Source organism: Patiria miniata, unplaced genomic scaffold (assembly GCF_015706575.1).
Source record: "Patiria miniata isolate m_02_andy unplaced genomic scaffold, ASM1570657v1 HiC_scaffold_24, whole genome shotgun sequence".
Taxonomy (NCBI): domain Eukaryota; kingdom Metazoa; phylum Echinodermata; class Asteroidea; order Valvatida; family Asterinidae; genus Patiria; species Patiria miniata.
Genome location: NW_024037063.1, coordinates 9,167,602 through 9,239,690, shown reverse-complemented (window position 1 = coordinate 9,239,690; position 72,089 = coordinate 9,167,602). Strand labels below are relative to the sequence as shown.

Sequence of the window (72,089 nt, the reverse complement as noted above, 5' to 3'; positions counted from 1 at the left end):
CCATGAATAAATAACTATGATATATTTTAAGTAAAATTAAAAGCTTTTTTGTTTTGAATCCTGGTAAATGGTGCATTGATATATATAACAACAATAAGCCTGCACGAATACATCTTTGTTTTACAAGAGCAAGATGCTCCAAAGTCCACCCTAAAGTACGAGTTTTTGTTTGGTCTTATCTGCCATGCGTGGTGCAAAGATCGGTTTACAAAGCTGACGAGTCCTTATCAAATGAAGCGATTTCAAGTGATTACTAGTAGTTTTCTCAGCCTTGCAGCTTTTCAATGCAAATTATTTCACCTTTGAGCCTTTAGTTTACACTGGCGTACATGTATAGGCCTAGATGGCTTGACTAATAAAACATGCAGTACGGCAATGGTAAACTAAATCGCTTTAATAGTGATATATTATTTTCGGCAATATGGGAAACTATAACATGCAATTTAAAGAAGAAATACAAGTCTTCAACCTTTAATTGTCCCTAATATGTGGACCGATTCTAATAAGGCATTCTGCATTTGACATTAGACAGTCGGACAGCCAGACCAAATTGTTACAAATATGCTGCAAAGAAAAGTACAAATTTAAAATTCATCTTTCATCCGTATTTCCCTGCACATTGCCAAAATTTCACCAAGAATCTAGGACGCAATCTATAGGCAAACAATGCTTTTAAGACTCAGAATCGATTTCTTTTACAGGTTCAATAGTTTATTGCTTAAAATTCATAATGTAGCCAAAAGCTGAATGAAGTTGCAATGACATTTAGTCTATTAGTTGGTGTTAGTTTTAAAAATTTAAAAGGGACACATGTACAACAAAAAAACCGCAAAATGGTGGACTCATGCACATGCCCCACTCCCCCTTCCCCGCGCAAAGAGGATAACACACTTGGGAACCTTTTGAAAATAACACAAATTGACGTATTTGCGATAGTCCTTCTTGATCATGATAATTATACTGCATACGTTCTTAGTCTTTATAAAATAAAGCTCATCTCCTGTTGTTTTTTATGCCATTGTTAACGTCTTTGCTTGTAGTAGGCTTTGTGTAATTTTGATGATGTTTATAGTGTGTAATCTGACCTCAATTGAGCAGTTTGGCTAGTTTGGTCGATTTCAATTTTAAATTCGAATATACTGAGATAGTACAGCTGCAGGTTCGCATTTGAATTTTGGTTTGTAAACGGTTACCGAGCTTATTGCGATTTTTCTGGTCTTTTAACAATTATTTCGATTCTTTTCTAGCAAGGACACTTAAACACTACACAATCTTTTAGAAAAAAAACCAATGTCTTTGAGCTCAATTAAATTAAGGCAATCGTTTCAGTCATACATTTCAGACTGTGTGCTATTATACAGCCATCCAAAAGTATATTTGAAATATGTGGATTCAATTTTGTTCACATAGGCACTTCTGCACCAATGTTGTACAGGGTGAGTCAAAAAAGGCGGAACCCACCCCCCCCCAATATATTTAATTTTTTAACAACATATGTATCACCAAATGTAAGAATGACTCGAAAGCCAATTTCAGAAACTCATTTTAGATTACTGAAATTGCTCAATCTGCTCAACGAATGTCACCATTTTAACGCAATGACCTTAAAACCTGTTTCGTCAAAAAAAAAACACAACAATTTATTGAGTGTGCTGTCTGTTTAGAGCAACGAAGAAAATGACATAGAATACTTGTTTCAACAACTGTAAGCAACTGTAGTACACGATATGTTTATTTACAACCCTGCTTAGGCAAAAAATATGCTTTACAAAATCCACTTTTTTTCAAAAGACGGGCCTTCAAAAAGACTTTGTTGAATATGTTTAACTTTTAAACTGAGGTTTTATCGCTGGTGATGTTTGAAGACAATTGTAATGACGATCTAAAAATCACACGTTTGGACGAAAGACTTTTAGGGTTATTGTTTTAAAAAGTGGTATACTTTGAACGGATTTCATTACGTTCAAATTCATTTTTTTCTCTATTTTTTTATTTTTTTTCTCATGTTTTACGAGAAGTTGAGCCAAACGTCATAGCGTACACCCCATGCGGATGTCATTTGGGGAAAAAAATCGCTGGCCGGCATGGTCTGGCCATCATGGGCACCACCAACGAAAAGGGTCTGCGGCTTCTTGAGGTTGCATAATTCCATGAGTTGACCATCTGCAACATATGTCAAGATCGAAAGCTCATTAGCATGGCAAACAGGCACTCTCCGGATGGAAATTCCACCAACATGATGGACTATTATCATGATTACAAACATATTTCAGGACAGCTTAAATGGTGCCAACAAAAAACAACAACCCCTAAACTTTCCTGGTGCCGATATTGGCATTGATCATTCCCTATAATGACTGCGCTGTCCTCCCTATACTTAAAAAAAAACTTGAGAAGAAACGAAATATCAGAGTGGGCTATGACCTTGAAACGCTCAGGGACAGTTACACCCTTGATTAATTTTAAGCAGAGATAGGTTGCTGCTGCGCACCGCTATTAGCCACAAAGATGGAACATATGAGGAGTTCCACAGAAAGGTCAAATAAAACCAGCATGAAGCAGCCAGCAAAGTCTAAGGGCAAACAGAAACATTAGGTAACCCATCGCATAACTTCAGAAATGTCAAGACAAGGCATACAGAGCTATACAAGGAGGTCAAAGAGAGGTAGGAAAGGTCAAGCCTCAAGGAGAGGTTGGTCCAACTCAAGCGCGACATCGTGAGTCCAGATCTTCCTGCAAACATTACGAAATGTTTGCAGGTGTGGCATACGACACAAAGATCTCTGCCAGAAGGAGGCCAATGGTACCTCATTATCCGCGACAAAGCCCCTAGCCTGTTTTAAACGTATTTATTTAAAACCGGCTAAGCACATTATTTTATTCCTATATAATTCATCAATACCTTTTCGGTCATAATGTCAAGACAGGTCCAAATATTAACGATTTTGTTTAACAATTTGACTTCATGTTTTGTGAAACACCGCTCTTGTCATATCTATAATATATGCCTGTTCGCGCGAGTAGTGTTAAAAAGTCTCCTAAAACTTTCAACTTTAAAGATCTTTGGTCACATCGGTATATAATCATATAAGCATAATCATGGAAAATGAACGACGAGATTGAAAAGGGCATAAATGCTTATGAACTGAATTGCTTCAGCTGACTACTCCGAATTTATTACACGTCACAGACATCCATGTCCAGGTCAGAGGGTTGGTCACCAGCAATCGGGCGCCAGAGCAGTCTCCTGCAAGAAACGACGAAACTCAGATGGTTCGGTCACGTTACCAAAATAAAGGGATCTCTGGCGAACATCATCCTCCAGGGCACCGTAGAGGGCAGGTGGAAGCGAGGACGTCCAAGACAAATCTGGATGGATGGCAGTGGACGGAAGACAGAGAGCCTCATAAGGCTCGCGGAAAAAAGAGCTGGATGGAACAAATTCGCCAATTGTGCTTGGCGATATCTTCAGTGTGCTGTGTCCAAGTTTAAATTTGGTATAATGGTTGAAACGTTGGACATTCTGGACTTCCAGTGACGAAGTGAACTGCACGATTCATGAATTTTTGTCTTATCGTGGCATATTGTTTTTGAATGGATTGAATTTTGTTTTCAACCCTCTTCAATTTGTCAATCTGCACGGAATTCGTGTGCAAGATGCAGATGTGCCGGAGGTTAAGTTTCTCTTCACCATAGGCTGCGTGTTTGTTCTTTGGATGTGCAAATACTCAAACAACTCTGATTAGGTGTTAAGAATGAATATGCATGTGTTTCGGAACAATCATCGCGCGTTTGGAATATACTACCCTTAACTTCGTTCCAATGAATATGATATCTTGTTGCGCCATCTATAATAACTAATTATAGTGCTTGCCGTTAGCATGTCAAATATTTGGACTCAGTAGTGTCCTTCGTCAAAGAATATTTACCATGGGCCTATAATTTATAGTCTTTTTGCTGGTGTATATAGATCCCGACATACATTTTAAACGCAATAGAAAGGAATAAACGATGGAAGAAGCAAAACTTAAAGTACAGTTTCGATTGATTCAGAGACATCGAAGACTGAACTGCAGCTGCCTGTTCAACCAATATGATGACCATTTGACCAACCTCGTTCCCAACATTTCGAGCAGTACAATCCCACCACTACCTACTCTCTCACCCTGGTATGGGATCATTATCCAACATTTTTGGATACGTATGTAAATGAGAATAGTTTGGTGCCTGCCTGCGCGTTACATCAGCGTTTGTTATTAAACGTGGTGTCTTGGGTACGAAAATAATCAATTCGTCGCAGCGTGAATTACGAAAACGCAATTTTCTTTTCGAAGTTAAAATGTCACAATCTTATATCCAGCCAATATGCAAATTCACATTTCATGTTAATATGAGCGAATTGGAAAGGAACGGATTATTTATGTGAAGGTGTGGACGTAATAATTACAATGAACGTGAAAACACGTAATACAGAAAAGGAAATAACAACACCATGTAGCCTACACATGATTCTCACACCTGCTATTGCACTGTCGAACAGGATGCTGGCAGCAAGTTCCCATCCAAGAGCTTGAAAACTAGGTTGAAAAAAATTAAGTCATGGGACGAGGTTGCCTTTAGGAATTACATTGTACGCAAATTAATCTCTCGATTAATGTTGACATATGGCATCGGCTCTCATCTTGCGAGTTATTGATTCACAAGCGACTTTAGCGTTCTTCCATGTAGGCAGATTGCACAAAATGAAACAAAACATGCATTTGCGTATTTCGTTTTTTTCAACTAGGCGCATTAAACCCATGAATAAATAATCATACTATATTTTAATACAAAATGAAAAGCTTTTCGTCTTAATTTCTGGTAAATGGCGCATTGATATACATAAAAAGTAGGCCTGCACAAACACATCTTGGTTTTCCCAAGATGCTCCAAAGCCCACCCTAAAGTACGAGTTTTTGTTTGGTGTTATCTGCCATGCGTGGTGCAAAGATCGGTCTACAAAGCAGACGAGTCCTTATCAAATGACGCGATTTCAAGTGTTTACCAATTATTTCCTTAGCCCAACAGCGTTTCTATGAAAATTTATTCACCTTTGATCCTTTAGCTTACACTAATGTAAACATACATGTATGGGCCTACATGGCTTGACTAAGGGACCGTGACCATTCAAAATGCAGTACGGCAATGGTAAATTTAATCGCCTTAAAAGGGATATATTAATAAATACAGGTCTTCATTAATAACAGTTTAAAAGGGACACATACTACATACAACAAAAAACACAAGATGAGACAAATGATGTGTTGCTGTAAATACCAAAAATACTGTTAATGCCATGTGGCCAAACTCATTGGGCATCATCGGGCATATTTTTTTGAAACAGAATTTTGATTTTATTTGGCCAGTGTACCTGCACACGTCCGTGCAGCAGTTTCGTGCAAATTGTTTTGTTTCGCAGGAAGAAAATACATTTTCACTATCGGTCAGTTACACCAGGGTTATAAAACAAAAGGTTTGAGTAGTCACGGGTACAGTTTTTCGCGGGGTTATGATAGTTTGGGGCGAAGAGGAGTATGAGACACTTGTGTCTGCTATTACGAGGAGAGGACAAGCTTAGCCTCGACGATTTACGAAAATCTATCTTGAGATTTGCCAGCTTCAGGGACAGCGGAACCGGGGGGGGGGGGGGCCTAAGGGCACCCCCAGATTTTCCTAGGCCAACAAAAGTGCACCTCTCGCGGTTGTAAATGTGCCCCTCGAGATGAAAACAAAAGTGCCCCTCAAACGCACACGTATTACTGCCCCTCAAAAACAAAAGTGCCCCTCTCGCATTAACAAGATTGTGCACCTTCTCGAAATGGAAAACTTACCCTCGAAAGCGCAAAATTAAAACCCCTCTCGCAATGATGAAATTGGGCCCCTTTCGAGATGGAAAATTGGCCATCAAAGACAACAGTGCATCTCACGATAACATCTCAAAATGGAATACTGCGCCTCGAAAGCACAATTTTATTAGTGCCCCTCTTGCAGCATTAAAATTGTGCCCCTCTCGTGGACAGCTGGCCTTTAAAAGTAATAGTGCTCCTCCACACGCGAATAAAATGGTCACTGAGCTGGCAATCAAAAGCAAAAGTGTCCCGCAGAATAAAAAAGTAGTCTCTCTACACAGCTTGTCAAATTCATGGGCGGACCCAGAGAGGAAAAAAGAAACGAACCTATAATTGTTTTTTTTAATGACGTCACAAAAAAGGCAGCCACTATTTACACCAACATCTTTTTCACCAATATTGGTTAAATTGGCCAGAAATTGCCTGAGATCGTACCACAGAGCATGTAAAATCCATTTGTTTCCCCAGGGCCCGCCGGCAATTTGTGGCCCCATTTTTTAGGGACAAATGTTTGGCCCCCCCCCCCAAAAAAACCCCGAAATTGCGTTCTGGATCCGCCTTTGCGGAGGCCTAAGGGCTCTCACTCTCACACCGACGGAAGGTGCCCCTTTTTCTGGATAAGTGTCCCGTTCTGGTGTCCCCCCCCCCCCCAGATTGAAAAGCGCTCCACCGCCCCTGACCAGCTACATTGATGTATTGTTGTCAATAATTAAGAGTGTTATCATAACACTTTGATTAGTGCATTCATAGATAGCCTATCGGTAGAAATTTATCCTTTGGCTGCCAGAAAGACACCAGTGATAACTCCCAATCATTACTTCAAACTTCTTTTAAAAATACTCAGAACTCTCATAGCTGTTCAGGCTGCACACACAAATGATGATCAGCATGTCATCTTGATCGATAACTTTTTGGAGAAAATCCTCACCCAAAGAAGACCACCTCCTAAACGAACGATGTTTCCCAAACTGAAGAAGTAGCCATTTTGGAAAAAAAATCCCTCCACTACATGGCTTATAGATAGCGCCACTTTCGGACCCAACTGCCTCCAAAATGCTCTGAATTGGAAGCCTCAAGTCCAGGCTAGAGGTGCAACACCATATGTCTTCAATTACCTCTAATAACTCTCTAATACAGAGTAATTTGAGTATGTACAACACCTATTCATGAGCTCGGCGGACGAATTGTTGGCCTATATACTGGGGTACACCCTTAATATACCCACAAGTTTGCTATTTTCCCCAAACCACTTTTACGACAAGAGGGAGGATGCATCACCCATATTTCATCACAAAATGTGAAAGAAAATGCCGCATTGATATACATAAACAGTACTCAGTAGGCCTATACAAAAACGTCTGGGTTTCCCAAGATGCTTCAAAGTCCACACTGAAGTACGAGTTTTTGTTTGGTCTTATTTGCCATGCGTGGTGCAAAGATCGGTCTACAAAGCTGACGAGTCCTTATCAAATAACGCAATTTCAAGTGTTCACCAGTGATTTTCTTAACCCTGCAGCTTTTCAATGCAAATGTATTCACCTTTGATCCTTAGGTTTACAGCGACGTTCATGTATAGGCGTACATGGCTTGACTATTAAATTATGCAGTACGGCAATGGTAAATTTAATCGCTTTGATATCTAGTGATATATTAATTTTCGGCAATATGGGACTCTATAATAATGCAAAGTAAAGAAGAAATGCATGTCTTCCTCCTTTAACTGGCACTAAATTTCTGGAACGATTATATTAAGGCATTTCATATTTCACTTTGAAGTACGAGTTTTATTAACTATAAATTTTCTGTTATTGCACTGAAACCTGGCTCAAATCTGTCCCTCATAATTATTTTTTAACTATTTTTTGCCTGCTTATGAGCTCATTGTGAACAACAGGCAAGGCACCTAAGCTGGAGGTGGAGTCTCTCTATATGTTTCCACTTTATTTGTACAAAATTATTTTTTCTGTCCGGGAAGCCCTGAATTTCTCTGACGACTCCCTTGAGTCATTGTTCGTTGAAATAGTTATTCCTGAAGCTAAAAATATAATGTTATATATAAGAATATCAAACTCCGTCTGCTGTTCACAATGAGTTCATGACCACCTTTCAGATGAAAATGTTCTCGGGTAGTCTGTGATAATTGTTTTCGTATTGCTACAAACATAAGGTCTATAGCTGTCCCTAGGCGTACCTCACGATACGTCAGACGATCAGACGATCCTCGTGGAGAAAGGAGGTTTAAACCGTTCGGAAAATGCCTTTAAATGAGCTTGACGACCAGTTATAAAGATCCAATCATTGCCAAGCTCGGCACGAGGGGATACAAATGTTTACAGACACAAAGATGGCAACAAGTAAAACGACAGAACGAACGAAAATCTTTTTTGCCTGGAATTGAATTCTTTATTTTAGTTGAAGGTATTATATGATTATCAGAGCTATAAGTATAACTTCCATTAGAAGGATTTTTTCATTTTTTTTTTTTTTTTATTATTATTTTGTTTTCATTTTTAAAAAGAAAATTGGGGAAGACTAATCAGCATGGCTAGGAGGATATTTTTTAAAAAGAAAAATGGGGAAGACTAACCAGCATGGCTAGGAGGATATTTTTTAGAAGGTAAAATGGGGAAGACTAACCAGCATGGCTAAGAGGATATTTTTTAGAAGGAAAATTGGGGAAGACTAACCAGCATGGCTAGGAGGATATTTTTTAGAAGGAAAATTGGGGAAGACTAACCAGCATGGCTAGGAGGATATTTTTTAGAAGGAAAATTGGGGAAGACTAACCAGCATGGCTAGGAGGATATTTTTTTTTTTTTAGAAGGAAAATTGGGGAAGACTAACCAGTATGGCTAGGAGGATATTTTTAAAAAAACAAAGTTTGGAAGACTAACCAGCATGGCTCGGAGGGTACTTTTTAGAAGAAAAATTGGCACAGCTAGTAGCCTAGCATGAATACTAAAGGAAGTTTACGTTAGGCCGTACAAACGCAGCGTGGAAATTTCAAGGATTGTAAGGAACGGATCATTAAAACATACACCGGAAAGTGAAGTAGTTTATAGGTTAGTATAAGTAGTAAGGAATGCCGCATGTAAAAGCTCTTACCAGTCTGTTTTGGTAAATTTGACAAGAAACCAGAAATTTGTCTAAAAAGCGAGACTCATCAGGTACAGTTCGCTAGACCTTGGGTAGGTTTCGTCTCGATTTTAACATCGATTTGCTTAATTAAAACCAATTCTAACTCCCAATCATTTATCGACTTATATATATCTCACTCTTTCCTCCCTCAAGTTGATAAGCCTACACTTATCACTGATAACTCTGCTACTCTAATTGATATATTTTTTTTTATCAAACATTTTATCCCCCCCCCAAATCTAGTATTTTACTTTCCGATGTTTCTGATCACTTGCCTATTTTTCTGTTCATACAGTCTCCTAAATACAGGTGCTCCACACAATCGTACGTAATAATACATCTTCTTATACTCGTAATTTTTCAAGTGAGAACCTTGTTAATTTCATTGATGACCAGCACTCTTTTGACTGGGCTAATGTTTTAAGTTGTAATAATCCTGATATAACATGTAATACATTTTTGGATAATTTTTATTATTTGTATGATCATAATATCCCATTAGTTTGACATTATCACAATACCAATGACAATAATAAGAGCTCAAATACACCTTGGATCAATCATTTCCTTCTTAGATATATCAATAAAGGGTATAAATTATATCGTCTGTACTTGTCAAATCCCACAATCTCACACAAAAACAAAAACACCAATTTTAAAAATATTTCAACCAGTCTTCTACGCTTATCCAAGAAAAATTATTTTTCTCTTCAGTTCGAAAAGGAAAAAAATAACATCTGCAATACATGGGAAGTCATTAATTATGTCCTGAACAAACAATAGTTCTCATAATATTATTAGTATCATCTTCCATGGCAAATTCATTGATAATCCTGACCACATTGATAATTACTTTAATAATTATTTTATCAACATTGGTCTAAACCTTGGACAACATCATCCAACCAGTTCAACCACCTCTCAGCTTTATTGCTTATATGCCAAAGCCTAATCAGAATTCTTTTTTTCTTACTCCAGTTAATGAATATGAGATTATGGACATTGTTAACAATTTGAAAAACAAAAAACTCTGGTCTTGACTTAATTAATATTTCTATTCATCCTACGGTATTCGAGGAACTCCCCCTTGAGTGGTTTAGGAGTTACCGCTCAGATAGAACACAATATGTATCCATCGGTGGCATAAATTCGGATTCTGATTTTCTTACATATGGTATACCACAAGGATCCATCCTTGGGCCTTTACTTTTTATTTAATACATGAATGATTTTACAAACTCGTCAAGTGTACTTTCATTTATATTGTTTGCTGATGACTTTAATTTATTCTTTTCTCATGGCAATATTAATTATCTTGTACAAACTGTTGATAAGGAGCTCAAATCTATTGTCAATTGGTTCGCAGTAAATAAATTGTCCCTTAATATTGCTAAAACTAATTGTTGTTTAGCAATTCAGCCAGTGACCTTCCATGTCTTACCAAGATTAATGACTCCATCATAGCAACAACTGATTGCTGTAGGTTTTTGGGAATATTTGTTGACTGCGGACAACATGGAATAGTCATGTTGATTATGTATGTAAAATCATTGCTAGAAATATAGGTGTGATTAACAGGATTAAACATTTTCTTCCTGGACCGGTTCTTAATTCACTTTACAACACACTGTTTGTATCTTATCTAAACTATGGGATACTTGTATGGGGAGCTAGTTCTGTTACTTATCTGAACAGACTTCTCCTTTCACAGAAACGGGCTTTCCGAATTATAAATTTTACTGATTTCAATGCACTTGCAGATCCCCTTTTTGTAAAGCGCGATACTTTAACAGTTAAACATATTTATCGTCATCAGCTTGGGTCCCTCATGTACCAGCTTGCATTTTAAAATCCCCAAAAAAGAAGGAAAAAAGAAGATATGTGTACAAAATCAAGTGAAAAGGTTTATTACGAAAATAATTAAGCTACAATATGATTAACTCCTTTTGCAATACCAACTCCTTTTGATATATATTTGCCTCCAAATGCATGTTATTTTTGACAAGGCACCCCTTTTGGCTGTACCGTGTAACCCTACTTTCTGCCGTACCATATTCGGCTGTACCTTGTCCTACCCTATATCCCAGTCCATTCCTGCCTCTCATGTTACTTGATTTTGTGTTCAAACTCTAGTCGTGTGCAAAACCTTTAACCTCATAATAAGATGCATAAAATACCCTGGAGAGTGGAGACAAATACAATACAACTAACTATCGCCTATAAAATAACTGCTGATTCTCTGTAAGTTTCTAGAGAGATGGATAAACTCTGCAGTCTATTCAAACCTTGATAAAAGTAATATGATTCCTTGTTGCCAGTCAGGGGTTAGGCCCTCACACTCAACTAAAAGCACCTTACATGATCTAGCGAACAAACGTTTTCAGGCTATGGAGTGTGGGGAAATGAAGGGCACTGTGGTTATAAATTTAAGTAAAGCATTTGACTCTGTTAATCACGCAACTCTTCTAGATAAACTTGAAAGGATGAATATGTCAACCTCTGTGATCAACTGTTTAAGTCATATCTTAGTGAACGCAGTCAGTCTGTGACTATTGAGGGCAACATATCCAAGGCCTTGTCATTTGTCATCAACACTGGCGTACCACAGGGATCAATTTTAGGTCCACTGTATTATTTAGTATTTATACAAGTGACCTACCGCTTTGTATTCATAAAGTGTGTATTGTTCATGAATGCTGACGACTCTACATTAACGTGTAGTTCTACCAGTGTTGATGAGATAGAGAACAACCTGGATACAGCCCTAGCTAGAATATACGACTGGTATGGCAGGAACAAACTTACAATTAACGCCATCAAAACCAAATCAATGCTCATTGGAACTAAACGAAAGGTCTGAAGTACTAAATAATGTTAGTATCGCCGGTAGTCCAGTTGTACAGGTGAACTCTGGTAAATGTTTGGGGGTTGTTATTGATGAAACTTTAAATTGAGGCCCACACGTTGAATACGCGAATAAAACCGTTTACTCTAAACTAGGTATGTTAAATTTAATCCGCGACTTGTGTTCCCAAACCAGCCTGCACTCTCTCCGTTAGATAGTTATTGCCATCTTTAGATTATTGCAGCACTGTTTGGAGGATGGTACATATCGCATGACAATATTCTTAGCAAATGTCTGAAAATAGTGACGCGGATAATCCTGAAGTGTGCATTCGTAACTCCATCAGTCGATATGTTTGCTGGACTTAATTGGATGTCATTCTCTGAAAGAATTGAGTATAAAAAGGCTAATCCTGGTTACAAACGTATAAACAAAATTACTCCTTTGTATTTGACAAATCTTTTTACACCACTTACTTAAATTCGTGAAACGAGACAAACCACTGGCATGACACTGAAGATTCCTTTTGCGAATAAAGAATGTCTTTAACCTCATTCAAATCTGAACTACGTAAAACATTCAGTCAGTAATATTTCTGCATTCATGTGAGTATTTTGTTTGAGATTGCTTCCACTGATTTTACAAATATAAATCAGAACTGACTTACGGAGTAAACAAACTTGGCTGCCATAATAATAAGGAGCCGGATAAGATTTTTGCAGTTTTTCTCTCAAAAAGGGGTTTTCACGGGTTTTTGCCCTTCCGTAATCACCCAATGTATAGAAATATGTTTACCCGATGTCACAAGAAATATCCAAATTCGTAGTGTTCACTTACTTCCGCTTTTAGGCCTTTAGGAAAGTCTGTTAGCGATGTCGTTTCAAACTGTACATGTTTTTTTTTTGCTTTACAATCATGCAGTTATCCCATGTGATTTTATTTTATTTCATTGTGCTGTATATTTTATTTGTAATTTATTGTATTTTGTACATGTGTGTAGTCATTCGCAGTGTTTTCAGGGCCCAATCGAAACCAGTTTGAAACTGTTTAGTTATACCCTGGGTAAAGAAATGTAATAAATAAATGCTTAAGCGCATGTTCAATATGACGCAATCAATGCAAAAAGGACCGGTGTGTTTGTTGCCACCAACAAATCAAAGTTTCCCACTGTCAAGGTTAAACTGAATGTAGGCCTCTCCTATGAAAAATACAGCAGCCTGGATATTTAATCTATAAAATAATAGCCTGAATAATTTATAAAAAGGGACAATTCACCATGTCGACAGTTTTCATGATTGAAAACCAACTGAAATTAATCACAATTCGAACCGAAAATCATGCGAACACTCTCAGATAAAACTCAAGACATTCCCTATATAGATCGTTCTCTTACTTTCGACGGTTAGCTTCAATTTGAGGTTAATCGTTCCTTACTCACAACACTCACATGTCCAAAGTGTAATAAGTTTGTAAAAGGATTTTAATGAATAAAAAGCTCACTCGTGTACTGTAAAATATTACCTGTGTACACAACTACGGTAGTTTTATCACTTTAAAAATATTTCCCCACATGACAAGTACTTAAAATTCTTTATGCGCATAGGCTAAGTAAATTATGGATTTCCTGCTTAATATATAGATTGTTCATTCCTGAATATCACTTTGTTGTTTACCACGTTATTTTATGCTTAGCTTGCGTAGGTTTGTTGATTTCATATGATTTTACACTTCTTGCAATGTTTTTCACTCCTATTGCCTAAGATTGTACATGCTGTTGTATTTTCTTTTTGAATACAGAAGTTTAAGAATGGAAAAAAATGTGATATTGAAATGAAATGAATTTAATTGAAAATGTTATTACGGAATCCAAGTATCTACTCTCTACTGACTTCATTGACCTGACAAAGGTAATTTTCGGCCTGGTCAGCAGAAGTGGGCCCTTGAAACTGCTGCAGAAGATTGGCTGTCCCCTATGCTGCTGGGCATGATGACATCCTCCACGATGTAATGCCCAGTAGAATGTACTTTAATGGTGCAACATCAGCATGTGTTGGATCACATTATCTTCGGTATGTTTTCCCAATGCATATACAATACGTTTTTGGAGACTGCACCAAGGATGTCTATACCTGGATACTCGAGCTGATGGCAAACTTTTCAACACTGCTCGCCTTCACTCTAAAACATCGCAAGGTCCTCATCCGCGAACTGCTGTTTGCTGATGATGCAGCGCTGGCGAACCACATTGAAGCCCAGTTCCAGCGGCTCATTGATTGCCTTTCCCAAGTAATCAGTTTGAGCTGACCATCAGCCTGAAAAAGACCAACATATTGTGGCCCAGGACATAGACCGCTCTCCTTCCATCATCATGAACGGACACATTCTTCAGGTGGTGGATACCTTCACCTACCTTGGTTCAGCCATCTCCAGCACACTGTTTCTTGACACCGAGCTTAATAGCATAATATCCAAGGCCGCAGCTGTCCATACTAGACTGAGCAAGAGAGTCTGGAACAACCATCACGGTGAATGTGCACACCAAGATGCAAGAGTATCAGGCCCGTGTCCTCATTACACGGTTGTGAAGCTATGCACCGGCTAGGAGTAAAGACTAACAGTTTACAAATCCGATGCCTCAGACGCATCCTCTGCATAAGCTGGCAGGATCGATTGACCCACACGGAGGTTTTAGGGCGTGCTGGTATCCCGAGCACGTTTGCTCTCCTCGGCATAAGACGTCTTAGTTGGCATGGGCCATGTCAAGAGGATGGACTCGGGGCGGCTCCGGAAAGTATCTCCCTTGTGGAGAACTTGTTGAAGATACAAGACCTGTAGGGCGTCCGTATCTTCGCTATAAGGACATCTGCAAGAGGGACGGTCTTCTTGAATGGACCCCAACAGCTAAGAACGCACTGCAGACGACAGGAAGGTGGGCTGAAAATGCTAGAAATGACTTCCTGACTAACAAGGGAGCCAGACGAAAGAAGCGGGCAGGTTCATCTCAGTTGCCGTCATCCTTGACCTGCACTCGATGTGGTAGAGACTGCCACTCAAGAGTGGGTCTTAACAGTCATACTAGAAAGTGCGAAAGACATTGATCGATCTACTGACGTGATAGCTAAGGCTTTTGGTGTGCTACGTACACCTTCATCAGCCATTACATATTGATGACGTGGGAGTAGTGAAATTCCAATGGAAAATTGAAATAGACTAAAATGTCAGTTATTGTAATGGGCAAAAGTAATTATATATGTGAGTACACAAAGCAATAGTGAAGAGGCTGGAAATGGTTCAGATACAACTCCATCGTAAGCGACACGACAAGCTAGAGAAGTGGTAATCAATGACATTTCATCGCCAAACTGAACGTCTAGTCGTCATCTTCAAGAACCTTATCATGATCAATCTCTTGATGCTCTTCCACTTTTGATTTTTCCCACCATACTAGCATGATTATTGACCACCGCACTATAACTATGCTACCATCACCATTTCCAGCTAACACTACAAAATTAAACCTACACTTTAATTTGTCTGTCTGTGATGCCTAGAACAAAAGTTATGCCAAATAACTGATTTTTGTCGAAATCCAAGATGGCCGCCAAGATGGCCACCAAATTATAAAAACAATGCTTTCAATCGATTCCTGACACCCAAATTACCTACCAAAAAACAGTCATTTTCCTTCACATGATACCTAATTCAAATGTTACGTCATGATAACACATTTTCGTCAAAATCCAAGATGGCCGCCAAGATGGCCGCAAAATTATAAAAATAAAGCTTTCAAAACTGGTTCATTTGTCTTCCTATGATGCCTGGCTCAAAAGTTATGTCAATAACTGATTTTTGTCGAAATCCAAAATGGCCACCAAGATGGCCGCCAAATGAACCCCGTAGGACAATATTTGATCTTGGGAACATCAAAAATCGTTATCTAGACATCCTAAGGATTACAAAAAGTAGGTTAAAAAATATATCCAGGGAGTGCATGGGAACCCTATCTTCCGACTAACCTACTACAGCTGACTACTCGGAATCCTTTACACGTTACAGACATCCAATGTCCAGGTCAAACAGTAACAGTTGGACTCCTGACAAAGAAGAGAAACTTCACAGTCAAGGCATCACTGGTCAGCATCCTCCATGGCACTCCGTAGAGGGCTGCTGGAAGCGGGCACGTCCAAGACAAATCTGGATGGATGACAGTGGACGGAAGACAGAGGGCCTCACAAATCTCGCGGGGAATCGTGCTTGATGGAACAAACTCGTCAATCTTGCTTGGTGATATCTAGAGTGTGCTGTGTCCAACTTTCAATTTGGTATAATGGTTGAAACGTTGGAAATTCTGGACTGCCAATGACGAAATGAACTGTTTGATTCATGGATTTTTTTCTTTTCATGAAATATTTTCTAGGTAAGGATTGAATTTTGTTTGTAACCTCTTCAATGTATTCATCTGCACGGGAATCTTGTGCAAGATGCAGATGTGCCGGAGGTTAAGCTTATCTTTACCATAGGCTGCGTGTTTGTTTGTTGGCTGTGCAAATAATACTCAAATAACTCTGATTGGGTGTTAAGAATGAATATGCATAGTATTCAATTATGCTAGTATATATATTTCGACATGAACCTTTAACGCAAAAGAAAGAAATGATCAATGGAAGAAGCAAAACTTAAAGTTAAGTTTCGATTGATTCAGAGACATCCAAGATAGAATAGCTGCCACGTCAACAAATCTAATACCATTTGACCAACCTCGTTCACATGATTTTAAGCAGTGCGCTCCCATCACTACCTGCTCTCTCATTCTGTTATTGGATCATTTGCATATCCAACATTTCGGATAAGTATGCAAATGAGAATAGGTTGGTGCCTTCCTGCGCTTCACATCATCGTTTGTTTTGTATGTGGTGTCTGGGGTAAAAACAGAATCAATTCGTCGCGGCGTGACTTACGAAACCACGATTATCATTTCAAAGTTAAAATGTATTTTTTCAAAGTTAAAATGTTACAATCTTATCCAGCCAATATGCAGTTTCACATTTCATGCTTATTTGAGCGAATTGGAAATGAACATATTATTTATGAGGTGTGGACGTAGTACGTGAAAACACGTAATACACTCAGGAAATAACAACACCAAGTACATAATCATTTCCTGCTTATTGCACTATCGAATCAAGATACAGGAAGCTAGTTCCCATCCCAGTGCTTGCTATTAAAAACGAGGTTGAAGGCAAAGTAAAACCTGGGGACGACGTTGCCTTTTGATGGAATTACAAGATATGGAAATTAATCTCTCGATTAATGTTGACAAATGACATCGACTCTAATCCTAAGAGTTATTGATTCACAAGCGACTTTAACGTTCTGCCATGTAAGCAGATTGCACAAAATGAAACAAAACATGCATTTTCGTATTTCGTTTCTTCAACTAGGCGCAATAAGTCTGTAAACAAATAATCATGATTATATTTTAATACAAAATTAAAAGCTTTTTGTTTTGAATCCTGGTAAATGACGCATTGATATATTTACATAAAAGAAGGCCTATACAAATGCGTCTGGGTTTCCAAAGATGCTCCAAAGTCCACCCTAAAGTACGAGTTTTTGTTTGGTCTTATCTGCCAATCGTGGTGCAAAGATCGGTCTACAAAGCTGACCAGTCCTTATCAAATGACGCGTTTTCAAGTGTTTACCAGTGTTTTTTTGTTAGCCCTGCAGCTTTTCAATGGAACTTTATTCACCTTTGATCTTTAGTTTACACTGACGTGCATGTATAGGCTTACACTGCTTGACTAATAAAATATGCAGTACGGCAATGGTAAATTCAATCGCTTCAATAGTTATATATTAATTTCGGCAATATGGGAAACTATATAATGCAATTTATAGAAGAATTTAAAGAAGAATTACAGGTCTTCATCCTTTAATGTCACTAATGTCTGGACCGATTTTATTAAGGCATTTTACATTTCACTTTAATAGGAAACATTTGAAAGCAAGTCGGACAGCCAAATCAAATTGTTACAAAATGCTGCAAAAGAAAAAGCACTTATCTAAATTTTACTTTCAACTGTTACTTTCTGCACAAAGCCCTGATGTTGTCACTGGGAACCTGAGATTCAAATTACAGGCGAACAATAGTTTTAAGACTCAGATTAGATATCTTTCACAGGTTCATTAGTTTATTGCTTAATAATCATAATGCAGCCGAATTCATAATGCAGCCAAAAGCTGAATGAAGTTACAATGACATTTAGAAATCAGACACAAATTTATGCATATTATATGAACTAATAAAACTTACATTTACAAACAGTCCATTAGTTGGTGTTAGTTTTAAAAGTTTAAAAGGGACACATGTGTGAACAACAAAAAACGCAAAATGGTGGAATCATGCGCATGCTACACCCCCCCCCCCCCACACACACACACACACTTTCCCGTGCAGAGAGGATAACATCACTTGGGAACATTTTTAAAACATAACACAAATTGACACAAATTTAAGATACTTGAAACGGATTGAAATACATGCATATGTAAAAATCACTCCGTGTTCAAAAATCACTTGATGTTCATCACTCGGTGTTCAAAGTGTTCATTTTGAAGCATGATTAACAAAGGCAAAGAAATATAATAATCATTTAAATTTCAAAAACACCAGACTGTTTGCCTCCTGTGTGCCTGTGTGAAAGTAAGATTATAAAAGGCTTATTACGAGAAAAAAAATAAGCTACAATGTGACCAACTTCTTTTGCCATGCCAACTCCTTTTGATATATATTTATATTTGTCTCCAGATGCATGTATTTATTTTTTTGATAGGGCACCCCTTTTAGCTGTACTATGTTCTACCCTACTTTCTGCTTTACCATGTTCAGCTGTACCTTGTCCTATCCTATATCCCCGTCCATTCCCGCCTCTCATGTTACTTGATTTTGTGTTCAAACTCTAGTCGTGTGCAAACTTTGCCTCGATTAGTTTTACGTGACTCTTGACCACCTCCCGTGCAGTTTTAGTACCATCCATAAGTCCTCCCCTATTTGCACTATAACCATACCTCAACCCCACCACATGCTTACCTTTGCCCCGCCCCTTTGGCATAAGCTTTTGCTTAATGTTGGCCGGGGAGGGATCTGGGCAAGGATGGTTTACTAGGGGGAGACTAAACACTAGTTTAAACCTATAGTTTCCAATCGATATATCAATTTTACCGAGCTACAGAGCTGTTTTGCCGAGCATCCGTCTCGATCTTCTTAAAGATCCAAAAAGAAACGACACACTTTATAATGTACCTGCTACAATGCATGACAACTCTGAGGTCAGCTACCTTCAAAATTCTTTTCAACCCCAATTAGCTTGTTCACGCTAACTTCTCGCCTGTTGAAATCAATAAGTGTGAAACCTAAGTGGAACCGGGTTCCATTTAACACTGATAGGCAAAGTATACCTTTCACGCTTGCACCCCTGAATGTGTACACATGTCGGCTGTAGATTTCAATTTTTTCATGTTTACCCGGGTACAGTAGCCGCAGTCTCAACCCTGGTGGTCCGGTTGAATTGTACCCGTGTAGCGCCGTACCAGTGCAGCAGCGTGTTGCTTCAGGCTATAGTTTTGAAAGGGTTTCCAAAATCAGTGTTGGACCGTTTTCGAACACGGAGATTCTTTACGGGGTGAAAGGAGCTTTGGGGAGTTCGAGAAGAGTTCGATGGAATTGGAAAGGCAGAAAACATGGGTGTCTCGAAGTGAAATAATAAATTTAATGAGAAAAATTAAAGTTTTGCTGTAAATAAGAAACATTATATATATGCCATGTGGCCAAATTTCCTCAATGCCATAATTTTGTGAAACAGAATGTTGACTTTATTTGGCCAGTGTGTCTGCGAAACGCGACTACTGAAAAAAAAATCCGCAGCAAGAAATGTAAACACTTTAATCAACCATCGAGGAAAATAAAGGCAACTCATCGATTCTGTGGAAAACAAACTAAAAGAGGTTTTCCCCAACAAACAGAAAATTTTCGAACGAATATTCTTTCCCAAGATGGGGAATTCTTAGATGATCTCACCGACATTGCTGATACATTAAACGAACATTTTCAACAATCGGCACACGTATGACCAGTAATGCCCCTCCATATTAACTTGAAGTGGACGATAATATCCACTCTATAAATTCACTTGATGAAAAATGCTCACTGTCCGAGATTAAAGAATACTATGTTCAAAAGCAAATATCATCAATGTCGGTCAGAAAAGCTACACGTCCAGATAAAATATGTGTGAAAATGACTAAAATGGCGTCTCCGCACAAAACTAAATCCTTAACACACATCTTTAACCTCTCAAAAAGATGCAAACAATACCCTAGAGAGTGGAGACAAATACAATAGAACTAACTATCGGCCTATAACATAACTGCTGATTCTCTCTAAGTTTCTAGAGAGATGGATAAACTCTGCAATCTATTCAACCCTTGATAAAAGTAATCTGATTCCTTGTTGTCGGTCAGGGTTTAGGCCCTCACACTCAGCTAAAACCACATTACATGATCTAACGAACAAAGTTTTCAGGCTATGGAGTGTGGGAAAATGACAGGCACTGTGTTTATAAATTTAAGAAAGCATTTGACTCTGTTAATCATGCCACTCTCCTAGATAAACTTGAAAGGATGAATATGTCAACCTCTGTGATCAACTGTTTAAGTCATATCTTAGTGAACGCAGTCAGTCTGTGAATATTGAGGGCAACATATCCAAGGCCTCGTCATTTTAACACTGGCGTACCACAGGGATCAATTTTAGGTCCACTGTATTATTTAGTATTTATACAAGTGGCCCACCGCTTTGTATTCATAAAGTGTGTAATTGTTCATGTATGCTGACGACTCTACATTAACGTGTAGTTCTACCTGTGTTGATGAGATAGAGAACAACCTGAATACAGCCCTAGCTAGAATATGCGATTGGTGTGGCAGGAACAAACTTAAAAGTAACGCCATCAAAACCAAATCAATGCTCATTGGAACTAAACGAAAGGTCTAAAGTACCGAATAATGTTAGTATCGCTGGTAGTCTAGTTGAACAGGTGGATTCTTGTAAATGTTTTGGGGTTGTTATTGATGAAACTTTACGTTGGGGCCCACACGTTGAATACGTGAAGAAAACCGTTTACTCTAAACTAGGTAGGCTAAATTTAATCCGCGACAGTGTTCCCCAAAGCAGCCTGCACTCCCTCCGTTAGATAATTTTAGCCATCTCTAGATTATTGCAGTACTGTTTGGAGGACGGTACATATCACATGACAATATTCTTAGCAAATGTCTAAAAAGAGCGACGCGGATAATCCTGAAGTGTGCATTCGTAACTCCATCAGTCGACATATGTTTGCCAGTCTTAAATGGATGTCATTCTCTGAAAGAATTGAGTATAAATAAGTTATTCTTGCGTACAAACGTATAAACAAAATTACTCCTTTGTATTTGACAAATCTGTTTACATCACTTACTCAAATTCATGAAACGAGACAATCCACTGGCATGACACTGAAGATTCCTTTTGCGAATAAAAAATGGTATGCCCCATTCTTTACTGTAACTGGTACAATCATATGGGATAATGTGCATGTACAGTTGAGAACTTCTCTAACCTCATTCAAATCTGAACAACGTAAAACATTCAGTCAGTAATATTCCTGCATTGATGTGAGTATTTTGTTTGAGACTGCTTCCACTGATTTTACAAATATAAGTCTGTACCGACTTACGAAGTAAACAAACTTGGCTGCCATAATAATGAGCCGGATGGGAATTTTGCCGGTTTTTTCCCTTTCAAAAGGGGTTTTAACGAGGTTTTGCCCCTCCCGTAATCAGCGAATATATAGAAATATATTTTCCCGATGTCACAAGAAATGTCCAAATTCGTAGTGTTCACTTATTTCACCTTTAGGCCTCTAGGAAAGTCTGTTAGCGATGTCGTTCCAAACTGTACTTTTTTTTATAATAGTTCTCCTGTATTTAATAACAGTTGCTTTACAATCATGCAGTTATCCCATGTGCTTTTATTTTATTTCATTGTGCTGTATATTTTTTTTGTAATTTATTGTATTTTGTACATGTGTGTAGTCATTCGCAGTGTTTTCAGGGCCCAATGGAAACCAGTTTGAAACTGTTTAGTTATACCCTGGGTAAAGAAATGTAATAAATAAATGTTTAAGCTAAAGCGCATGCTCAATATGACGCAATCAATGCAAAAAGGACCGGTGTGTTTGTTGCCACCAACAAATCAAAGTTTCCCACTGTCAAGGTTAAACTGAATGTAGGCCTCTTCTATGAAAAATACAGCAGCCTGAATATTTAATCTGAATATTTAATAAAAAGGGACAATTCACCATGTCGATAGTTTTCATGATTGAATATTTTTTTATGAACAAGTTATTAAACTTTTTTTTTTTTACTTTCTTTTGTGTGGCAATAACACCATAGTTTTGTATTTTGTGTAGCAACCACCTTGCGTTTCGTTTTTGATTTAGGCAGACATAGAAATGACATATTTTTGCACAAATTGGACATTTAGCAATTTGAATCTGAAATACGCACTGACGCAAAATGACAACATTAAAACTGCTTTATTTCAAATGGCGTTTGGCCAAAAATTGAGGATTGAAAAAGATCCCTGGCCCTACTACAAGCAGGGTTGTAATGGCTTTCTTTTGCTTTGGGCCAACATCTTTAGAGCGGAGCGCTAGAACTCCAGGATATTCACGTTTGGACTTACTAAACAACCAAAGTCAAAATTTGAAAAAAAAAAAAAGGAATTGTAGCTCCCAGGTTTGTCATGTTGGTCTAGGTTTGTATAACAATTTGTTAAAGGAGAGCTATATTACACGCCTGCTTGTAGGGTATGCTAGACCCGTATTTCGTAAAGCAGTTAATACTGGTCTTATATCGTCATGTAATTTACAATCCTAATAACCCCTAAAGCTACAAAATGAGTACTGAGTAATAACCTGTATGCATTTCTTTCCAATACAGGTGCACAACACATGTAGTATTCTGTGGTATTTGGTCCTTGACCCCAAAGAGCCTTTTAGGGGTTAGGGTTTTTAATAGGCCAACGGGTATTAATACTGGGTCTAGATCTTAGCCCTTGGCTTGGCTACTCACCTCCCCACCCGGCAACTGGTCCACCACGCACGAGAAGACGGTGGTTCTTTTGGAAGAGCACGACGGCGACTATCAAATGCAAATGCGATGAAAATTGTGAGCCAAGTATTCCAGGAAGCGTCTCTAACCGTCACTCGTACCGTACTCCCGGGCCGTTTATGTCAACTTTTCGAACGAAACTGAGGCCGTGGTTTTCCGGTGCGTGAATTTATGACTATGAAATACAGAGTCAATGGCAATATTGCGCGTGCCTAAGTGAATATTGTGAACGTTGAACCATGGTGCTTTTGAACCACGTCTGTGGTGCGTTGAACAAAGTCTGTAAACTAGTCTTGGCCCAAGTCGGTAGTGATCGATAGTGGACGGACGGTACATAGTGCGCCCTCAAATGGCACAACAATTAGATCAGCGGCCCTACTCGCACTAACGTCTTGGCCTTTTCGTTTCAGCGGTTTAACTTTTTGTTATTTGCCCCCCATCACTTCACGCTTGCGAGCAGCAACAGCAACACACAATTTTTAACACCGCCAGTTGTCAAGTTTTGATTTAAAGTTAAAGTTGTTCAACGTCTCAAACAGTAATTAGAAGAAATTAACATTGCTGCCCTTGCGCGAAGGAGTTGTCTTGCATAGGTCAGGTGCACGTTTCCACTTGTCCAAAAATGATTTTTGTGGTTTTTTTTTTAATCTGGCAGTCAACACAGCAATATGATTAAATGTAACATCAAATGTGGTACAAATTCAGAAACAACCATAACAGCTGTAAAAGACGAGTTTTACCTCGCGATTATTTAAATATGTTTATTGAATGGCAAAAGGCTCTTACGCCTAATATAAAGGATAGTTCTGTAAAGCTTGCTTATATCAAGTCTTTAAAGTTCAAATTATTGAAGGATCGTTACTAAAACACTGGCGTATCTGGTTGTCATCACAGCAATGAAATTAAAAAGAATATAAAATGTGGTACGAAAAATCAGTATAATAATTGAAAATACGAGTGTCGTCTCATGGTTAATTCTGTATAATTAATTGATTACTCAAATATGCCTATTGCCTAGGCTTTATGATAAACCCTAGTTCTGTGAATATTGTCTGTACTCTATCAAGTCTTTAAGGTTCTAATTATTGAACGATTGTAATTAAAACTAGAGCTATGTCTGTTCGAACAGAACATAGGGCTTTTTCGCATTAAACAAATGTTTATGTTGTGTTTATCCTTTTGCAGTCACCTTTGAGGGTGCTTGATACAGTAAAGGTTGTTTTAAATACTTAAAATAATTCCAAAAATAAAGCTTTATCACATGACGTCACATGCCCTGCGATTACGTCATCTTGACAACAAATGTCAATGCACATTTTGTCATTGTGGTTTTGATTTGTACCAAGTTTGATGACTCAGCACTTTTTACCAAGTCATTCCAATGAAAGAAAGTGTTCAATTTTGGAAGCGGAAAACAATTTTAAAATTAAAAAAATCATAAAAAATCAACCCATGACGTCACGATGACGTCACTTCAGACTCTGCATACTAGTTCCATTATCTACCTACTGACCAAGTTTCATGACGATCGGACCTTTTTTTATATGCGTTTTGCAAAATCGCATTTTTGATGACGTCATGATGATGTCAGACACTTTTCGAATTTTAGTGGATATTACCTAACAAACCAAATACAAAAATGTTGCGTTCATGAGATTTGGCTTAAAGGTCCAAAAATTCAAAAAAATATATAAAATCGCGCGATGACGTCATCATGACGTCACCTCAAGTTTTATCTATAACACTTCCCGGCCTACTTTCATAACGAGTTTCAACCCAACCGGAATTACCGTTCTGAAGATACGTGTATAGGGCTTCAAAATATGCACGTTTGTGATGACGTCACTCTTCGGGGCACAACTTTGCTATAAGGACAATATTGGCATATACTTAACTTGAATGGTGTATGACAAAGTTCAATGCCAAAAGTGGCGTGTACAAAAAATCATATGTATTGTCTATGGGATTTGAAATAAATCTTTGTCACATGACGTCACATGCCCTGCGATGACGTCATCTCGAAGAAAAACATCGTCAGTGCACATTTTGTCATTGTGGTCTTGGTTTGAACCAAGTTTAAAGTCAATCCGATAAAAGGAAGTGTGCAATTTTGGATGCAGAATGAAATTATAAATATTAAAAAAATCATAAAAATCAAATGATGACGTCATGGTGACGTCACGTGTTCCCGACAGGCGGAAATCAATCACAGATCATCGCAGTGTACCAAATCAGCGCGCGGCAAAAGCGGCTGAAAGAACAGGTAAAGCCCTGGAATGTCGTTTGATTGATTATTACGCTTTTTAATCGCTAGTGTAAAAGAAGTCACGGGAGTTTTGACTGTCTATGTTTATGTTGTCGCGTCGTGGGTGACTCATGAGCATCATGATGATCATGATTGCGATTATTTTGTGTCGAGATATGCCGCTTGTTCCACGAGAATTACACGAGTTCTCAGTTCTGGGCATAAACGAAACGACTCATTATAAGAGGTTGATAAGCATGGGTGTCGGGGGGGGGGGGTCACAGAGGGAAATGCCACCCCTAGAAAAGCAAAACATAAAACAAAAACAAAGCAAAGGAAACGAAAACAAAAGGGGCAAATCAAAACAATACCAACAATCAAATCTTCGAAATGGCCCTCCTCTTGATTAAATTGGAACTGAAGCATTTAAATACTAAACTGAAATCATGCGAAATGCCCACTTTGCGCTGCCAACATTGGCATCCATGCAATATTGCAGTGCAGGCAGCAACATGCTCAGAGGACAATTTTCGATCAGTGGTCGAAGCATGCATTCTATAAATTCAGCCCCGGCCCCACAGGCTCTATAACGGATGCAGTTTTACTTCCCCTCTGGGGAAGAGTCATATATAGGTCTGACTACAATTCACATAGAGGAATCTCCCTTCTTGCGAATGACCTTTATCATGCTGCCATCATTTCAGTCATGTTCCCTGTATTCAATAACATTATCAAATGATAATGTTTTTTGTGCAAAAAGGAACCAGACTTTTTTTCCTTACAGCCTCGCTTTGATTACATTGATTTGAACGGGAAAAATCAATGGCTGCAACATGATAATGGTCCATTGCCGGGAAGATCTTGGCAAGGATTCTGCTGAGAAGGAATTACTACCGTGGTACTGCAAGACTTCCTTTCAGAATCGCAGGCAGATTTCCGACCCGGGCAAAGCACCATTGATGATGCTGTTGGTCCCATGCATGCAACTGCATGGTAAAAATCGATACTGTTCATCGTGTATCTCTGTGGCAGCTTCTTCACAAGCTTGGATACAAGCACAAATGAGTTCCCCTCATAATAAGTTTCTATGAAGGTGTTGGTCGTGTCTACAATAGTCTAACCCGTTCAGCATCAACGATGGGGGTGAAACAAGGATGTGTTCTTGCTCCAGCACTGTTCTGTATTTTCTTTACGGCAGCTCTTCGTTCCTGCTGCTGCATTTCAGTGCACAGCATAATAGTGTGTTCATACAGTTTGCACGGACGGAAAGTTGTTCTTTTATGCAAATGACTGCGCATCATTAGTGCCTCACTCAGAGGAGGACCGTCAACAGATTACCAGCCAGTTTGCAGAGGCTGTAAGGCGATTTGGTCTCACCATTAGCCTGACCAACTAAGACGGAAGTACTGCATCATGCTCCTCCTGGCACTCCATCTGCAACACCAAACATGATACAGCTATTGATCACACTCCCATTAAATCTGTGCCGCACTTCAAATACCTTTTGTGGCTTCGTGTCCACAGAGGCAACCATCGATGTCGACATAACTCACCGCGCCAGTGCCGCCTTCTCCCGTCTAAAATCACTTCAATGATTCTCACATCAAAACAATAAACGAAATTGCGGTGTTTAAAAACCGTAGCGTTGGCTTCTCTACAGTACTGCTGCGAATGCTGGGTAATGTACCGCCAGCTTGAGAAATGGGTAAGCTGCGCCTCATCCTGAAGATACGATGGCAGGACCGGATCACTCATACCGAGGTCCATGAAAGAGCAGCTTGTTTCAGTGTAGAAGCAAATATCATCGAGGCATATATACGCTGGATCTTGTTCGGATAGAAGATGGACGGCTTCCCGAGCGTCACCAAGGAGGCCAATACAAGCGGTACAAAGACCAGATGAAGGTGAGAAAGCCTGCAACATCCCTATTGAGACCTGGGAAGAGCTTGCTTAAAACAGGACCACTTGGCGTGCTGTATGCAAGGCTGGAATGGAATGGTTTGAGGCTCACCGCACCCAATCTGCCTAGTACAGACGTACTCGACGTCACCAGCGGGTGCAAGCCCCAGTGCCAGCCACTGATGCTCACATCTGTCCTGACTGTGATCGTTCTTGCCGATCACGTATCGGCCTGTTCAGCCACCGCAGACGTCACCAATTACATCATCGTGCTACTCCGACATCGACATGATGCATGTGTACGCCATCGTCATCAGTGATGGACTACCAGAGAGACTACCAGAGAGGGATATTTATAAATAAAACATGTTCTATATATTATGATGCCATGGTCTCTTCTAGAATTTTTGTTGTGCGTTCCTATAGGCCTATTATTTCTTTAAAATTTAATTACGCCCGTGATGTGACTTTTAGCCAGCGAGTTTTCAAATGTACGCCATGATGCCGATCGCCATCGCAAGCACTGCTAACAATTTGCATCTCTTCTGGATTATACTTCTCTTTATGATGAAAGATTCTCCACAGTTTTTGAGATCTAGATTTAGGACATTTAAAAAAATGATTTTATTTTGGCAATCACCAAACGCTTTGTCTAATTGTTTTGCGAAATAATTTGCCTTACTTTTTCCGGGTGTACACAAACTTGTGTGGCACCCCCGTGGTGTCAATAATTGCACATGGCAACCGGGCTTAGTAGCGGATCCAGGATTTTTTTTTGCGGGGGGGGGGGGGCTGTCAGCAAAATTGTAGAGGGGGGGGGGGCTGGTACCATACTTTCAATAGGGGCGCTGTTCAAATCCGACAATTATTATTAACACTATATTACAGAATAGTGTTCAAATACCGCTAAGTAGCCAAGCTGGCGCTGTCCGTACTTTGTGCACCGTAGGCGGACATTATTATCATTAACAAATTTGGGGGGGGGGGGGGAGGGGGGGGGTCAGAGCAGGGGGGGGGGGTTCGCATTAACGTTTAGGAATTTCTATACAAAAACATAATTTTTGACAGAGCTGGGTTTTTTTACCCCCCCCCCCGGATCCGGGCATGGAGCTTAGTGAGCCTAATTTACTTCCAGACCAGTAAATGGACTGCCATAGACCTCAGTGCTAATTAAGCGCACTTCCCAAAATTATTACAAAAAATCAAACTCAGTTTGAGGTTTTTGAAACATATATAAAATTAAAGCTTATTTCGTCAACTTTCATTGTCTGTGCATTTCTGTTCTTTTATCCAATGACTTTTGGAAAAAATACATCCAAAGATGACCACCCCTAAAAAAGTCCTGAAGCCCAAATCCATTTTAGGGCCTTAATTCATCCGAATTTCACACACAATATGGTGAGCTGGCAGTCCTTTGCACGGTTTCCACCCGTCTTGTTTTACAAATCCTCAAGTTCATCATGGCCCTCGAAATGCTCTAATACGGGCGATTTTGAGGGCATGCAAATCGTGATTTGGCCAGCGTAGGCAATTTTGGGCCGACTTATTGGTCTGCAACCCCGTAGACAGTTGTCCAAGGAAGACAGGCCCCGCATCGGCCGTCAAGCTGGTCGATCCTATACGTATAGGTCTACTCTAGCCTTTCGCCAAGGCCATCGTGGCTTAACCGTCATTATACAGAGCGGCGAATGTCAAGCAACTGGAGCGGAAACCACATGCGCGAGTGGCGGGCTTCGCCAATGATGGCCTTGGCGAAAGGCTAGGTCTACTCTGTCTCCAACTTGTGAAGTACGGTATGACATCATAATTCTACTCTATAACCGCAATCAAAAACACAATGAACACTTCGGTCTGCCATCAAAACATTATTTATTCTCACAAGGTGCCGGTTACCAGTTTTTAGAAAAGGTTGGCAAATCTATAGGACCCATACAGATAATCGTTTTCGTTGAGATGAAAAATAATAAGTTGCATTTGCTTTCGCCAAGTAAACGATTTTAATGTTAAACGGTACTCTAGTTAAAAGCAATTTACTTCCAATGCATATTTGATTTCGTGCACAAACATCAAAACAATAATTCACGACATATATCGTAAAAATATGTTCAGCATATAGTAAAGGCACATCATCCTTAAAGCATACTACATCTTGTCATAGACCTTCCTAAAACAGATCTAAAGCAATATTTAATTAACAGTGGACATATTATTTTCATTAGCCTGTATGATGTTATACAGACATCCAAAAGTAGCTTAAAATAATTATGTAGATTATTTTTTTTGCGGATACTTCTAACTCCTACGGCACTTCTACAATAATGTTGTATGTCTATAGGCCTACAGTGACAATTTTCATTGCGATTAAGTTAATTACAAGGATGATAGGAAACTTCCAAGACAAGAATTATATTAACATCATTTATTTAAGCTTGTCTTCTCAATATTTGTTTTCGTGCACAGTGCACACACATCAAAATAATAATATACCAGATTGATAGTCATATTTCTTTTCATAGTAAAGGCATATATCCTTAAAGCATACTACAGCTGGCCCATAGACCTTTCTTAAACAGTTTTAAAGCAATAACTGGTTTTTACTTGACAGCATGACCTTTTAATTTCATTAGACTGTGTAATATTATGTTTGTTTTTTTAATTTGTGAACTCATTTGTATTTTACTCCGATCTCATTGAGGCACTTCTACAACAATGTTGTATTTAAGAAATCTTTAGTTTGATTAAGATAGTTATATAGGATAATACAAGTATTCCAAAATAATAATTGAATGAACATCATTTAGAGGTTAAGTTTGTCTTCTCAATCTTTGATTTCATGTAAACATATCAGAACAATAATTCATCAGATATATAGTAACGTGTTTCTGCAAAGTAAAGGCACATCATCCTTATAGCGTACTACTACTATTACTACCGCTGGTCATAGACCTTTCTAAAATAGCTTCAAAAGCAATATCTAATTAACATTTGACAACACGACATATCAATTTCTGAAGACTGTGTAGTATTATACACAATTCCAAAAGTTTTAACAGCTCATTGTTTCTGATTATTCGGGCAGGTTTCCAGTTCAAATTTGGTTTGTAAACGGATACTGCGCTTACTTTTATTGGTTTCTAAAGGATTCTTTTCATTTTTTATTAACGATGACATTAAAACGAACACCACGGGATTTTTGATGAAAAAAATATACTTTGATGAGCCCAGTTACATTCAGAGCATTGTTTCAGTCATACATTTCAGACTGTAATATTATACACAAATTATTATTATTTTTCAAATATGTGAATTTATTTGTTTGTACTCCATACTCTTAGAAGGCACTTCTGTAACAACGTTGTATTACAGTGGAAATCTATAAAGTTTGAGAAGTTAGTCACAAAGATAAAGGAAATGTTCCACAATAGGAATCATATTGAGATCAATTTGAGGATAAGTTTGTCTCCTGATTAACCGAATATTTGATTTTATGCACAAACATCAAAACAATAATTCACAAAATATATCGTAAAATATGTTCTGCGTATAGTAAAGGCACAACATCCTTAAAGCATACTACAGCTTGTCATAGACCTTCCTAAAACAGATCTAAAGCAATATTTAATTAACAGTTGATATATTTCATTAGCCTGTATGATGTTATACAAACATCCACAATTATTTTTAAAATATGTGGATTCATCCTTTGCGGGTACTTCTAACTCCTACGGCACTTCTACAAATTTCATGTACAGTGACCATTTTCATTGTGATTAAGTTAGTTTCAAGGATAATAGGCATATTCCAAAACAAGAACTATATCAATATCATTTATTTAAGCTTGTCTTCTCAATATTTGTTTTCGTGCACAGTGCACACACATCAAACAAGTAATAAACCAGATTTACAGTAAAGATGTTTTTTTCATAGTAAAGGCATTATAGGCCTATCCTTAAAGTACTACAGCTGGCCATACACCTTTCTAAAACAGCTTTAAAGCAATATCTAGTTTTTTGACAGCATGATCTATTAATTTCATTAGAATTTGTAAAATTGTGCAGTTATTCAAACAAGGTTTCTTTTATTTGTGAAATCATTTTTATTGTACTCTTTTTATGTACTCTTCTACAACAATGTTGTATTTAAGTGGAAATCCTCAGTTTGATTAAGATAGTTACATAGTATGATATGAATTTTCCAAAATAATAAATGAATTAACATTATTTTGAAGTTAAGTTTGTCTTCTCAATCTTTGATTTCATGTAGACACATCAGAACAATAATTCATCAGATATATAGTAAAGTGTTTCTGCAAAGTAAAGGCACATCATACAACACAATTACTAGCGCTGGTCATATACATTTCTAAAATTGCTTCAAAGCAATATCTAATTAACATTTGACAACACGACGTATTAATTTCTGAAGACTGTGTAATATTATACACATTCCAAAAGTTGCTTTATGTGGATTCATTTGTGTTGTACATCAAAACAATAATTCCCCAGATATATTGTAAAATATGTGCAGTAAAGGCACATCATCCTGACAGCATAGCTGGTCATGTACCTTTATACAAACAGCAGGCTGCTTTAAAAGCAATTTACAGCTGGTCATACATAGCCCTTTGTACAACGGCTTCAAAAGCAATATCTAATTACGTTTGACAGCATGACATATTAATTGCATACTGTGTAATTACATTCAAAATGAGTTTTAAATTACTCCCAAGGCATTTTTACAACAACGTTGTAATGATGAGTGAAAATCTTCAGTTTGATTGAGTAATTAACTAGGATAATAGTTATCTTCCAAGATACGAATTACATTAACATCATTTTGAAGAGTGTCTTCTCAATATTCTTTTTTATGCGCACACATCAAACCAATAATGCACCAGATATATAGTAAAACATATTTCTGCAAAACAAAGTCACATCATCCTTACATCATACTACAGCTGGCCATAGACCTTTCAAAAATAGCTCCAAAAGCAATATCTAACTTTGACAGCATGGAAATATTTATTTCATTAAACTTTAATATTATAGAGACATCCGGTATGTGGATTTGTTGAACTCCTAAATCCTAAGGTACTTCTACAACAATGTTGTTATTCAGTGATGATTTTCGTCTTGCTTGAGTTAGTAGAAAGGATAATATGAATATTCCAAGATAAGAATGATAATAACATCATTTCGAGGTTAAGCTTGGCTTCTAAATATTTGATTTCAAAACAATAACTCAATGGATATATATAGTATAATATATTTCTGCACGTACAGGCAAACAATCCTTACAGCATACTACAGCTGGTCATTGACCTTTCTAAAACAGCTTCAAAAACCACATCCAATTCACATTTAAACAACATTAGGCCTAGATATTAATTTCTGTCGTCATGATATATAGAAGCAAATCACAAATGAGAGGAGTTACAAAACTGTTGTGCTTAAAGTACTGGGGCAGATACAATTATATACACTAAGTTGCATCAAGAAGTGAAACATTTTTTTTCAATGGAAACGATTTTAAATTGTGTTACAAAGGGATAAAACAGAGTAATAAAATATGAGCTGAAGAGAACAGAAGTCAAGAAATAATGCAGGAAATAAAAACAAAGAAATCAAACAAGTAACATAATGGACTATTACAACATCAGAGGGAGAGTCAGACAAAGTAGAAGATGAATTGACAACATCAGATAACATGTAAGTAGTATTTGAAAGAGCAGCACAAGGAACTAATGTAATAACATTGGTGAATAAGTCTTCCTTCTGCGAATGAGTGAAATAGACTATATAGATAGAAGTAGAACTTACTTCACAATATACCACTTACACATTTTACATGTTAGGATGGTAAAAAAAGGAACCTTTTGCCTAATATTCATTTGTGTGGTTAGACTGCTGACCTACAAATTGATGAAGAACCCTTCTTTTAGCAGTTGAGTGAGTTGAACTTATTTCACGTGTTTATTATACAGATTTAACACGAAATAAATTAACCGTATATATATAATGGCAAAAAATTAACATTTGGAACCTATTTATGTGCGTTGTTTGAATTTTGACTCAAAAAATCATTCCCAAGTATTTCAGTTTATGTGGCACACATTCATCTATTTTTGTTTTCAAACAAACGCAGATGAAGGAAGAGGTTTAAATTGATAATCAAAGAAATCTTTGGCATGTACCAGGTTTCCAATGATGCATCTACACGTTCTATCTAGTCATGATTTTAAATTATTTAGGAGTTGTGTGAAAGAATAACAACTTTTTGACCTGTCTTTAACCACAATGATTGTAGTTAAACAACCGTGACAAGCGGACGGGTTTTCAACACTTTCTTATGTGTCATATAGGTTGTAATAACTGTTCTTTGAAGATTAAATGTCGCTCTCATGCAAATGCCTTTTACAAGTTACTGTTATTAACTAATCCCTTTTCAAGTCTGCGATTTACCTCTCACGAAAAAAAGGATCTGCTCTTCTGTTTGATGATCTGGCCAAAACCATTTACATTTGAGTTTAGTACTCAGTCTGCACTTTATGTGCAAGCCCAAATTTTCCCACCGTCATCAGTGCATCGATGAGCTCTTTTCGCATCTTGTCCACTTCATTTCCACGCGTTTCCCTCCACTGTGACAGGATTTGGAATATTTGCTCATTGACCCCGCTAGTGTTATAGTCTTTTTTATTCGTGTCAACTTCTTCTGATTCGACTCCCAGCTCTTTGGCCAAATCCTCCCCCCTCTCTTTGCCAAAGTCTTTTGCTATCTCTTTGAAAAGGATATCACTCATCGGCTGTCTATCGGCTGTGCAGGCAAAAATAGAAGGAAAAAAAAGTTGCACATTGCAAGAATATATTCAATCAAATAGCTATCTCAGTTAAATTGACAGATGATGATTAAGCATGTCTCAACGCAGTATAATGCACCGAGGGAAGCAAACACGCATCAATAAAAGAACAAAAACTGAATACAGGTTAATTATAATTAACAAAGTTGTCCCCTTTTGAAAGAGATTCTGTTTCTGACAAGTTTCATGTCTGTTTCACATGATCAGCAAATTTACTAAAGCGGCAACACCAGCATAATCACATGAATGATTGGATCAGTACAAGAGACAAAATAATGTGGTTTAAAATAAGACGCCAGCACCACTTGTTTGTGTGTGTGTACATTGCCAATCATGTGCCCTAAAAAAATCACACAAAAAAGTATTGTAATGAACTTTTTCGGAGCAAGTTGCATGTCCTGTACTCATGTCATTTCTATATAATAACATTAAAAGCAACGACATGATGGTCAGAATTCAACATAATCATCACTTGCCTTCACTCATGGGTGTTAATCCCTCAACTTTTGGACCGGGGAGGGGGAGGAGGTGTGGGGGTGGGCCATTGGATCACCCCCGGCCACCCCTCCCCCACTTTTTGTTTGGTGGTGAGATCTGATTTTGAGTTATCTTCAAACTTTCCAAAAGTCCAAATGTATTAACTTACTTGCAGTTCTAAAAAACACTTTAAATTCACCGTTTTGATATAAGGTTAAGGGACGTATACGTTTACAAGTTTGAACAAGAAATATATATTATAAACAGCGCCCTTTTCCCCTTTCGAATTTCCATGGCCAGACAATTTTATGATTTTTGGTCATCCCTCATCGACACCCTTGCCGACAGGGTTTTACGCCACTGCCTTCACTTACCACGAGCGGAAGCTTCTTCCTCGGAGCTTTCCTGCTTGAACATGGCTTGGATTTCTTCCGTTTTGATAAGGGCTCGACAATGTTTAAACCGACAGAGAAATTCTGGCTTTTTCAAGCAATCATCCAGTGGAAGAAAGTGGGGTTCTTCAAGCTTGTTGGGACACTGGACACTGATGCAGTACTTAATTCGCTTGATCCACGTGGTTTTCAAACTCTGCAGATGCTCTTCCACAAAGTCCTTAACCTGTTGTGAAATAATTATATTTATGCTCATGTGATAATTGAAATTCCATACACAGAGAGAGGGGGAGAGAGAGGGGGAGAGAGAGGGAGTGAGACGGGGGGGGGGGGGGAGAAAGAGAGAGAGAGAGAGAGAGTGCATTGTAGTATACAATACTTACCATGCTTATACACGAAGTGGTGACTTTAACTTATGTCTTCCATACTATTTTTGACAAACTTAAACCTATATGCACTCTATCTGTACAAAAGACAAACCTCATCAAGCAAACACCTTCCATTTACAAAGGGAAAATGACATTTCTTATGCACGGTTTTCAGCATGCTTTATTCATAGTCCCCCTTCCCAGAGAAAAGCAAGGAAAACATCGATGGAACGTGAGATATTTTTTTTTTAATTTAAGACTGTCGCACACATTTGTCGGCATACTATGATGGTTATTATATATATATTTAGCATACCTCACACGTGACATCAGTTGAAGGTGGTTTGACATTTTGTGGGGCTGGAATGACTATCAGCCTCGCGACACTCACCTATAAACACAGGGAAGGTCATCGTCATTAAATACAGCAACTAAAGTAAATACTCTTGAGGATAAAGCATTGGAGTTTTACATAATGTTAGGAAGGGCACACACTTTGCTCAAAAATAAATAAATACGTTTATTTTTAATTTGTGGTTTGTGAAGGTGTTTTTTTTTATATACCAGGGGGGATGATAACAATGGCCTATAGAGTCTGTGAACGAATAGTACTGCGCTTTTGATAGCCCCAGTGGGAGAAATACATCATGTGTTTACTGGTTCATTGCCATATGGTGTGAAGTATCCCTCCCTGTGATTCCCCAACTCTCCTATAGTAACAGTTGAGGAGGTTATTGTGCTGCATTAACACTATTTATATCCACATATTAAACATTTACTATTTATATTAGACAATGTACTTACTTTGATGTATGCAAGATCTTTTCGGTGCACCATCTGCAGAACAAACTCATGATCGTGGTGTACAAAGACATTTGCTCGATCATAGAGCAGACCAGGATCTAGATCTTTTCCACCAAATGTTTGAGACCATCGCAAAGCTCGCACAACTAACCGATGGTACAAACCATCTGGAAAATAAAATATGTTCAAATAAACCACAAAGGTAAACTGACTAGATGAGGGCTGGATAGTTATTTGTTTTTCTATTTTATTCAAACATTTTAATCAACAAATGAATAACAAAATGATGTACAGTTAATCATCTGCTCTATGATACGCACTACTAATTTTACACACAACAGCCGGTATTACCAAAGTGAACCAATGTGAACTAAATTTTTTGCAATTTTTCGTGGAATTTGTGCTAAGATATATTTTCACGCATTTTTCAAAGAGTAAAAGGCATTTTCCTTTTCTGAAATTGAAACAAAGATAAAATTGTGTGTTAAAAATGGCACTGTCCTCTCATGCCATCAAATGTCGAGAAATGTCCTCTCCATTTAAGGAACAATTCAGAAATTGGGTTCTGGTGGGGGAAAGAACCTGAAGTAGCAGTATACGATTCGACATGAGGTGGGTATTGCCTGTTCATTCATTGTTATCAACGGAGTGAGTATTACGCATCAACTGATAGTGCATCAATAAAGGTGGGACGGCTTAAGGACAATGATAATTTGTCCACAAAATGGTGTTTCTCTAGGATATTACCCCAACATTGAAATCTGCAGCGTGAAGGGGGATCTTTCTGTGATGATTATTAACCCAGAATCGAAGTCCATACCATTTGCGTGGATGAGTTTCAATGTACATGTACATGTACATGTAGTATTATCTCGTCAGTCAGAAGGGCTTGAGATAATATTATCTCTTGATGCATTGGGGGTCTCTCTGTGATAATATCCGCACAGTGAAGTCAGTAGGGCTTGGGATAATATTATCTCTTGATGAAGTGCGGTCTCTCTGGGATAATATTATTCCAAGACAAATACGTTTGTGGTAGCACCATGTGAATAAATCTCTTTTCTGAGTATGTGTGGTTCTGAAAAGAACAGCAGGGCTTGGGATAATATTATCTCCTGATCTAGTGGGGGTCTCTCTGGGATAGTAGTATCCAAGCAAAGCAATGAGCAGGCCTTGGGATAATCTCCTGATGCAGTGGGGTTTCTCTGGGATAATATTATCCCAGCAGTGCAGTCCGTAGGGCTTGGGATACTATTATCTCCTGATGCAGTGGGGTCTCTCTGGGATAATATTATCCCAGCAGTGTAGTCAGTAGGGCTTGGGATAATATTATCTCCTGATGCAGTGGGGTCTCTCTGGGATAATATTATCCCAGGAATGAAGTGAGCAGGGCTTGGGATAATATTATCTCCTGATGCAGTGTGGTCACTCTGGGATAATATTATCCCAGCAATGAAGTGAGCAGGGCTTGGGATAATATTATCTCCTGATGTAGAGGGGTTTCTTTAGGATAATATTATCCCAGCAATGAAGTCAGTAGGGTCTCTGGATAATGTTATCCAGCGGTGAATTTTGTGGTGTTAATAGCTGGGTCTTTTGGGATAATATTATCCCAGCATTGTAGTCTACACTGTTAAGTGGGCTTTCTCTGAGCTATTTTTCTCTGAACTTAACATTTACATCTAAGTAGCGCAGCTCAACTAGAGATATTTGGATAGAACTTTGGATATTATCCAGAATTGTTTGTGTCCTTCCATAACAGTTAGATTCGAACTATCAGTGAAATGCAAGCTCACTGCAAAAATTGAACACTTAATACTGAGGTACTTCAAATGATATAAAATCCCGTTATTTTATTTACCCTAAGTAAATAGCCAAATACATGTATGATTGATACATTACTTATTACTAAAACTTTGTTATGAATTATCTTCAAAAATTGAACCTCAATCAGTTTTTATGGAGATTGTTTTGTGCGATGTAATACTAATGATTATTGTTCACTAAACTGTTGCTCTCAAAGGAAAAGCTGTAAAATGTCCCAACAATTTTCATACGTTAGTCTTTACATCAAATTACACCATGATGACATATTTTGTCTTTTCAAATGTCATTGATATCTATAAGGGAATAAAGGGAATAAATGTGAGGTTTAAACACTCTGTTTAACACCGGATTTGAAATCTATGTTTGTAAATAAGTAAAATTTATTCAGCCCAGCAGTTTTGGCATAAAGTAAAGTCACATTACCTTTTTTACGCTGTGACGCTATACTGATCAATTGTGCCAACAAAATACAATTCCTTGCTGCCCACTGACAAAGTTGGTGGATGACAAGTTGCATGATGACAAGTGCATCGTTTTTATCTGGAGAATAGACTATAGCCTTAACAGTTTCTGAATCCTCCAATTTCAATATGAAATGGCACACCCCCTAGGGAGTTACATGTAGGTTAAGCATAATCGACGTCGCATTTTGTTAACATGTGCCCTTTCCTATGGAAGCTTGGTGACTAGCTCGTGTCCCCACCTACCTCTCGTAGGAAATCACACGTGTAAACAAAGCATGATGTCATGAGGTGTTTGGTCTGTAGGGTTGAAACTTGCTTGCTAAGCAGGTACATGTGTATTACACGAATGTTATAGGTAACATATATGGTGAATTCATAATGGCGTCTTGACATTTGTGACAGTATTTGAAGTTTTTGAATATTTAAGCCATATTTAGTAAGCAAAGCATGACAAATGTTATTTCTGTGGTAGTATTATTAGGGCATAAGTTTGTACCGTCATAATGATGTCACAAAACGTTGATACGTCTAACGTGCTCGGTCCGGTAGTTGGATTATGTTACGTGCATGCAAGTCTGAAGTGATGTAGTAATGTTGTCATGAATTTTGTTTAGAAATTGCAACTTAAAATATTTGGTATTAAATGGCCATTGTTTAAGTCCTACATCAACCAGTATATAATCTAGAGAACAACCACTTTTGCAATGGAAAGTACATGTACATGAAATTGAACATGAGAATGACTTGTGAAATTTCATAATGCAAAAACCTTTACATCTTTTTGTCGCAATATTAATTTTATGACCAAGACAGAAATAAACTACTTGGTCTTCAGGCAAACTTGTTAAGATAAAAAAAAAACTTGAAATTTACCAGGTTTTCTCAAACAAAAAATGCCCTTTTTACATATATTTTTAAATGTCATGTACAAAATGAGAGACCGTAACACAAATGTCAATATTCAACCTTTGTCAGATTTTTTTATGCTATTGTATAATTTTGATATTTTTATAGGGAAATAAAATGCTGAGCTGTTCTTATACAGTGACATCTGAATTGTTTTGTATCCATCTGTGCACTGCTACATATACTTAAACATCTTTAACCCAATGATAATTATATTCTTGTTAACATGTAGGATTTTACAGCTTTTCTAAATACCTAGATGCGCCAAACACGTTAAAAGCTGATGCCATGCAGCCGTAGTAATGTGTGTCTGACCGACCATGCGCTTAAATGTGTACATGTAGGCATGTACATATGCACTTGACTGAAATGGAAACCAGTGAAATTTGGTGAGGATAATCCCAACGTTTTTTTGATAATAGGAGGTCAGATATGAATAACTGCTAAATACTGCATTTACAAAAAAATGATGCCATTAGACTGATACAAATGCCAATTTGTGTCATGATCCCTTCTTTATTTGAATAATTGAATTGTATGAAGTTTAATCTCGAATTGAATCATGAGGCTTATCTGTGAAAGAACTCACAAGGTGTAGTGGTTTACTGTAAGTGTCAACTTGATGATATAACTATGGACCGACAGACCCTACTTCCTGGAGAGATAACATCCCAAGCAGTACTAACTGTACTGAAAAAAAAACCACTGCATCGAGAGATAATATTATCCTAAGCCCTACGGACTTCATTGCTGGGATAATATTATCCCAGAGAAACCCCACTGCATCACGAGATAATATTATCCCAAGCCCTGCTGACTTCATTGCTGTGATAATATTATCCCAAGCCCTACTGACTTCACTGCTGGGATAATATTATCCAAGAGAGACCCCACTGCATCAAGAGATAATATTATCCCAAGCCCTGCTCACTTCATTGGTGGGATAATATTATCCCAGAGAAACCCCACTGCATCACGAGATAATATTATCCCAAGCCCTACTGACTTCACTGCTGGGATAATGTTATCCCAGAGAGACCCCACTGCATCAAGAGATAATATTATCCCAAGCCCTACGGACTTCCATGCTGGGATAATATTATCCCAGAGGAACAACACTGCATCACGAGATAATATTATCCCAAGCCCTGCTGACTTTATTGCTGGGATATTATCCAAGAGGAATACCACTGCATCACGAGATAATATTACCCCAAGCCCTGCTCATGAGTTCATTGCTGGGATAATATTATCCAAGAGAAACCCCACTTCCTCAAGAGATAATATTATCCCAAGCCCTACTGACTTCACTACGCGGATAATATTATCCCAGAGAGACCCCACTGTATCAAGAGATAATATTATCCCAAGCCCTGCTCACCTCATTGCTGGGATAATATTATCCCAGAGAGACCCCGCTTCATAAAGAGATAATATTATCCCAATCACTACTGACTTCACTGCTGGGATAATATTATCCCAGAGAGACCCCACTGCATGAAAAGATAATATTATCCCAAGCCCTACTGACTCCATTGCTGGGATAATATTATCTCAGAGAGACCCCACTTCAGCAAGAGAGAAAATTATCCTAAGTCCTAAGCCCTACCGACTTCACTGTGCGGATAATATTATCCCAGAGAGACACTACTTCACAGATATATATTATTATCCCAAGTCGTACTGACTTGAAGCACTACCAGTTGATGCGTAATACTCACTCCATTGATAACAATGAATGGACAGGTAATACCCATCTCATGTCGGATCGTCTACTGCTACTTCAGGTTTCTTCCCCCCACCAGAACTCCGTTTCTGAATTGTTCCTTAAATGGAGAGGACATTTCTCGACATTTGATGACATAAGGTGAGGAGAGGACATTTCTCGGCAATTGATGACATATGAGGACAGTGCCATTTTTAACACAAAGTTTCATATCCGTTTCAATGTCAGAGAAGTAAAAATGACTGTCACTATTTTGAAAAAGCACGGAAAAATTATCTAAGAACAAATTACACGATTAAATGCAAAAAACAGAGTTCACATTGGTTCACTTTGGTAATACTTGCTGTTACACAACAAAAATGATAAATCCGTTACATTCATATGACGAAGCTGGAGTTTCTGCTCAAAAAAATGATAAGGTTGGAGCACTGGCCATATTTAAAACGGCTCACTGTCCGTTTACCTATGTTGTTCAGAGTTTTTAAAGACCGGTAGCTATTATGGGTTTCACCCAGCCCGAAAGGAATATTCTCCACGGACAGAGTGTTCGATCTACCATATTCCGGCGCAGCTATCTTTGCAATTTCGTTCCAAAGGGGCTTAACCGTTTTACATGACCAGAAAAAGTGTTAAATGTAATCTATTGTATCATGGCAAAATGTACAAATATCTGAATCGCGTTTCTTTCTTTGTAAAGCCAGACTTGCGTGGGGTAACAATTTTGCATGATTTTCCAATTAATACAAAATTTGATAGTTCTGTTGGTAGAGAGCCGGAACGGCAAACTGGAGTTTGTACAGGTTCAAACCCAGCGCGTCAGTTTCTTCGTTCAACGTTAAATAAAAACACACAAAAAGAACCAAGAAAAAGGACTGGCTCATCAAAGATGGAAGGACCTAAAAAAAAAAACCCATAGTTTGTGTTAGGCATACCAGTGTGAATGACGAAAAAAACGCGTTCTAGTTAACAAACAGTCACGCCCGGAAAGGGTGTTTCTTAATTGTGTGTATACTACCGTTTTGTGCCGTCAAAATAAGTGACACTGGTCTGATGTACACAAATTACAATTAATATCTACTGTTTAAAGGCATGCCAGCCGTTACTTACCAGGCAGGAATCCTTTGAAGTCCACAAAGAACACACTTGTGTTCTTATTCTCAACGGTTTCATGTTGAAGTGAGCTTGTCCGACGCTGCAACATTGAAGGCACATAGTAAGATGCATTTGCAGAACAAGGTTGGGCATGTTGTGCGGCGGCAGTGGATGAAACAGGGCTTCCGTGCTCTTCCTCCGACGGCTACAGTGGAAATATTTATACATTACAGTAGTAAAATGCTACCTGAAATACTTTTTTGGGCTTCTGAAATGCTTAAAGACGTCATCTACAGTTTGTCAACCTATAGGAATATCAGTGAATTTCAAAGAGTGGCTTCAGGCTATGGTTTGGGACACATTTTTATGTACTCACAGATTTTACGCACTTTCTGCCACAAAATATAGCGAAATTGTGAATAATTTGTTTTCACTATTTATAAAACAAGATAACTGGTTTTTCAATTTCGGGCAGGCCACTGCCTCAGGTCACCGTTTGATTAATTTACCTTGTGCCTGCATCAATGTGTTCAACATGTACCGTATATTTTAAGTTCTCTGGTCGAACTATAGCAAAGTTTCATCACCGAACTAAGCTGGTCCTGTATCCCTGCTTTACATTTAGTCTGGTTCCCTGACCCCATTGTCCTTTGGACTTCAAATATGGGGACAGGTAGCTAGTAGTGAATCCAGAATACACTAGCGGCTTTCAGCCGAATGTATGCAAATTATATGCATGGCGTGTATATGTCTGAATCCTGCCTCCTGTATTCAAAATCACAACGGTAATGTTTGCGCGCAACCAGACCAGCCTGGTGCAAAATGGCAACAGGCCACGAATATACAATTTAAGAGGCTATGAGTTTCGCTTTTTGCTGAATTCGAAAGTGTCTCTGCCAACTATCAATTTAGAGACGGGCATAACTGTTCAGCATTTAAAACCTATTCAGTTCAAATGCTTGAAAATTGCTTTCATGGAGACACTGGCAGTTTTGCGTACTTTGTGTCGTAAGACAAGAGTCAGTTTTTATGACCGTGTGTTCAACTAATGTCCATGCACAAAGTTGAACACTGATTGCTGCGCAATCATGCTGCACGCGCAAACAGAGCTGATCCAATCAATGGCTGTAAATGGAAGCTAGCTACCGGTCCCCATATTGTTTGGGGGGGGGGGGTGGAGAAAACAGTCTACTTTAAACTGTGACAGCAGGGCTATTTTTAGAACTAGACTTGTGACTTACATTGGTTGGGTGTTGTCCTGGTCCATTGGACCAGTCCAACCATTGCAACTAGTGTATGTTCAATGTAAGGGTACGTCCAAAGGACTACAGATGTATCTCATGTAATGATCTCTCGAAAAATTGGCTCTCGTAATAAGAACGTAATTACGTCTGCGTTATTACTTCGCTATATGACTGACAATGGCTAAAGCAACTCCCATGTATCGAAACATGTACTGCCAGTCCGTATTTTTTTCGCTGAATTCACTGTCATCGATTCTGTTTACACCTGATGCATTCTAAATTTGAACTGTGAATGCAAACAAGACGTACCTTATCCAATCGCTCACAGAGTAGGTCAAACATGTCCATCAGGTCCAGAAGGGCAGTTTTGTGCTCAAAGATGTCTTGCCACATGTGGTCGATAAGCGAATCATCCAATATGCCATTGTTTTTCAGTCGACCCCAAGAATTGGCATATTCTTTGCTCTCAATTGAAAAAAATATTGATTTCGATTTATTCAGATGATGAACTAATCAGTAATTTAGGGTTTTGAGGAAACAATAGGGCCTGTTCTTACGAGGAAAGTTAAAACAAAAAGAGTTTCACATTTTGATTTTTATAAGTTTTTATTTATCGACTCGTTGTACGTTTGTAATTCTCAGCAACTTTGAAATAGACGTATTAATGAATGATTGAAATAACCAGCTTGCTGCAGAGCGGAGAAGAGGGCCTGCTGAAAGCAGAGATCTTCTTTCGTCTGCTACGTGTAACACCGAATAAGCCACTAACATATCAGTCTCTACAGCCACACTGGACGCCGCAGAAACTAGAACTCCGAATGTAAAAAGCATTTCCCATCACGAATAAAATCTGCCTATACTGTTATGTACAAGTTTTCCATCCCAAAACTGTTTTGTTCTTTATCCCATCACTGTGACCTTGACCTTATACATTTTAATGACAAACCTTCTTATTCTTGGTGTATACCTTGTATACCAAGGTCTTCTAATGCCTAACAGGCTTACCTGTTTTCTTGGATGTTTAACAGTGAGGATCTTCTTGAAGGCATCGATCAGCCATTGTGGCTTGAGAATGACCACGTCTTTCAGCGCCTGACTTTCACCATCCCCTCCAAAGTATATTATGTGGCCCAGATCGTGATAGAACTTCAGCATCGTCAGCAGTTCAGTTTCATCTTCAATCTCAAAGCCATCCATTACCTAGAATCACAATGAAGACACTGAATTACAACGTCGTCCCCAGGATGTCGAGCCGTACGCGCCCACCACTACCTGCTCTCTCACCCTGGTATTGGATCATTTGCATGTGCAAGATATTTTAACAATATATGCAAATGAGGAATAGTCTGGTGCCTGCATGTGCGTTACATTAGCGTTTGTCTTTGTATGCGGTGTCTAGGGTAACAACAGCATCTGTATCTGTATCTGTATCATTATAGTCGGTAAAGCATCCCATGGGAAACATCACACCAACTGAGAGAGAAAACAATGAGAAGAGATTACAGTTTTAGAGGTGGGAAGAAAAGCCCAGAAGATATTATGGGGAAAACCAACGGAATCAGGCAGGGACTGAAAACCCAATCCACATATTGACCCAGGCTGGATTCGAACCCGGAAGGCGAGGAAAGTAACGCTACGCCAACCTGACCCCCAATCAATTCGTCGCGCCGAAACACTATTTTTGTAGTACTAATGTACTAATGTTACAATCTGGCCCACCATTATGCAGTATCACATTTCATATTTAAAAGAGCAAACTTGAAAGGAGATGAGTATTTTTGAGAAGGCGCAGACGAATGATCGTGAAAACACGTAATGCACTTTGGCGATTAAAAACACCAGCTACACGATATAAATCCATTATTAGCAAATTGCGGTATCCAATCAGGATACAGGAAGGAAGTTTCCTATCCAGGGCTTACTATTGGAAACGAAGGGTTTGAAATAAAGTAAGCACTGGGGACTGAATTACTCTTTGTCTATCCCATTGTTCCCACATCAACCCCCAGCTGCAGGATCAAATTGTAAAATCAAATGAATCATATATACACACGTAGTAGCATGATGCAGAAATACCAAAAGCCATGATGCCATGCGTTTCCTTTTTTCATGCTATGCATTCGGGTCTCCAGAAAAAAAACTGAACATTACCGCTCACATGTGCTTTTCTAATAACTTATTTTTTTTAAACCTCATTTTGTTTGTCCTTTCATATACGGTGTTGGCTGATTTTCATCTATACCTTCCGGAGTGGAATGAGCCAGATAGCCAAAATTTACCAAATTCAAGGGAAATAATTTTGCACTTCTTATGTGATGACCGTGTTGCATATGCTACAACACGTGCTATAAAGCAGATATAATAGAAATAAAAAAAAAGTTTTAATTTATTTTCAGTCAACTATAAAAATCCGATCAACATCCATACCACACCCCCACTTTACTTATTTACATGTATAACACACATTAAATGGGTACTATGAAGGCTTGAGTACCAGTAAAGCCAGACCTCACTGGAAGTCTTGGAGCTCCCTCTATTGTTGGGGAACTGGGGGACCAGTGGCATAGAACATTTTGCTGACGGGGTGATCACGAACACTCTCCGTGCTGGAAGTTGGCCAGTATTATTTTCTGGTCATTCGGCCGCCGTAAAAGGAGTGGGTAGGGTGGGGGAGGCACCATTCCCCGCTTAATATGCACCTTGGGGTCTGAGTGCATATTTTAAGCTCCAACCACCAGCTTTAAAAAATTAGGGCAGGCTCCTGAGTCAGCCACTTCCTAGACTGCATCTGATTAACTTGGGTACCGCGTGCAATTATACATGAAACTACGGATCCAGTTCCCAAGCATGATATGAATGTTACTGTTGGCCAGAGGCAAGTAAATTGGAACACAGTTTAACATCCTATTGGTGCATGTACATGTTCAATTTTGTTCATTGACCAATGAAAGAGTTCAGTTCACATAAGAAGTACATATATGTGCTAAAGCTACACAACATAACAAGTTGGTACCTGCTTCAGTGTCATAACAGGTTTTCCACCACTTATGTTTGCCTTCTCATCGTCAAAGGTCAGCCAGTTCAAAGGGATTCTCTCTTTCATGTAAGGCTCTTTCATTGCTATGCTCTCTATGTGGTTGCGTAGTTTTTCAATCTGTTCAAGATATCAAAATAAAACAAATGTTTACGCCATCTCTAAGGTAATAGATTTAGCCTGAGGATGCCGTTTCTTCATTAAAAATGCTAGTGTAAATCCAAAGTTATGTTTGAATAACGGCAAAGCCAAGAAGCCCATTTTGTGCCACTTTCTGTAAAGCAGTTAAAATAAGTATAGGCCTAGTCTAAAACCAAATCACTTAACTGTTCGTGATTTTAACATTTTTAAGCAGAGTGTGCAATATTATACATATATTGAGTGGCTCAGCGTGAAATCGGAAGAATGTTAACGCAAGGTAAAATCTGGACTTTTCCATTTCCCTAGGCGAAGCTGAGTGAACTGGGAAAGTCCAGATTTCACCAAACGATAATATTCCTCCCATTTCACAATTTAAAGCCACTCAATATTTGTTTTATATAATTGACTTATAGTTCCTTGTCATTTGATTTATTTCAACTTTTTTTTTTCAATACAAAACTGGAAAAAAAATGTATTTCCCTTTTTTAAACCACCCCTTCACGAAAATGTTTAAACACAACGCTGTAGCGCTGGCTCTTTGGAACAATACGCGCTACGCGCAACGCTGAACGCGCACACCAGCATGCATTTGCACACAAATACCGCGTCATGATCCTAACTGTTGAATAGTATTTCCCATTCCCCATGGGCGGATAGTACTTTTTGAGCCGCGGCATGAATGGAAGCAATGACGAATGCCACGTGACGTGAGTTCCACCAATCAAATGACAAGGATCTGTATGTCGATTATATAATTATATAATTATAATTTAATATAACTAACATACAGATCCTAGTCATTTGATTGGTGGGACTCACATCACGTGACATTCGTTATTGCTCCCATTGACGCCGCGGCTCAAAAAGTACTATCCGCCCATAGGGAATGGAAAATACTATTTAACAGTTAGGATCACGACGCGGTATTTGTGTGCAATCATTATACCTGATACATATTCATGATCGAGGGCCGAACTCACACTGGTCAATTCACCATCACGTGCCAGATGTTATTTTTGCTGTTTACCAAGCGCGTGCGCGAGGATTCACGCACATGGTAAATACGCATGCGTAGTAGACTGTCGCACGGGTTACCCATGCGACTGTCTACTACGCATGCGCTTTACGAATTAATCTTGGAACTGTCGCACGGGTGTAGTACGCACGCGCGAACACTGCCCAAACGAGCTACACACGTACGAAGAGATGCTTGCACGGCGCGTTATTTTCCCGAACTAGAGAATATTTATGGACAAAAGAGATGCATCATGTATTTATAGTGCACTGTATTGTAAACGAACTGAACCAGTGAATTTGAGCAATACGATTCATTTGGTGAACTGGCCAAGTTTTCAAAAAAATACAACACAATGAATACTGAATATGTATGAGGTATAGTAAAACAAATATAACATTTCGGGTGGACAGCCGATATTAGCTCCCCTCGGTATTGGAAGTTGACAAACTAGTTCCCTCAGCTTCGCCTCGGGAACTAGTTTGTCAACTTCCAAAACCTCGGGGAGCGAATATCGACTGTCCACCCTCAAGCCATGTCATATTTGTTTAATGCATGCTGGTGTGCGGGTTCAGCGTTGCGCGTAGCGCGTATTGTTCTAAAGAGCCAGCGCTGAAGGGGTGGTTTGGAAGAGAGAAATACATTTTCCCTCAGTTTTCTTGTGTTCAGATATATCAAATGACAAGGATATATATGTCAGTTATACAAAACAAATATTGAGTGGCTTTAAATTGTGAAATGGGAGGAATATTATGGCTCGGTAAAATCTAGACTTTTCCAGTTCACTCGGCTTCGCCTCGTTAAATGGAAAAGTCCAGATTTTACCTTGCGATAATATTCCTCCCATTCCACGCTGAGCCACTCAATATTTGAATACTATTTAATTGAACTCTTTCATTGAAGTTTTAAAGAAGTGAACCTGTCTTTACTATGAAATTGTTTCAACATAAGAACAAAACCCTAAATACTTGTTGTGTGAATGGAATGTTTGTCTTAAACCAATATAGGGATAATCTTATCAAAAGAGCCATATACATTTAATTGTCTGATCTTTGAAGCAATCGCTTCCTAAAAGTGGCATAGATTTTTGTTTTGGCTTGACGGTTATTCAAAGATATCTCTGAATTTACAAAAGCAGTCTTAATTAAACAAACGGTATTCTAAGGCTAAATCTGCAACCTTGAAGGTTATGTAAATATTTGCAGTAAATTCTGATTGAAAATTTGTTAAGAATGGCGGGGTTTACATGCACCATTATTTTCAGGACACCATGTACAATAATATGGTGCTCATTATCTGAGCACTTCATACCAGTCTCAAAGCGCTTTGCACTATAAAAAGATGTGTCATGTGACATATACCCATTAAGTGTTTACTTAAAGGAATATTCAATTGGCCACTATAATCTTAGAATCTGTTCTCAATGCAGAAATAAACATTCCCTTAAATCTCTTCTTTTTAGGGGGGGGGGGAGGGGGCTAATCTATAGTCATTGGCTAATCTATAGTCATTAAGGCAAGGGTTGTTGGAAAAAAGCTTGAGCTCAGGTGTTAGTCCCGGCTTAGTCAAAGATCTGATAATTCACATTAAAACAAATTATTTTCTTATACACGTATCCCGATTTTTTCAGCTAAGCATGTTTAAAAAAAGGCATAAAAGTACCTTCACGTTGTCTTCCAGGGAGTTCTCTACTGCGTAGAATTCAGAAACCACATATCTGTTGTACGGCTTGTCATGGATCTCAAGTCGTATCCGTGTAAATATCTCATCTATCTACGCTCGGAAAAAAGACGGGAGCAAAGGTCAAAAGAGATGGTCTTCCTGAACAATTTTGCACATTCAAATATTTAGCAGTTCCTCATTGACCCATTGGTTAAGCAGAAGTCTTTTGATTTAGAAAGTGCGAACAATAACTGGAAATATTTACTGGTATATCTCTTCTACTGATATATCTCCTCCTTAAAAAAAGAGGGAAAAAACACAGTACCTCAAGTACGCACTTGAGGCGGCCCTGAAGTACACTCTGTGATTTTTGTATAGACTCAACTTCTCATGCCATAAAATAAACAGAAAGTTGGGACTCACCAAGGCCTTACGTTCATTGTCTGGCAAATCATCCCCGCCAACACTGTTTCTGTTTGTACCAACTATGAAGATTGGTGGGGATTTCTGTACGTCTTGTGAGGAGTTTTCCTTGGTGTAGGTGAAAATCGACTGCATCCAGAAATCTAGATACTGAATCGGGGTTGTCCTATATGATGTGATGGAACCGCCGCTCCCCTGGTGATATCATACAAAGGTGTTATCTTAGATACAGTTACGGACAGGAAAGTTAATACTCTTGGCTAGAACTTATTTAGAGACCACACCGGTGTAGCTCAAGCTACCAAGTGTACCCATCCTCGGAAGCATGAACTGGAACGATGTATGACTTGCTGGCTTGAATTATGGGTGAATAAGCAATACTAAAACTTGCACGTCTGTGTGAATCAAGAATCTGGGATGGGGTGTGACTAGTATATGGTTTGAGCAAGGAGGAATAGTAACTGTTGAGTCATGCATTGAATTTATATTCTACATTTCCCCAGGTTGCTATTTGTTTTAAGGACACTGTACATTTAATCTGCTGGTCTGTTTTATCATACCAACATGTAATGATAATGTGGAGTGTTGTGGTGTAATATGGTTACGGTGTTCAAATCATGTGCCGTGGTACATGGGTTCGAACCCTGACGGGGAACGTGGTGCTTGTTTTCTACGACTGCCTTTCTCCACCTAGGTGTATACATGGGTATCAGCTGCTGCAGAAAAATTATGTCATTCCTGATGAACAGGGAGGATAATTATCGTGTAGCGCTTTGACACCTTAGGTATAAGGTGCAAAACATTATTATATACCAACATGTACATGTAATAACATTCATGCTGCATGAACTTGTACATGTATAGTGATATCTGGCAATCATTTTCAAGGTATTTTAAGGATAAGTGAAACAGCCTAAATAGAATTATACCTATTAATTCTACAATTAAGTTTAAAAATATTGTGAAATTTTGTGGAAACTATGTACATGTAGTTGTTCTTAACTGCAATCAACATGATGACCAAATTGGCAGGAAATCAATCAGTCCATATAAAAGTATGTTTTCTTTTAGTATAAAAAACAAAGCACCAGTAGGCCAAATAGTGGATGGCAGAGAAATATGAGCACATATAATTAATCTGACACACATGGTTTGTTCTGGATATATATCGTTACGAAAGGTGTTCGTTTGTTGCCTTTTAATTAATTTAGATCACTACAGATAAAATTATTGCTTTGAAACTAAGTTTCGATATGTATCTCGTTCCAAGCAAGACAATTTGTGCTTACATCTTTACATCTTACCTGATCCTGGACTGGCATTGGTTCGTCAAGATCGTGACAGAGGTTGAAAACAACCAGGTAGATCGCCCGAGAAGACAGGAATGTCTACAAGAACATTAAATGTACTTAAATGCATGTATATACAAACAAAATGAAAGTTGAAAAGAACATTTAGAAATGCACATTTACAAACACTGATGACTTATAGTTTTAGAGGGGTACCTTAAAAAGATCAATAAGGAAAGTGTTCTGGTTATCCCCCCGTACACGTATACGTTATTTCCAGTTTGCAGTGTTGTAGTACTCGTACTCGTTACTCGTACTCGAGTACTACTCGAGTACTTTTTATGAAGTATTCGTACTCGTACTCGTACTCGAATGTCAAAGTATTCATACTCGAAATGACGGTACTCGTACTCGGGCAGCAAAGTACTCGTACTCGACATGTCAACATTGTACTCGATCATTAAAGTACTCGTACTTGAATAGCACTACTCGGCCGGGGACTAATGTTATAGCTTCACTTACCATGGCCTTATTTTATCGATACTTTCAGTTTGAAATGGTTGATTGGCTTGTGGAGAAATCGAGACTTCCTAATTTTTCTCTGTGCAAGTCCGGACAAACACATTTAACAGCTAGCCGTGAGTGGGGTCTATATCGTTCTGACTGGGCCTGGGCCAATTACGCACAATGAACCATTTGCTGTATGGCCGTATTCGGAAATGCGAGTACTCGTACTCGTACTCGTACTCGGAAGTACCAGTACAAGTACTCGTACTCGTACTCGTACTTGGAAGTACACGTGCACGTACTCAGAGACCCGTTCTTGTACTCGGAGGTACAAGTACTCGTACTTGTACTCGTACTCGGCAACCTAAGTACTCGGCAGTACTCGGTACTCGGAAAGAAGAACTCGACTACAACAATGCCAGTTTGAATAATTAAAATGTGCAAAATAAGTAGTGATTTAGTTCAGAGAGGATAAATGTTCATCATGATGTGAAAAACCTCTGAAAATATAGATATCATAATGAATGAACAACACATAACGTCCAGTTTGATGACGTGGGTATCCTTATTCTTTTGATATTAATACAGTCATTAAAAAAGGCACGGGTCAAATGGTGAATAATGGTGAGTAAAGAAGAATAATTAAAGGTCACTTGCGGTTGTCAAAGGAATATTTAAAGCAGTTTAAACAAAATAACGAATGAATTTTTACATGTAAGCAAGTTCAACTGTATGTGATGTGACGTAAGATGGCGCCATTTCGGGTGATGACATCATATGACTTTTTTGTGTTAGACAATCCTAACTAAACATTTCCATAACTCATTTGTCTATAGCAAAATGCTTCAAGTTATATTCCATTTTCATTGCACTTTCGGCAACACCGAAAGTGAAGGTCAAGTGGTTTTGTGCCTTGGAATCAGTGGTGTTACCAAACCACCATCTACTAACTCAAGAAAAATGAACACGAAACTCTATTTAGTCCAAAAGGGATAGTTAAAACTATTTTGTCAATGTTTTCTTTTAAACGGTTTGTAATTTGATGACGTCACAAAATTGACAGCATTATCACCACGTGAACCGTTTGGAGAAAAAAATCATGATTTGCTATAATTTGAGGCTCATTTCTATATTTTGAACTCTCCTAACTTTGACCTTCCGGTTACTCAGGAAGGTAAGGTCAAAAGTATGAATATGAATATTCATTTAGTTAATTAGTTACAATCGAACAAAAAGTGTCACTTTTTCAGATAAAATCGCTTGTAATTCGATACCTGATGACTTCTTCACGACGTCCAAGTCATATGCGCATCTCAGGATTTGGTTTGATCTTTAGTCAAAGTTACATGTTTATATCATGTGGCCTACCGTTTAAAAGTCGCGGAATTTACCTATCATCCATGAAAAACAAGGGAGGTTTGTTTACAAACACAAATGTCCCGCAACCGTGGCTGTTCCAATGACATAACACCACTCTTTTAACATCAACTTATGTACCTTGGTCACATGGAAAGTTCATTGACGGCATTAGTGCCTTCAGTAGGTTCTATATGAATTAATCCCTAATCCCTATGATCTCAGAATAAATACAAGATGTCTATTGTTTTAGCCACTGTGACCTTGACCTTTCGACCCCCAATGCGATAGGCCTATTTGGATTACCAAGAACGATCCACAAACCAAATTTTAAGTTCACATGTAAAGTATTTCTCAAGTTATCGCGCTGACAATATTTCTTTTGTTTTAGCCACTGTGACTTTGACCCTTGACCTTGTGGCCCCAAATGCGATATGCTTGTTAGGATTGCCAAGAACGATCCACGAACCAAATTTGAAGTTCATATGTAAAGAATTTCTCAAGTTATCGCGCTTACAAAAATTTCTATTGTTTCAGCCACTGCGACCTTGACCCTTGACCTTTCGGCCCCAAATGCGATAGGCTTCTTAGGATTACCAAGAACAATACACAAACCAAATTTGAAGTTCATATGTAAAATATTTCTCAAGTTATCGCGCTGACAAAATTTCTTTTGTTTTAGCCACTGTGACCTTGGCCTTTTAGCCCCAAATGCAATAGGCTTGTTAGGATTGCCAAGGACAATCCACAAACCAAATATGAAATTCATATGTAAAGTATTTCTCAAGTTATCGCGCTGACAAAATTTCTATTGTTTTAGCCACTGTGACCTTGGCCCTTGACCTTTTGGCCCCAAATGTTATAGGTTTCTTACGATTACTAAGGACAATCCACAAACCAAATTTGAAGTTCATGTGTAAAGTATATCTCAAGTTATCACGCTGACAACATTTCTTTTGTTTTAGCCACTGTGACCTTGACCCTTGACCCTTGACCCTTCGGCCCCAAATGCAAAAGGCTTCTTAGAATTGCCAAGGACAATCCACAAACCGAATTTAAAGTTCATATGTAGAGTATTTCTCAAGTTATCGAGCTGACAAAATGTCTATTGTTTTAGCCACTGTGACCTTGACCCTTGACCTTTCGGCCCCAAATGCAATAGGTTTCTTACTATTACTAAGGACAATCCACAAACCAAATTTGAAGTTCATGTGTAAAGTATATCTCAAGTTATCATGCTGACAACATTTCTTTTGTTTTAGCCACTTTGACTTTGACCCTTGACCCTTCGGCCCCAAATGCAACAGGCTTCTTAGAATTGCCAAGGACAATCTATAAACCAAATTTGAAGTTCATATGTAAAGTATTTCTCAAGTTATCGCGCTGACAAGATTTATCCGGACACACCCACGCACACACACCCCGACTTGTTTCACATACCTAGTGTGGACTTTCCTTTCTTTTCGTGTAGTTAAGGAACACCAGTGGAAAAACTCATTTTTCTCAAACTGTGAAAACTCTTACAACCCAATTTTTTTTCAATGATTCCCTTTAGTGTTTCTCTTCATTCTGCTACAGATAAACCTAACCCAAAAATGCCTCTAAACCTGTTTTCCAGAAATGGGGAAACACTGTGTGGACGTGGGCAAGTCCACACTTCGTCGCTGCTACCTACATTATGTGGACGTCTTTTGTTCGGAAGTCCACACTGCGTATGTAAGACAAGCTCACACAGTCTTTTTTTACTATACGCCTGAGGACAACCTATTGTGTTTCCCTTTGTCCCTCTAATATAACACTTTCCCATAGACTAAGCACATAACCGTACGATTGAGGACCGGTTTTAACAATAGGCACCGTCGTCCGAGGGTCAAAGGCCCCTTTGTGCTCCTTTTGTTGTCTGTCCTCGAGCGTAATACAATACAAAACACCCACACACACACACACACCCACACACCCAGACTTACATTACATACCTAGTGTGGACATTGCTTTGTTTTCGTGTAGTTAAGAAAACTCGGTACAAAAAATAACTTTACTTAAACTGTGAAAACTCTTTTAACCCTATTTTTTTTTATGATTCCCTATAGTGTTTCTCTTCATTCTGCTACAGATAAACCTAACCCAAAAATGCCTCTAAACCTGTTTTCCAGAAAGGGCAAAACCTTATGTGGACACGGCTTAGTCCACATAAGGTTAACACAACCTGCATTATGTGGACCTCTTTTGTTCACAAGTCCACATAGGGTATGTAACACAAACTCACACGTCCACACACACGGAAGGACAAGGCGGAAACAGTATGCCCCTTCGGTTTCGCCGCGGGGCATAAAAAAGAGAAATAAAGAAAAACTCCTAACAATTTTTGTTGTTGTAAAGACATGAGATTGTTTAGACAGCCACCCCTATTTTCAAATTGAAACGAAGAGTTTCAGGGTATAAAAGGATAAGGCTGTTCAATGCAAAGCGCTTTCTCGAGTCTTTTGAGTTGAGAATGAACAGGAATCGAGCAGTAAGATGGGCAAACATGGTGATATTAATAAAGTTAGCATATACGTGATCTTTGGCTGTAACACACTGAAAAACAGATTTTCAAATTTGAATTGATAATTTTCTGGCATTACAATAGTCATGATCATGAAGAGACATCGAAGGAAACAAAAAAATTATTTAATTTGAAGTTTTGAATTAAGAGCGGGACTCTCCTTATTCGGTCTAAAGCCGGTATGGAAATCCTGGTATGGAAAGAACTCTGGCTTTTAAAAGGCTGAATATCACCTCAGGCATACTAACATGCAGGTGGCATAGCAGCTGCCCCACCATACAGCACAGAATTACATGTAAATGTTTAATTCAAAACAAGCTCGAAATGATCTCGGAAGCTGCGGGCCAACGCGTTTGTGTTCATGCATGATTGTGCCATGTAATTTCTGGAAAAAAAATATTGTTTCCAGTACAAAAATCAGCTTTTTACCTTAGTGACTCGATTTTCCAGGACTGCATTAAATTGGTAGACTGGGATCTATTAACGTGGCACAACAGAGGGCCAGGGCAAGATTTGATATATACCCATTGCCAGGTCCCGGGGGACGAGGTGATTTATACCCATGCAAGGCTGTTACTGGAATGTTTGTTACCAACTAACTAACTAACTAACCAACTAACCAACCGACTGACCCACCGACCCACCGACCTACCCAGCGACCGAACAACTAACGGAGAGACACGACGACTTGTTGAGATGCTGTCCGCAGCTAAAAATAGAGCATACCTGGTGCGTTGTGTAGTACAAATCTTGGCCAGCAAAGTCCCAGATGTTGAGAGTAGGCTGTTCTGCACTCTGTTGTGTATGTACTCCCTCAGACATTACCTTTCCAATGATTTTGAATGACCTTGATACCGGTATATGCTTCCCACCTGGTGTTAATTTGATGAACAATGTTTACAAAACATCTGAACTCTCTTATTTGAATGAAATGTGAAAGCATAACAATTCTTAACATGATAATATTGCTAACCTGCTGATGATGATTGTAGTTGGTGTGTAGGGCTAGGCTGTAAAGGTTCCATGTCAATGTGCTAAACAGAAGAAGCAAAACTACTGTGTCACATTCATTGAGCAATGTGAAAGCTTTGGCGACATTAATACATACACGTGTACATAAGCCTGTGTTACAACTGATAATGTAGTAACCAACCAATAACGTCTCACCAACCGTTAATGTATCACAAAATGACCGATATTGTATCACTAACCGATAATGTACCAAAAATTGACTGATAGTGTAGTAAATTTTGTATCCGATAATGTATCACGTGTCGACGGATAATGTAACTACAAAATAAGTGTATCCAATAATGTATCACCACGGAACGGATACTGTATCAACCGATAATGCATCAAAAATCAACCGATAATGTATCAGTATTGGGAAAAGGTGGAAATATTGCAAATTAATTAAAGTCTAATAAGTGCCTTTACTATGATAAGTCCCCACTCGAGAAAGTTTATCATTACGAATTTTTTTTTTAATTGGAGACGCTCTACTTCCAAGTGGGCCTAGGCTAGTGGCGTATACAGCTTTTGATGTCAAGGGGGGGGGGGGTAACCGCACTCGCACATTCGCGCCGAAATGTGGACAAGTTCTTTTCTCCGGACACTTGGCCTCCATATGGGCTCCGTGCTGCGACACAAGAGGGCGCGTTTTACCACTACGGGACCATTGATCTCCGTATGGAGATCAATGGACGGGACACAGCATGTGCGTACTGTACTGTACTGGTTCGCGCGCAAAGTTCCACACCACTTCCAGAATGTGCCAGAATGTGGTTATTAGCAGCAGCGTCTTCGCATGAGCGTCAGGCAACGTCGGCTCGCGCATACGTTCAATTTAACTTGCGATGGTCTTCCAGACTATTCCCTTCGCCAATAATTGTGCATCATTCAAAATACGCGCTGTGCATGAACCGGGAACACATACGAGTGGCAAAGCATGTGTATAGCAAAACTACTATCTGAAAATTATCATGTAACTTGAGCTGTCACAAAAGATACAATGAAACAGGTTTACCGGATTTAGGCGGCAATCGTCGAAGATAGTCTAGATGCGATCAAGCTTCATGGGTCCCTTGTCGACCCCTATTGAAATATGATACCCCCTTCCCCAAGTTTTTGATTTTTTTTTGTTTTTGAAAGTTTGAAAAATACCTCAAAATCTGCCCTTTTTCACTAAATACAAAATAATGGGGGGTGGGGGTGATCAACTAGCCCAACCCCCCCCCCCTCCCAGGTCAAAACGTGGGGCGGGATAATCGGACATAAAACAAACATTTGTGTACACCTTTTCCCCATATACATTATCGGTTGATTTTTGATACATTATCGGTTGATACAGTATCCGTTCCGTGGTGATACATTATCGAATACACTTATTTTGTAGTTACATTTTCCGTCGACACGTGATACATTATCGGATACAAATTTTACTACACTATCAGTCAATTTTTGGTACATTATCGGTTAGTGATACGATATCGGTCAATTTTTGATACATTATCGGTTGGTGATACGTTATCCGTTGGTTACTACATTATCAGTTGTAACAGCCTGCAATGAGAGTTTTGGCACTCTTCAGAATTTGAAATTGTATTAAAACATACTAATACATGCACCATACTGCAGGAAAGTGACTGTAAAATATCCCCTACATATGTGGTTGAAAAGAGGGATTAACTACAAGGGTCTTTGTTATCCTTAATGCTACTTTGTGGCCCATGATGTGTTGATAAACTCCAATGCCCCGCTAAGCCCATGGTTAAACAATAATTACCTTAACCCTTGACATATGGGGCCCACAACCAATAGGCTACTAGGGGGCTCCAAGACAAACCCACATACATGTACTAAGTTTTAATTTGATATTCTGCATGTCTATACTCTTACTAAAAAGGGGGCTTTTCTGATTTGAGAAAAAAAACCCAGCTGAATCAACACAAATTGCAGTTCAACAAAACAAACTGTTTTACAACAACCGAAATGTTTCGGTAATAGTGAACATAAACTCTCGTTGGCAACTTAGCATATATGCACAATAAATGTGATCAGTGCTCCACTTTATGTAAAACTATATAACAAACATTTCCGGCTGAGGTTGTACTGACAGGAGTCAACCTTATATTTCTATTGATGTGCTGTACTGGTAACTTACTTTATCTTTTTCTGTTTCAAGGGCAATCATCAACTCGCGATTGAGGCTGGTTGAATCACCTATACATATACAATTTAAACGAAACAATTGTAAAAGGTACACATGCAGACTCACTAGAAAAAAAACCCTACAAAAAAAACTATACAAAAAAGATGAGAAAAGGGCATAACAATGCCACCAAAAAGTTAACGCGCTGTAAATTGCCACAGTGAACGCAATAACAAACATCACAAACGTTCAAACTGTTGGCTTTTCTTAAAGCCTCCAAAATGCTCCTTATTATAGTTACATGTATAACAAAATGTTTGTGATTTTCTGAAAACTGTGTATATGTATTGTCTAACCATATGTATTGTCCATTTTGTCTAACCCGAATACTTTACATTGGGACGTCAAAAACTGCCTATAAAACTTCCTGTGGCAATTAATAATACCCCTTATTGATAATTACAAGGACGGGGAATCAGTCTACAAGAAGGCTATAAACAAGTGTTTATTAACTTAACAAAAACAAAAACAAAACAAAGCTTGTAGAGTTTTTAGCAATTTAATTCCAAAAATGGGATTTTTTTTGGTTCTGTATATGCATTTTTTTCTTTTTCTTTTGGTAATGATAATTAACCTTTGTATTCATAACGATATGCAGGGTGATAGCCATCGCCAATTGGTAAGTCCAAGCATAGAGCTAGGCCATAGCCCTATCCGTAATATTGAAGATGTTCATTTTCTTTATATGGCTATGCTTGATATATTGTTGATATTTCCAATACCGAAGTAAATGAGTGTTCCATTACACTTTTTGCCAACAATGCTTATGCCCCCTGATACAATGAATTTGGTCATAATACTGTTCTTTTAAACCACTGATCTGTACACACTGTCTGAGTATTGTGTATGTATGGTGGCTTTAAAGGGACATCACACATATATATTGACGCAATATTGACGCCAATATTCACGACATGGACCCAAGTCGCAAATATTGACGCCAATATTGACGCCAATATTCACGACATGGACCTAAGTCGCAAATATTGACGCAAATATTGACGCCAATATTCACGACATGGTCTTAATGTCGCAAATATTGACGCCAATATTGACGCCAATATTCACGACATGGCCTCCATGTCGCAAATATTGACGCCAACATTGACGCCAATATTCGCGACATGGTCTCCATGTCGCAAATATTGACGCCAATATTGACGTCAATATTCACGACATGGTCTCCATGTCGCAAATATTGACGCCAATATTGACGCCAATTTTCACGACATGGTCTCTATGTCGCAAATATTGACGCTAATATTGACGCCAATATTCACAACAGGCCCAAGTTGTAAAGCCCACTCATTCGTAATTTTTTTTTCACAGCAACTTGGGATGTCCGTTACCCACACAGTCTGGCACCCAGACACACCGATCTCTGGCTGAACGTTCGTCGTGAGGGGTAGCGCGAGCCATGAAGTACATGTACATTGGACGCAAGGTGACCTTTTTAGCCGATTTTCGGCTAACTTTGACCGAATTTTGGTTAAAAAAAACGAGAGTTTGACAGAAAATTTGACAAAATGGATTTTTTTTTGGGCAGGTTTCTGGCAGAATTCAGCAAAAACGGTCGTGAATTTGATTGATGAGAAAAACAGCCAATTTGAACAAAAAATGGTGCAAACTCTGGCATAATGGGACAGGTTGGTTGGTCTAGGTAAAGTTGTAATGACTCGAGTCAATGACTCAACTCGAGTCAGACTCATGTCACAATTTTTGGTCACTCGATTTGACTCGAGTCGCTAAGGGTAAATGACTCAACTCGACTCGAGTCACTGCGAGCAAATGACTTGACTCGACTCGTGTCTTTCATCAGAAGACTCGACTCGACTCGAGCGAAGGCTAATAAGACTCGATCGAGTCCCAAAAATAAAAAGCGCAACTTTGTGAAAAGTATTTGCAGTGACTTACGGTGCAGAATTTATGCTCACTTTACTTCGCGAATAGCAGTCATGTACAAATATACAAGTACAAATATACAAGTGTCACATACTCCCACCTCATGGTTCTAGAACGCACAAAATACTATCCAGGAACCAGATTTTTAAACACATTTTGCTAATTCGCTGATTCATCATTGGTTTTGGGCGATTTCTTATAAAGCTCTTGGATTCGAACGCTCGCTAAAGTTATGGCCTCCTTTTATAAATTTTGGTATACAAAGTGTTCAAATAATCGTGACCCGAATTGACTCGAGCTAAATATTTGACTCGACTCGACTCGACCTTTTGACCTATTATGACTCGGCTCGACTCGAGTCACTTCTTTAAAATGACTCGACTCGACTGGAGTCACTTCTTCAAAATGACTCGACTCGACTCGAGTCACAAAAATCAGTGACTCGTTACAACTTTGGGTCTAGGTGCTGAAGTTCACTGGGAAGCGTCGTCGTGGCCGGATCCGCGTTTTGCCCGAAATTTACGGTATATTTTCATAACATCTTTATATGGCTATAGATTGTTTATAATATAATTTGAACCTTAGTTAAGGTAATACTACCAATCTTCATGTGATTTTAAGTGTTTATAGTGTATTTCGAGTAATTCTGGGTTTTGTTTATGTGCATTTAGCAGAATGTGGCTCTGACGTTACGGTCACACTGATTGGACGTCCGTATCCTAGCAGCGAAGGAAGTCCGCGCTAACACAAACACAATACTAAAACTTGAATTGCTTACCTAGATTGCTAATAAAAAGAAGAATATTCACGCCTGAGTGGGTTTGCGACTTAGGCCATGTCGTGAATATTGGCGTCAATATTGGCGTCAACATTTGCGACTTGGGGTCATGTCGTGAATATTGGCGTCAATATTGGCGTCAATATTTGCGACATGGAGGCTATGTTGTGAATATTGGCGTCAATATTGGCGTCAATATTTGCGACTTGGAGACCATTGGCGTCAATATTGGCGTCAATATTTGCGACTTGGGTCCATGTCTTGAATTTTGGCGTCAATATTGGCGCAAATAATTGCGACATGGAGGCCGGCATTTAGAGCACAGTATTCAAAGTTATTAGTTTTAATATAGTTCACAAGCACGTGAATTTAACATGTCTGTGGCAAAGTCGATTCAGAGACTTTTCTACGGATACGGGGGCAGGAGGGCACGCCCCAACCCAAAAAAATCTTGTTTTCCACGTCCCCCCCCACAAAAAAAAACCACCCACAAAACTCAATAAAAGCAATACATTTGCAAGCCCTCCTTTTGCGTTTCATATTAAATTTTGGGTGGAAAATTTTTCGACCAACTTTTCAGGAAGATAATATTTTTGGGAACCCCCTCCCGCCCAAAATGTTCTGGATCCGGACTTGTGCATGAAGGAACGAGAACTGATAGCGCTCTAATTTCATGGAAATGTCTTGTACGTTCTTTCTTGCACCAACACAGTCTTAAAGCAGTGTATACATTATAGTGCTGTCCATAGCGTGTAGGCTGTACGTGCACATTGCTAATGTGACCAAGAGAGTTGCCAAAATGCATGCCAACGACGTAGCGCAAAGCTTCGTTCTACCTTAGCAATGGCTTCAAATATTCCTAAGACAAAATGATGTCATGCTTTGTTTGCAAATTTTGCTTTTCACTTCATACAATAGTTGGTGCAATGTCCCCTTGTTCCCACTTGACTCTCGAAAGAAAGAAACATATAATAATATGGTGTGACATCAGTACGTCTCAGGTATGTTAACCAGATAGACTGCATGCCTTCTGGGTGTCTAAGAGGGTGTTCCTTGCTATTTTAAATTTTGTACCAATACCTATCCAAACGGTACAGAACCTTTGCTCTCTAACTCCGCCGTACCTAAACGCATTTTTTTGTCTGAATGACATATTCAAATCAACAACAATATCATATTTTAACTATAGCAGAAAAACAATGATTTAAATATTTATACCTGTTTTACTCTTCCATGATTGTGCCGATTTGATTTCTATGGTGCAGTCCGTAGTGACGCCTCCTGTTGGCAATTGATTGCTGTTAAATCTGTAAAGAAAATTCTATTCTAGCTTAAAATGAAATTTCCAATCTAGAGGTCCATGTTCCAGTCTTGTTTCAGTAATTAAATTCCATACTTTGTTTTTTGAGGGGGGGATACTTTCAACGTTTGAGTAAATAAATAATGAATTGTAAACAACAAGTAAGTTCCAGAAGAATGCACTTTAAAGATGCATTCCCCGTACAATTTCCGAGTTCCTCCTGAAAGCTTGATTCAGTTTCAAGTTGATACGCCAAGTAATTCTAGAGATATTCTGCTGAAACATTTTCTATTGTTTTAACCAAAATAACCTTGACCTAATCCAATAAACAATTCAAATGCAAAATTGAAATTGATACACAGTAATTGTTTAGATATCTTGATGTAACCGAATGTGTGCACACAGTCGTACTTTTCGAGGACAAGGCATTGTCTTTCCCTTTGCCGCTATTATATAACAATCGTCCATAGACTAAGCAAACAATTAAACTCACGACCGAGGACCGTTTTTACTTGAACAAATGGTGAACGGCCGAAGACAACAAAGAATCTGTTGTTGTTCTCCCTTTTTCTGTCTGTCCGTTCTCGGGGTGTATGTTAAGTAAGCATACATTAAGTGCATCTAGCAAAATTTTGACATAACCTTACGGTCACACTGTCCATAACTGTGGGGACTACACACAATTTGTCCATGGTACTTGGGGACCGAAGACGCCATGGGGACAGCAGAAAGTCCCCACAACTCGGTCTAAAGGGCCTGTCACACTGTCACGTTCTGGCATGGAGTTTGTACCGCGACCAAGAAAATCGACTTAAACGCGGTGGGAACGCTGATAACGGCGTGGGGACTCATTAATACTAGTTGAGGACTTCAGAGGCACTCCAACGACTTCGCTGAACGTGAAACTGCCACGTTCGTTTTGGACATGCACAAAACAAACGCCGCGCCTCGGCGGGAGCGACGTCGTGAGAACTCCACGAACGTGCATGCATCAGGACTGTGCGTCTCCTATGCGTCTTTGCCGTTAAAAGTGTGAAGACTCATGATGAATATCGCCCGTTTTGGCCCGAGTATAAGCGCCGCACTTCTGGCTGCTGAAGTCAGACGTACGTTTTAAGGTCGCATCAAGCGGGCGATAAGGACTCCACGAACGCCGTACGAACTTATTAGACACCATGAGGACGCAGCGAGGACGCAAAGGACGCAAAACAGACTTCTAATTTGTCTTCAATGGAACTCAGAGAACGTCGCAAGGACGCTATAGAACGCCATAGGGACGTCTTAGACTTTCGGTGGACTTCACAGAGACGCAATGCAAGCCACTGTCTTGCGTCTTTATTATGGCGTTTTGTTCAACAACGCAATATGAACGCCATGAATGGACGTGACAGTGTGACATGCCCGTTATACCCTAACAATAATAACTTCCAAATAACGTGGTGACGACCCGCCCACATCCACACATCTTTGTAAACACCGGCAATCGTGGACCCCCTATTGTCCGTGGGCCTAATCCTCATTCCCTTGTTTGTACTAACTTTTCAGCAACAGCTCTCATTGGTTTTGTACACGAAGTTTAATGGTGGACGTTCGGTCAATTGTGGACGTATTGTTTGTGCCCTAACCCTTTTGTTATAAGTCCACGATTGCCGATGTTTACATACCCACACATACATCCAGTCTTACCTTCAATACCTACTGTTGACATTTCTTTTTCTTCGTGTAGTTCAGAACTCTTTCAACCCACAATTTTTTTATCATTTTTTCCCTGCGTTTTCCTCTCTTTTTTTTTTGCAACGAATACCCTTACCCAAAAATGTCGCTAAACCTGTTTTTTTTTCCCGAGGGGAAAGTTGTGTGGACCTGGCTTACTTCAAAAGGTTCACACAACCAGCATCGTGTGTACCTGTTTTTGAGGTCCACATAAAGATGGCAAGGTTGGTACACACATACAGAAGGACTTGCTAGAAGGACAAGCGAGTATGCCCCTTCGTCTTCGCCGGCGCGGGGAATAAAAAAGAAGAAAAAGAGTCCATTATCATCTCTCATTATCTACTAGTATGCAATGCACAATGGATTTCATTATAACCTTAAATTGAATACAGACTTTTCATGAATGAGACTCCTCATCAGGCTTGTTTTTCCAACTCGTTCTTGACCGACGATCATCAGGCGCGTGCGATGTACTGTTGCACTGCCTTTTTCGAGTGCTTTTTGGTAAGCTTCCCAATTCTGTATTTCAGCAGGTGCGCCTATAAAAGAAATGAAAGATTAATTACGAGTGATTCTGAACGTTCGCTTAAATGTTTTGATACTACTGTTATTCATAAAGGTACGCGGAGCACGGAATGATGTTTACGTGTTTATGTCTCATGAGGCTACTGTTGTTGTTATAGTTCGACCAAGCTGGATCGCGGATTAAAACTCGCTTGATATTTATATCCACAATATAAATTATATCATTACATTGAATAGGTTGTGGTAAGGCAATATGCATTCCAGAATAGAAATGTACATAGTCAGGTGTAGCTCCATGAATAGCTAGTTCATTAGCTTTGGCTACAAAAAAAATTAGAAAACACCAAAACGTTGATTACATGCGGCTCTAAACGTTTGTAATTGTTTATTGTGATGTAATATGCAGCATTAATGTATATACATACCTGCAGGAAAACAAGTATCGTTTTAGGGGTTAAAGTCTATGAAAATTAACCAGCCACCTCAATTTGGCAAGTACACACAGCTTGTGGCCAGTGACAGATCAAATTTGACATCGTAAAAATAACCAACAAAATAGATGGAGAAAGAAATTTTCTGCAATTTGATTCAAGGGACGTGATCTGTCTTTTATATATGTATTTTCCGTTTTGACGTATGTATTTAGTTTAACCATTTATTTCGAGGATGTACCGCACGTAGGAGTACTTGAAGCTACAGCGCAGCGTGTTTTTACCCGAAACTTCCTGCCGGAGTAAGAGGGTCGTTCTCGATATAATCGTGACTAGTGTTATTTTTAAGAATCATCGACCTAAAATACATTACATTAAACGAGATCAGGTTTTAGCACATTTGAGGGTCATTTGCGATAGCTTTCGTGGCTCAAATGAAAATAATTAGACGCAAAATACACCTGCCATATATTTTCTATCGCGAGTGCGGTGCGGCGACCCCCACTCTTTCCCGCAAAGCACTGTGGTAAATATTGTGTGACGTCATCAGTACAAACGGCTAAAACAAACAAGAACAGTTGTGTTACACAAATACAAATGCCCTGCAACCGTGACTGTTCCCATAACTTGACATCACTTTTTTTAACCCAACGTTTCCTTGGAGCTAGCTAGGCAACATGGAATGATACATTAAAATCGCCATTGATTTGTTTAGGTATTAATGACGATCGGGCCGGGTGCGTAAAAATCACGCTCACGATGAGCAACATTTTTGTACAGGTAATTGTATTACAAAAACGTGGCATTGAAATTGACCTATCAAACTCTTAGTCCGACTTGATCTATAAATAAGTTATGAATTAATAGAATCCTGTTTTTGTTAATAGGCCTTAGACCTAACGACGGCACACTTTGTTTTCATGTCCGCTTTCCTATGTAATAGACGGTCCTCACTTTAACTGGCGTCCCGACTTCGCTTACATAGGAAAGCGCATATGTAAACAAAGCCATTACGTCATTACGTCTCAGGTCTTTTGACTGCTACATTTTTTATCGACCCACGCTGTAACTACCATTAAAGAAACTTGTAAACTAAAAAAGCGTTAGAATGAGTCAAAAAGAAATTGACCTGGATTTGTATTATTGGTTTATTTCAAATTGAACTTTTAGCCAATGGCTAAACTGCGTCAATTTTTACAAGTAAAAAACGGGAGTCGCAAGGGGGAGGCAAGGGGCGAGGGAAGGGGGCTTGCAAAACAAAAGGAGACACAAACAACAGTAGAAGAGGAGGTATACGGCCTTGTTGTCACATTTGACAACAAGGTCGTCCACAGGAGTGTCAACTGGGGTGGGGTTGCCAAATTTCCCCCCGCCCATCCTCGAAAAATGATAAATTAAGAATATGCTAGAGAAAGTACAAGGAGTTTTTAAAATAATGTGCTTTACCCCCGTCTAGAACAAATCCTGTTGATTCCCATGCTCGTTCTTTAATCCTGACGCACAATTCCGATACAAAAAAAAAACCCTGTTTACATCTCATTCTGCAGTGGAAATCATAACAATATGGGATATCTCTAATAAGTGAATTTCTCCTTGCCACTTGCGCTTCCTTAGTTTTCGCACACGGTAATACGGCTGCTTTACTCAAAAACGCTATGTGTACTTATTTTTGGTACACCAAAGTATTTGTGAATTTGATTAAAATGAAAGTGTACGATTTTCAATACTTTCTTCAGTAAATGCTATGTTCACACATTCCCAATTTTTAAATTGAATCGCCGCGAATAGCAATTCGAGCGATTCACAATGCAGTGCGCCACCAAGAGTTTGCCATGGAAAGTTCATTTTTCCAAGTGCATTGTGGGAGATGGTCCTTGTTGTATTCGTAGCTAATTCTTGACATTCCGGATATTCTTACAGTATTCTTACAAGTTTCGTAGAGTCATTTTTGGTGTTAACAGTCCAGAATCATGCCGAATCATTATGAATGCGTCAGGAAATGTACGAATATTATAACAATGACTTGCGAATACACTATATCGGCATAATTCTGGGTCATTCTAAAAGATTATTGAGGTATTCGTATGTTATTCTTGACTAAATCGCTACAATTCGGTTTTATTCTGCGCTAAATCGCAATCGTTCGGCTTGCTTTGGTCTGATTCGGCTTCAAATTCGTACCTAGTTCTTGATTACTTTTGTTTCATTCTGCTTAGTTCACACATCCCTTACAAAAATGTTCTATAGAATTCTTTAGAAAGTTTTATACAGTTCTATAGAACTCTACAAGCTCGCCAATTCTCTATGAAATTTCTATAGAGGGAGTCTTTAGAAATTGTTTACTCTATAGAATTCTATGGATTTCTAAAACAATTTTTTTCTATAGACCCCAAATTTCTATAGAAAGGTATAATTTCTATAGAGAAGAACTTCTATACAAGGATAATTTCTATAGAGAAGTATAATTTCTATAGAGAAGCATACATTCTATAGAGAAGAATATTTCTATGGAAAAGTACGAGATTATCATTTATAATTAAAAAAATAGAAGCTATACATCAATACATTTCCAGTGAGGAAATGAGGTTGTTTGTTAATTATTCATGCTACATGTAATGTATTCACGATCTTGAGTTACTACTCATGATTTGCATAGCTTGAACCAAACATAGCGTACGCAGGAAATTTTATTTTTTTACAACTACAACTGTTCAAGCACATACAGAAATAATTATTTAGTTTTAGAATGTGAAAGAAGAAACTTAAGTTCCATCTGCATTTCTATTGTAATTAATCCTTCAAAAAGGAACATACATCACATTACATATCATACTTTATATAAATTACAATAAAATCATCAAGTCAGAATACCCCTCCTTATACAGCTCGCCCCAGACGCACCGGATAAACTAGGAGTTAGAATAAACAGAAGGCTGCACAATAATCCAATAACCCCCCCCCCCCCCCCCCTCTGGCCAGCCCCACACCCAGAATGAGAAGTGACCACCTGCTAAAAGCAAAGTCAGGTTACAACCACTTGTATTGCCCTCCGCTGGTAACCAGTCTCACCCAACATGTTTTATAGTTCCATGCACGGCATGTACATGTACACACGACCTTGCATACCAGTCAGTACCAGAACAGAAACTGCCTGTGTATTGCAGATTTGAATTCAGTCAGTTGGACCAAAGTGGACGACCATGGAGCTATTGGGGGAAGGATCGAGGAAAGGGTTTGCTGGAAACAAAAAATACATGTATTGTCATGATTGTACTTGTTTGTACAAGAAGTTTGAGACGAAATTGATCAAACCATGAATGTTGGCAGTAAAGTGCATGCCTATGGAAACTTTCAAGAAATAATTGCTGTTCTTGCAAACACATTTGATGGAGATTTAACTGTGTGCCTCCATTGCCTACATCTCTGGATGATCATGATTTGCACGGTGCTGTACTACTCTGCTAGAATTACGGAAGACGTGAAGGGTCTGGGTGAAAACGATGGTGACTGGTGAGTAGAGAAGATTTGATTTAAAACCACCTTAAATTGTTGCAGAATAGAATAGTGACATTATATCAATATTTTATAACAAACTGTCAATGTTGTTGTCTCAGTCATGACGGTCATTATACAGTTCGTGATTACCAGATTCCTTCCTCAGCAAAGTTGCAAGAGAACATCAATTTTTAAGAACTACAAAAGTACATGTAACTTGTCATGCTTGTTTAATATGGGTCAATTCTGCCCGTCCCACGTTCTGGGTCGCTATAACTCCTTTTTGACATTTGGGATGTTGGTCTGTCGTACTTAGCTGCGACAGACCAACATCCCAAATGTCAAAAAGGAGTTCTAGCGACCCAGTTAGTGGGACTACTTCTGCTCAAACTCCCTCCCTAAACCATGGAGAAAGTATTCCTTCATGACTAAACTAAGGGGTGCATCAATAGATATAAATAGGGTCGAAGCAACAAATAAGAATCAGCTGACTTGAGGAATAAGATTCTGAATAAGAACAGCATTGAGGAATAAGATTCTTAGGTCATCATGGCCATGTTTGTTAGTGGACATTAATTTCATTAACATCACACTTTTTTTGTAAAAATTATCATTTACAAAATGAACAATTCATTTTCCCCACTGCAGACTTCTTCAAATGATACATCTAGAGTTCTACATCTACCTGTCTCCATGATCCTTTGCGCTATGCATGGATATGATCTACCAAAACTACTGAGATGAGCTGCAGTATGTGCATGTACAAGACAAAGACTGTCTGACTGCTTCTGCCCCGGCTCTGCAATTTGGAGGCAGTGGCATGCATCCTAAACAAGCAGTTGGAATCATCGTCCTAATCTACAAGATGTCAGTTCCGGAAACTACAATGGACATTACTTTTAAAAAGATTATCATAAAGTTTGTTCCATACATACACACATGAACATGCAAATGATATACAGGTATGTCACATCTTGATAAAATGACTCTTGGAAATTACGATCAGTACTTTACTTCAAACTTCCAAATCTAGTTGTCAAACGTGTCTGAATACCATTGCCTTTCAAACAAAGCTCTATACATGGTTTTACCAACTGAATATAGGTATGGATTGTTGCAACCATCACAAGTCTTTCATGCATGTGTCTTTCTTGCCAAATTTATAGTATCCCTCTCAGGAAAACAATTCATATAAAAATGTGTTTATTTAATTTTTTTTTAGCCCAACTTCTGCTATTTTTTTCACCACATTAACCGTGTTCACTGTACAGACTGTGTTCATTATTGGTGCCTTTGATTTTAATATACTGCACTGGAAAGATATCTGCTCATCCCCTACATGCACAAATTTGTAAATTCTGAAGAATTTTTTTTTTAAAAAGAACAGAATATGTCTGTCCAACTGTAATTGTGTCATGGTTGTTTTCCTGATTTTATTTAGTATAAAGAGTAACGCCATGGTAATGTCCAAATCAACCAAATTGTTCTCAATGAAAATGTGTAAAAATTATGTCTGCAAGAATTGTATTAAATGTTCTATAGAAAAACCTACATGTATCATATTTCTAAAGAATTTTATTAAGCGAAGCTTATAGAAAAGGGCCAAACTTCTATAGAACTTTATTGAGTTCTATAGTCTATACAATGTTGCAAAACAAGCTACACATTTTCTATAGAGTTCTATAAAACGTTTTTAGAGAAATTCGAAACCTCTATACAATTCTATAAAATTCTATAAAATAGTTCATAGAAAAAGTTCCAAATTTTCTATAGAGTTCTACATAATATTTTTATAGAAATTACAGCAATTCTGAATAAAATTCTATAGAGTTCTATAAAATAGTTTATAGAAAAAGTTCCAAATTTTCTATAGAGTTCTATAGAATATTTTTTATAGAAATTGGAGAAAACCTTTATGAAATTCTATAGAGTTCTACAAAATATTTCAAAGAAAAAGTCCAAATTTTCTATAGAGTTCTATAGAATATTCTAAATAAATCTAGCCTTATTTCTACAGAATTTTGTTCATTGTTCTATAGAAAAGGTATAATTTCTATAAAATTCTATAAACTGCTGTATAGAATTATGGCCCATTTTTCTATAGAATCTGTATAAAACTCTATAAAACCTTATAGAAGACTTCTAAAGAAACTCTATAAAATTTCTATAGACAAAATTCTATAGAATGCTTTATAGAATTTCTATAGAATTCTTTCTTATAGAATTCTATAGAACTTTTTTGTAAGGGATCCCGATTTTTAAGCCAAACAGCCGCAAAAGGCAATTCAGGGAAGGGTTCTTGGCTGCCTCGTGATGATTCTGTTAGTTTCAGAATTTAAAACAGTGGTTTATTCTTGATATATTCACAACTAATTCTGGATATTTGGATATTCTTACAGCATTCTAACAAGTTTCGTAGAGTTATTTTTAGTGTGAAACAGTCCAGAATCATGCCGAATCATTACGAATGTATCAAGAAATGTACGAATTTGATAAAAATTACACTAAGTCGGCATAATTCTGGGTAATTCTTGATGATTCTGGAGTTATTAGTAAAATAATCTTGACATAATCGCTACAATTCGGTTTCATTCTGCACTAAATCGCAACCATTCGGCTTGGTTCGGTCTCATTCGGCTTCCCAATTCCCAACACCCGGATAGACTATACGCTAACTCTGTATATTTTCGTTTACACGAAGTAACTCACCAGTTTAGGTAAAGGCTTTTATTTAATGTTTCAAAGCGTTTTTCTCCAAATTAACAGTGTGGTAACTTTATGAAAACGAAACTCCGCTCGCACCAGTGTCCGAATTGCGCGGCACATTTTGGTTTTATTTCGTGAAACCAAAATTTGCCAATGAGCGCTTTTCACGAAGTAAGGAGTGGACTTGGGTGTAACTTCGTGGTGTCGGTGACGATTTAAGTCTCCTGATTGGTCCAAAGCCCGTCACTTGACCGGTTTTAAATTACTATACCTTGCGGCCCGCCCGCCATACTTCCTGTTTTCTCGAGTGTAAGGTGCGTAAGTGAACACGAACGTGAGAGATGGGGAGGCGGGTGGGCAATCTACGGGTAAGTATTCGCTAGTAGAACCGACCCACATCTTGGTGGGGGGAATACTACTTCGCTCTACTTACCGGTAGAGTAAGGAGGGCTGCAAGGAAGCGTGAGCCCAAAGCCAATCAGATTAAACCCACTTAAGTAAACCAGGGGAATCGGCTGTTTCCATAATTGGGTAAGCCTTCCCTAGTCGGTACTGCGCGGCACCAGCGGAGGAAAAACCGGATCCGGTTGCTCCGTTGGGGGGAGCAGGGAGGGCTGCACAACGGTTCTGCCGTCAGCTTGCAACACGGCCCTGAAATATATATTAGGAGATAA

General features: G+C 38.6%; 1 protein-coding gene across 1 annotated transcript; it reads right to left on the bottom strand.

Annotated features, from left to right (window-relative positions):
• Nucleotides 1-33,752: 33,752 nt before the first annotated feature.
• LOC119731898 (probable serine/threonine-protein kinase pats1) lies at nt 33,753-56,176 on the bottom strand. Its single transcript, XM_038205185.1, has 12 exons — nt 56,081-56,176; nt 50,947-51,045; nt 49,658-49,852; nt 49,235-49,345; nt 46,396-46,536; nt 44,388-44,582; nt 43,692-43,847; nt 42,154-42,343; nt 36,124-36,290; nt 35,636-35,710; nt 34,934-35,177; nt 33,753-34,039 (listed from the first exon to the last, which is right to left on the bottom strand). The coding sequence occupies exons 1-12, from the start codon at nt 56,174-56,176 to the stop codon at nt 33,753-33,755; spliced, it is 1,956 nt and encodes a 651-aa protein (XP_038061113.1).
• Nucleotides 56,177-72,089: the final 15,913 nt, after the last annotated feature.

Excerpts from the sequence above, each read along its gene's own strand:
- LOC119731898 (XM_038205185.1), bottom strand. The coding sequence starts at position 56,176 with ATGTCTGAGGGAGTACATACACAACAGAGTGCAGAACAGCCTACTCTC. Across the intron at positions 49,853-50,946 it reads ATCAGGTAAGATGTAAAGAT|GGGAGCGGCGGTTCCATCAC; the intron begins GTAAGCACAAAT and ends TGATATCACCAG. Across the intron at positions 44,583-46,395 it reads CTGTTATGACACTGAAGCAG|GTAATGGATGGCTTTGAGAT; the intron begins GTACCAACTTGT and ends TTGTGATTCTAG.